The sequence below is a fragment of the Salvia hispanica genome, chromosome 1, assembly GCF_029641045.1.
Source record: "Salvia hispanica isolate PSC_SH4W2 chromosome 1, Shi_PSC_v1, whole genome shotgun sequence".
Lineage (NCBI taxonomy): Eukaryota > Viridiplantae > Streptophyta > Magnoliopsida > Lamiales > Lamiaceae > Salvia > Salvia hispanica.
The window spans coordinates 57,650,533-57,722,621 of NC_142692.1; the positions used below are offsets into that span (position 1 = coordinate 57,650,533).

At 37.8% G+C, this 72,089-nt stretch overlaps 2 protein-coding genes and 1 pseudogene across 3 annotated transcripts; all 3 read left to right on the top strand.

Annotated features, from left to right (window-relative positions):
- The first annotated feature begins 32,027 nt into the window (after positions 1-32,027).
- LOC125219907 (translocase of chloroplast 34-like) lies at positions 32,028-34,985 on the top strand (annotated as a pseudogene). The gene is made up of 7 exons (XR_016130148.1): positions 32,028-32,505; positions 32,705-32,812; positions 32,912-33,083; positions 33,115-33,391; positions 34,256-34,324; positions 34,400-34,561; positions 34,673-34,985. The product of XR_016130148.1 is annotated as a translocase of chloroplast 34-like (transcript).
- Positions 34,986-52,325: 17,340 nt separating this feature from the next.
- Positions 52,326-54,968, top strand: LOC125217697 (limonoid 21-O-acetyltransferse-like). The gene is made up of 2 exons (XM_048119218.2): positions 52,326-52,972; positions 54,095-54,968. The coding sequence occupies exons 1-2, from the start codon at positions 52,326-52,328 to the stop codon at positions 54,753-54,755; spliced, it is 1,308 nt and encodes a 435-aa protein (XP_047975175.2). The 3' UTR covers positions 54,756-54,968.
- Positions 54,969-58,537: 3,569 nt separating this feature from the next.
- LOC125220108 (stemmadenine O-acetyltransferase-like) lies at positions 58,538-60,547 on the top strand. The gene is made up of 2 exons (XM_048122243.2): positions 58,538-59,175; positions 59,773-60,547. Exons 1-2 carry the CDS (start codon positions 58,538-58,540, stop codon positions 60,452-60,454), a joined length of 1,320 nt encoding a protein of 439 aa, XP_047978200.2. The 3' UTR covers positions 60,455-60,547.
- The last annotated feature ends 11,542 nt before the right edge of the window (positions 60,548-72,089 follow it).

Genomic DNA, 72,089 nt, shown 5'->3' on the forward strand with positions numbered 1-72,089 from the left:
GAAGAACTTACAGATCTGCATACCCAGACGAAGGGAAATAGAAAACAAAGGAAATAAAACAAGTCTATCCACTACTGTTTCTTTCACACGCCAAAACCAACTTCAGACGCTAAATCCACTCCGGATCCAAGCGTCCGACACGGACTCCAAACAGAAGAAATTCTCCATCACGTCAGATTTACAAATTTAAGCTCCGAACACTCAATCAACCACAGATCTGTCACCCAATTCCACATCAAACACCTCAATAACGAAATAAACAGAGATCGACATAGCAATTTAAGAATTACGCTAACAGTAGAGAGATCTAAGCAAAAGTAACTTGAAATTAAACAGCTAAACTCAGATCCATGAGCGATAAGCAGTTAAACATCATCAACATCAAAGTCGACTCCCAAAAGTGAAGTTCGACGGTGGAAACTAGCAAAAACAGCTGAAATTAAAACAAATGTATCTTCGCCCTCACTGGGACGGTGTTACCAAACTCGAGATCTTTAGAAAGTACCCCCCCTATCACGATTATCCCCCAGAATGTTTCCCAAGTGTGTGTAAAATGTATGAGCTAAGAAGAGTGAAAAACTATATCCATTATGCTGCATGCTCCTCTCTATTTATAGGCGCTTTAGTGGGTCCAGCGAGGTATTGATAATGACTTTGTTGCCCTCAGCTGTAGACTCCCCCGTCACGCCAATTTTTCCTTGTAAATCCTGCTCATTTCGTCCTTTTCTCTCGCTAGACCATCTCCTTCATTACTTCCTTGATCTAGCGATTTTCTTCACACACCTGGCTTAGGAAACGTGTTAGACCCAGCAATTTATAATATTTTTTTGCACATTACCGATGCATGAAATTAGCCTTATCAACTGTCAACCATGACCTTCACGCGGGTTGTCCCAATTTCACCGAATAGTTTGAATGTATAAGATGTAAGATGTGTCAAGGACATTACAAGATAATTCTGATATTTCCAACTCCTCATGGAATTCCTGAATGTCCACCGTGGCTGGTTCTTGAGCCTCAGGCTCTTCATCATTGTAGACCAACATATTCAAGGTCTTCAGTGGACAGCGATGAATCGACCCAACTTTAGGCCACACTTAAAACATATGCCAACACTAAATGCTTCTCCTTGGAGGACATATTCCGAAAACACCGAGAATGGGGCCAAGGGCCGAAGAGAACACTTACGAGGGAGGTCGCGATGGGGTAGCAGAATAGCCGTCAGGGGAAGGAGCTGGGGTCAATCTCGACATCGGAGCACTTGCCAAATGGTACGGATGGCCAGTTGTACAACATCCGAATAATTGGTTATGTTTGCAACCTTCATATGTATGCGAAGAAAACACCCAAGTAATGGTGGTTGGAGAGATCCGAAATCTGGGCAAGGTGGCCTTCGAAAGCTGCCACGAACTCAGTCAAGGAGCCATCGTGGCGAGTAGCTGCGAAAGCCTCATAGCCATCCAACGCCTGATTGTCGCCGAATCGCTTCATCAATTCCTGCGTGAACTGATCTCAAGAGAGACCTGGCATCCTGTGACGCAAAAGCTGGAACCATGGCAAGGCCACCATCGCAATGCCTACCCGGTTCTCCATCGGAATGTTGGAAACCATGAATTTGCCTAGCCCTTGTGAGCCATGCAATCGTGTCGGGGACGTCAAACGTCGGGATGGACATGGATGGGTGCCACCCGTATAAAATCCTTCTGACGGAGGATTTCCAGAAGAGCCGACGGAATTTCCCCTCGAGCTGGGAGTTAAGCGTAGACACCTTTTCGTTGGTCGTGAGGAGTTGAATGTTGAGTTTGTTGAGCATATCGTTCGTCGAATCAGTCTTCTTTTCTAGATCGACAATAGCCTTCTCCCAACCATTCGAGCCGGATTCGCTGCGTGTTACCACCATGGTTCACTGCACCAATTTGTTAGGAGTAAAGGAGTCGACAGGAACTGAGCACGAGTAGCGCTCGAGTTGAGGTGAAGGAGAAATAAACCCCAACACGAGTTCTGACAATTATAAGTGATATTATGAGGAGAATGAAACAGGAATACATCTCGGCTTTATTGATGAGAACGAAAGAGAAACACCAAAGAGAAATCCTCACATGGAGGCCTACGAACTACGTCGTCCCAATACCGATTTTCCAAGATTGGTTTTCACTACTTCAGATTAGAGTAATAAACTAAATTAAAAAATGTAACAAACTGAATTCAAATTCAAATCCCCTCAAATTAGAGTAATAAACTAAACTCTAAGAATAATGTTGTACCCAGTAAATTTAAATGTTGTCGTAACGAAAGGCTTCTTATTTTAGTTTTAAAATTATGAATGAAACGACATTTTAAAAACATTAATGTACTAGTAATTCTTCTCAAGGTTTGATTTATTGACCCGACATTTCGATTTGTCACGTCAAGTTTAATTTGCGTGAAAATTTAATTTATGGAATTAGTGCTACTACAAACTAAAACAATTAAATTTGTCTACTTTTTTCTTTGGTAAAAAAATGCGGGCAGTGCTCCATTACAAAACAAACTAAAACAAACTAATGGACGTATGAAACACATAATTTATCATGTATGCGCCAACAAAATACTAAGACCCAAAGGAGGGGACTCTAAAACATGAACACCTTTATGAAAACAGTATGCGTAATGACACAAAAAGTCAGCAACGAAAATCCCTTCCATGTGCACTTTGACAACTGCAAGTTCTTTAGTAATAATTTAGGAAAAAGATAGAAAGTGACACGTAGATACGTTATGAAATAGATCAAATTACATAGAACAACTTAGATTCACCATTGTATTGCTTATTGTTAGACAGCGTAGGCCATGAGCATGCATTGATAAAAAGTTAGCAATATGAACTTTCAGTTTCTAGAGTGCATTTATAAAAATTTGAAAACAAATAACGTCTATTATTCCCAACCCCAACCAGTGGAGTAACTGTAGGAGTGACTCCGACAAGGTCAGCTTTTGTGTGTGGTTGCTGGTTGTTGCTGTGGTGGCGCAACGTTGCATCCCACCATCACCACTATCACCTACATTTAGTTGCCAATTTTATGTTTACTAATTATGAAATCCCGAAACCAGATTGTTGTAGAGTTTCAGAGAAATAGCCGGTTCATAAGGCTTTTAACTCAAAGATTAGCACAATAAGCATGCATAAGTTATGCCACGCATGTGTGACACTGGCATCCAATGTTGTGCTTACCTGGCCGTGTTAAAATTTCTAAATCTTGTCCCACATTGACCTAGAAGTCCAAGTAGATGATGGATCACTTCATATCTTATTAACCTCACGAGTTGAAGTCCAATATTCATTCCGGCCTACATCGCTTGATGGTTATCGTATCTTTTGTCTTATCTATACAAGTGTGGATAATTATAAGGCCTTTTAAGGGGGGTAAGTGACTCATTTCTAAGAAACTAAAATATCATTGTACCAATATCAAGAAGAGAATATCATACCAGAAATAGATAACACTAACCAAACATAACGAAACTAAGCTATAATAAGTGGCAATGTCTGGAGCTTGTCGTGCTAGTATACTGAGCATTTGTTAAAGAAACAAACATTAAAATTGAAAAACTCATATCATATCCACCACTATAATTATCTTAGCGGAAAATTGGAAATTCTTGACCACTTATTTCGAACTGACAATAGTATTTATCGGAACTTCTATAAACTTCTAGGTGTCCATTCAAAAACATTACATAGCTCATTCTTTATAATCAGTAACAGAAGCCAATTATATGTATTTTTCAAATGCCCAAACGAGAGTTACTCAAAACAATCAGAGAGCAACATAAGAACTTAAAACAACCAATTACACATAAAGATAGAGTTGTTAACTGGGTGGCCCATCAACTAAACGAAGCGGACATGAATAACAAGAAGATGAATGTCACGGAGAAATGAGTCATAAGTATTTAGCTATCATAGCAAACAATGTTTGGTAGAAAAAAAAAAAATGAATAACGAGAAGTTGAATGTCACATAGAAGAGTTCTGGGGTGGAAGTCCTTAAACTTGGTGATCGAAGCCTTTCGGATGCCTTCCTCTTGCTTTGGGATGAAAATATGATGTTTGGGACGTCAATGGATGTGTTTGGAGTTGTGTTTGTGGCCCTTTTATACATAGGTTTCTGAATCCTTCTCATGGTTACTGAAAAAACGGCATGTTCCAGCGAGTCACTGAGTTGCAACTCAACGAGTCCTTGAGACCCTTTTGTTCTCGATTTTATTCCAAGCTCTTTTTCACTCTATTCTTCACCTGTTTTTAGACACAACTTCACAAAACGGAAAAAAAAATACCAATTAATAGAAAATAAGATATAAATATGTCCTCTTAAAAACCAAATGCTGACAAAATCACTAATCAGTTATGCACAGTGGGCTCTTACTTGACCACTTGCATAAATGTACCAATATGTCTTAGTTGTTTGGGAGACTCAGCTTTAAAATCTAGTTTTTCAAAAAGTATTACCAAATTTGGAAATTAAAAATAAATTTCACGTTAGTTTTGCAAGTATTTAAGGTATAATTGATACTAATTAGGTAATTGATACGCTCGGATTTTGCACGGTTTTAAGGCTATTATTTGATCCGTTTTGAATGTCAAATTTGCATTACATGTCCATTATTGCAGTTTATCTATTTTGGTATTTTGACATGTTTTGTGAGAAATGTGCATATTTGAGCCTCAAAAGGGAGCCAAAACGCGAAGTTGGAAATCTGGGGATTCTGGTAGCGTCCAGCGACTGCCGGCGCCCAACGAGCGCTAAGTCAGTAGCGCCCGCTCCAGGAAAATTGTGCATGGAATGAAGACACGTCCAGCGACCGCAATACGTGGTGACCGCTACCTAAGAGTCAGAAACCTCTGACCTACCCACAGCGACCACTGGCCAAGGTACAGCGGCCCGCTGGGAAAAGTGACGAGCAGAATTTTCCCTACTTTCTCTCCAAGATTTACTATATTTTGCAATTCATTTCCTTATTTGAAGGAGATGATTTCTCAGATATATATAGCCCTCAAGCTTCATCATTAGGAGTTGAAGATTAAAAGTTAGAGTACTTCATTGTGCAATGAGTTGAAGAAGGATTCAAGAACATCAAAGCTACAAGGATTCAACCTTTAGGTTTTATTTGATTTAGTTTTATGTTTCCATTGTTTTCCCTTCAATCTACGTTTTTAGATTATTCTATCATGTGTAACTAAATTTTTATAGGATTCTAGGGATGTGCTAGTAACGACTTTGGTTATGCAATTCCTTTTTCTAGTTAATATTGGTTTGTTCTTAATTTGTTTCTTCCTTAAGTTGTTGGATAATGCTTCACGTTTCAGTGACACATTGATACGAGGGGAACTCGTATCACGCCGGTGAACGGGATCGCCGGGATGGGCCGTCCAACTAGGGTTGGCGGCGGCAGATTTTGTGCTTAAAAAAATAAAAGGAAAGTAGGAAATTTCTGTGGTATTGATTCTGGAGATTTCAATATACAGATTTCCTATTTATACTAAGGACCCTAGGTTTGGTTCGACTCGATCATTCCGGGAAAGAACCAAATTTAAATAGAGCTTATAATTCGCTCGACTCAAAAAGTTCCAAATTTAAATAATTCAAAAATACATAAAGCAATAAAATCTAGCTAATAATAATTCTAAATAGAAACATAGTCTCTGAACCATGCTGGCTTCTTCCTTAGCCGCAGAGTACGTTTCGGCTCATTACACTCCTCCTTGCTGCTTTCCAGCAGCTCTTCTGCTTCATGCGGCTCTGCCACATCACCCCAACTAGGCTGAGATGAGTCTACAAACGTATCCGTATCAACCCCCTCCCCGTTAAGAGGCTCCTTGTCCCCAAGGAGCGACGGAAAATGGGTCGCAACCACGTCCAACGGCTCCCAAGAAGCGAGGGAGTCGTCCTCCCCAGTCCACTGCACCAAAGCTTGCTCCACCGGTAGCCCTCCTTTCAGCGCAACGTGCCTCTCCAGAATACCAGCAGGACGGACCAGAGAACGAGTGTCGACATACTCCTCCGGCAATTCAACCGCAGCTGCAGATGAAACCCCTTCCACAAAGGGTCATAGGAGACTTACATAAAACACGTCGTGGATACGCGCTCTCTGCGGAAGTTGCAGACGATAGGCGACCGGACCCACCTTTTCCAAAACCGTGAAGGGACCATAAAATTGTCAGGCAAGCTTTGCGGATAAAGGCTTCGCAACAGAGTGCTGCCTATAATTCTGTAACTTGAGCAGAACTCTATCTCCGACCTCAAATTGCACCTCTCGACAGTGATGATTCGCTGAAGTGCGCATCCGTTGCTGCGATCATTCTAGGTTTTTCCTCAGCTCCACCAACAACGCCGCACGTTCCTCAATCAAAGCTGCCATTGTGGGCTCGTGCCTAATCCTTCCAGCTGACGGCTGCGACGCCACAAGAGGAGGCGATTCCCTTCCATACAATGCACTAAAAGGGTACGTCCCAATACTCTCGTTGTGAATACAGTTGAGAGCTAATTCCACCCACAGCAAAAGGGCCGTCCATTTCGTTGGGCGATCAGCGGCAAAGGCTCGCAAATACTGCTCTAACCCCCTATTTCGCACCTCCGTCTGCCCATCGGATTGTGGATGCTATGTCGTGGAAAAATGCAGCGTAGTACCACTCAGACGAAGCATTTCCTTCCACACATCGCTCAGAAATATCGGATCTCGATCCGACACTAAAAGCTTGGGAAAACCATGATGTTTCACCACCGTGTCAATGAATAGGCGTGCCACTCTCAAGGCAACGAAGCGCTGCGGTAATGGATCAAAATGGGCATATTTTGATAAGCAGTCCACAACGACCATAATAGTAGTATACCCTTGATGCACTATTTTTTAGCAATAAATAAACTTGCAAGTATACAGAGTATATATACTATAGCTACAGGTCAGTACCGGATATCGAACACGGGGAAGGCAAATACGGACTGTCTATCTTCTACTAAAACTCAATTACTATCTGGAGAAACGAAAATTTTTGGAATGTTTTTTGAAAACAGAAAACAATTGAAAACAAATAACAACTAGATGCGAATAAACCACGGAGACAATCGATAGAGATAAGGGAATCCCAGGGATGTACGTTCACTGTTATGGTTATACAAATTCCAAACTACAATACCCTAGCACAGTTATTACTTTGATAGGACGAGTCGCCTAGCTTATGCTCATGCGATACAAATGTTGATTACAAGATTAGGGTTTTCAATCCTAACACGTAACTCCAAAAAGCTCCTAAGAACCTTGAAAAGTCCTCACTCTCAATTAACAGTGCCGTTTTAAGGGAAGCTAACTGTAGCATCTACTAAGTGAACCTAACTCGCTAGAACTCTCTCACAGCTATGAAGCAAGTTGTATTAAATCATACAAGATTGTGTCACTCAATCATGCAGCATCAGAATTACTTAGGGAAGAACAAAGTAAAAACAAAACGGATATTAAATAGAAAACTGGAATTGTATAACCAAAGTCGTTACTAACACATCCCTAGAATCCTATGAGTTTAGTTACACATAATGGAATAAGCTAAACACATAGATTGAAGGGAAGACAATTTGAACATAAAACTAAAGCAAATAGAACCCGTAGGTTGAGTCCTTGTCGTTCTTGATGTTCTTGAAATCCTTCTCCAACTCCTTGCACAATTGAAGTACTCTAGCTTTTGATCTCTATGAATTATTTTGCAAGTAGAAGCTCTCTAATTTGATGAAGCTTGATGTCTAATTTATAGTTGAATGCCAATCTTCATTGTAGGAGGAAAAGATCTTCAAAATATGGTAAATCTAGGAGCAGATCTAGGGCAATTCGGATTCACCGCCTTTCTCCGGCAGGCTGCTGCACCTTGGCCGGCGGTCGCCGCGTTGGAGTCCAGAGTCTCTGTTCCTTCGGCGGCGGACTGCCACATGACCTCTGGCAGTCGCCGGGTGAGAACCTCTTCCAAGCGTAGATTTTCGAGGCGGACCGCTGCACTGCTCTGACCGCCAGGCGCCGGCGGTCGCAGTACAACTTCGCGGCGGTCGCCGGTCGTCGTCTGACTCCAGATTTCCAGACTTATGCGTTTTGGCTCCCTTTTTCAGCTCAATTATGCACATTTCTCACAAAACACATCAAAAATCCAAAATAGATAAAATATGCAAATAATGGACATGTAGAGTGATTTTGACATAAAAAACGAACCAAATAACGGCCTTAAAATAGTGCAAAATCCGAGCGTATCAACTCCCCCAAACTTACATTTTTATTTGTCCTCAAACAAAACAATAAAGACACAAGATTAGACGCACGGAATGCACAAGGACTAGACGTCATAATTGCCTCAAAAGATGAAAGAATAGATTAAGCATGTATTAACGCAATCAAATCAAGCAAGGCTTATTAGTGCACTATCATTACTACTCGTGGAACACCTTGAATTCACGCACTCACATGTGGCAAACTTCCAAAGATGGGAAGTGTTCTCTCACTCTCAAAGTGTATAAAGGTAATGTGTATAAATAGCACTCAAATCATGCATCATGCAAAGTTTACCATAGGCTTGCTCAAAGTCTAATCCCTTCTCTACTAGATGTGATTAAGCATCAAAAGTCCGAAAGTTCTTTATCTTTGGTTGTAATGTAGGCTCTTTGATAGGTGAGGAATATTTGGCTAAAAAGTGACTAAAATAAAAATATCCCAAGTAGAGTAAAAATAACTCCACTTTTCTAAACCCAAGACACTTTTAACACTTTACTTTAACTCACTTTCCAATCCTTTATTTTTTCTTTTCTTTTCACAACCTTTCACATTTTTTTCTTTTTTTTTTTCTTTCTTTCTCTTTTTTTTTCATAGGCATCCTTTCTAAGATCAAGCACACATATTTCAATTTTTTCTATTTCACAACTTGTACTCTTGTTTATATTAAGCACACTACTCTTTATACATTTTTCCTTATCTTTCCAATTACTTTACAAAATAAGATAGCAAAAACTAACTAACCCAAGGAATTGTCCCCATTATGTTGGCTTCCAAAGAATAGGCTTAAAGGCTCAAAATTGGCTCCAAAGGGAAAATTTTGAAACTTTGAGAGGGTCGAAATTTTTAGATAAAATTAGGCTAAGAAAAGATGGCCAATCATCCTCCTAAATCAACTTAAACACTAAGTAAACTTAGGCAAGACTAGGAGCAAGTTCTAGAAACATATACATGAATGCAGATAAATCACACAAGAAAGAAATTATGGCTCAAATCTCACAAGGTATAAAGCATGATTTAAGGCGAACAAGCAATTCACTAATTATGCACCTTTTCACCAAACCATCAAATCAAAACGTTAAGCCACACTTGAACATAGATGGAATGTAATATCATTGACAACTCGGTCTAAAGTGTGTCCCTAAGCATGCGTGTTTCTAAGTTCTTCATGTTAAGTTTTCGACATGGATTCAAGAAAACATTTTTAGAACACAAAATTCTCCTACGGGATTTTGAAAAACAAAAGCAAAAACTTAAAACAAAAAGAAAACCCTAAAACAAAAACCTATACTCACGGTCCACCACTTTATCCCCCAAAATAAGTTTGTAGATTCGGTAGGGACGTGGGTGAACTACTAAAAATAAAACATACCCTGAAAAATTTCGCGCAGAGGTTGACGAAGCAAAAATTCGAAAAATTCGAAAAATCACGCTGGACATTGTGCTCAGGTGGCGGTCCGCCGCGGCCGTTTGGCGGTCACCGCACGAAGTCTGTTTCTTTACAGCGTTCAGGTGGCGGACCGCCGCAGTGCTTGCGGCGGTCGCCACGTAAGGGTCAGAACTTGCGAAAAAAAATTCAAGGCTGAAAATTAAACCAAAACCAAAAAATACTTAAAACTTAATGCAAAAATTGTCAAAAATGGTTGGGTTGCCTCCCAACAAGCGCTTATTTTTCGTCTTTATCTTGACGTTCTTTGAAGCTCATGAGTTATCCCCCATCGTGGGAATTCCGTTGGGATGCCTTTGTACCTACAAATTCCCAATGTGAGCACAGAATGAAGAAAATTGTAGTAGGATACAACACATGATATTCGGCAATCCCCCAAACTTCAACCAAATCAAGGTGTAAAAATAGTCACATGCAAGACCAATTAATCTACCTTGTTTCAAAAATCATCCCCTATCATGATCTCTATCCCCCAATAATTTGCAAGGATTTTTAACAATAGACCGAGACATGCAAAACAATATAAGCTCAAGAATATACACAAGTCATGCAAGATAAAATAGCCTCACAATGCTATGAACATGAACTATGCGTATCAACAATCAAGTCAACGGGGCATTCAAATTCCATCCACAACAAGAAGCTCATTCATGCACACCCAACAATAATCAATTCCAATAAATCCAACTCACAAATTCACCAACAAAATAACAAATGTATATCATCCCCCATCAAACTCCATGGTAAACTACCAAAACATATACCAACAATAAAGTCATCCAATGAAAGTATTCAAGATCAGAGCTCAAAAACTACAAGAAGAACGTACCTTGCGTTAGTTGACAATTGAGCACAAGAATAAATTGGTAGAATCCAAAGAATTTGAGTAGGTGATGTGAATTTGAAGTGTGGGTGTGTGAATAATGTGGAGAAAATAGAATTTAAAGAGGGGGGAGAAAGTGGATGCTAGGGTTAGAAAGAAAAATAATGAAAGTGGATGCTAGCGGTCGCCGGTCGCCGTCTGACTCCTTCCAGACTTTGCGTTTTGGCTCCCTTTTTCGGTTCAATTATGCACATTTCTCACAAAATAGATAAAATATGCAAATAATGGACGTGTAGAGTGATTTTGACATAAAAACGGACCAAATAACGGTCTTAAAATAGTGCAAAATCCATGCATATCAACCCTCTAGACGCAGGCAGCCCTACAATAAAATCCATTGAGACATCCTCCCAAACTTGGGACGGGATCGGAAGAGGTTGCAATAACCCTGCAGGCTTCTGCGTCGAATACTTCGTAGTCTGGCAAACTATGCACGAAGCTACCAACGCTTTCACATCTTGTCGCATATTCGGCCAGTAAAAAGACATGTTCAGGCGGCGGAGAGTCCTCTCAAAACTAGGGTGACCCGCTAACGGTGTACTATGATGCTCGTGCAACAACGCCTCACGCAAAGGCAACTCCTTGCTGACCACAATCTGGCGGACCCAATAAATAAACCCATCTGCCACCGAGTATTTACCATCTTCCTTGCCAGCTTCAATATGTTCTCGGAGGGCGCACAATTCCGGCGAAGCCGCTGTCTCCTCGCATAGCAAACGCAAAAGATCCGGTATCGGATGGGCCAAGGCCGTCAGCAGGGCTGCCCCGCCATCGACCTCTTCATCGCGGCGCGATAGGGCGTCAGCGACTTTGTTGGCTGCTCCCGCCTTATATACGATCGTAAACTTATAGCCCATTGTATTGCGAACGTACAAATGCTACTCCGGCATCTGAATAACTTGCTGCAGAAGTTCCCGCAAGCTCTTCTGATCACTTCTTATAACAAATTCCCCGCCAAGTTGGTATTGGCACCATTTCTGTACCGCTTCAACTATGGCATACAACTCCTTATGATACGTCGATGCATTCCGGCGACGAGGGCCCAATTTCTTATTGAAGAAGGCGAGCGGGTGGCTGTCTTGCATGAGGACCGTGCCTATGCCAAAATCAGAAGCGTCCGTATCCAGATAAAAAGTCTTCAAAAAATCCGGTAGGTGAAGCACTGGTGCTGCTGTCATCGCCCGATTTAGGGCCTCAAAACTGTCAGTTGCCGCCTGAGACCAGTTAAACGCTTCCTTTTTCAAGAGATCAGTCAAGGGCGCCGCAATAACCGCATAGTGGGCAATAAAACGGGTGTGGGCCAAGCAACTATCGCGTCTATCTTTGCGGGGTCGTCCTTCAGCTGGCCCTCCGAAATCAAATGTCCCAGGTAGTCTACAGTTGTATTGCAAAACGATCACTTAGATAGCTTTACAAAATATTGGTTCTCCTCCAAAGTCGATAGAACCTGATCAAGATGAACACCATGAGATTCCAGAGTTGGACTGTAAACCCTAAACCCTAAATCCGAATATCATAAAAAAAAAATCACCGACTCTCGTAGGAGTGGCTGGAATACACAATTCATTGCCGCTTGAAAGGTAGATAGAGCGTTCGTCAGGCCAAAGGGCATCACCAGAAATTCGAAATGGCCATCATTTGTACGAAATGCTGTTTTAAACACATCCATCTCGTGAATTCGGATTTGGTGGTATCCCGAACGGAGGTCCAACTTAGTAAAAAAACGACCTGCTCCCAAATCATCAAAGAGCTCGTCTGCCGTGGGGATCGGAAAATGGTCAGGTACCACAGATTTGTTCGGAGCCCTGTAATCGATGCAGAATCGAAATGTACCATCCTTCTTGCGGACCAATAAAACCGATGACGAGAACGGACTACGGCTGCGCTGAATCACGCCTTGGTCCAGCATATCCTTAACTTGCCGCTCGATCCCATTCTTATGGAAATATGGGTACCTATACGGACGCACATTGATCGGTTTGCTATTAGGCAGTAGGTGGATGTGGTGGTCAAATTGTCGAGCGGGTGGTAGGCCGCATGGTACGTGAAAAACCGCCTGGTGTCTGGCCAAAATGGCGCTTATCGCCGGTGGCAGGTCCGGCGGAAACTCCTCCGCTGGGCTCGGGTTATCTGTGCTCGGTGTCGGGGGGTCTATATCATTTCATAAAGCTCAAAAACTGCCGAGTGCGACATCAAAGAAGCAAATGAATTTAGCTACAACATGGATGGAGCTCGCAGCACACCCGAAAGAACTATCAACTTGTCGTCCTTGACGAATTTAATCGATTTGGTTGCAAAATCGGTGGTCACCCTGTCCAACGATTCCAACCCCTCCATGCCCAGTATCACATCCGGGCCATGAACCGGTAATACATGTAAGTCCACCGAAAATGGTGTACCCTACAGAGATAGGCTTGTTGCATTGCACAGCTGGGAACACAGTAGAGAAGCCCCATTCCCCACATAAACTCGAAAAGGTCGAATCGCAGTCAGAGGAAAGCGAAGTTTCTCTGTGATGCACTGGCTCTGACTCAATCGTTCCCGATAAAGTGAGGGATTTAGATTGTTGTCTTCCCTCCATTGCCAACAAGTGAGACTAGTCTGTTGTAATGACCTCCTCCTCAACAAAAGTTTCCGCCACTGTCTCGCCTGGATCGTCCTCATCCTCGCATACACCCATATACGCCAATAGTCGCTGGTTGCAGACGTGGCCGGCAACCCACTTTTCTGGGAAAAAAAACACAAGTTCAAGCGCCTGCGTTCCGCCTTTTGTGCTGCCGAAAGCCGAACAATCGGAATAGAGGTTGCGTCACTGGGGCGAGGGGCGAAAAAAACCGCTCGGTTAGCCGGAGCAGGCGATGCCTGGCTTGTGGAAACCGTCTGAGGGGGCTGACCCGAACACCTGGAGTCTCGCGGCTGCCACTGGCGGCGGCTGTACGATGGTTGTGGTGGTGAGGTTTTCGCCCTGCCGGACGCCAATTGGGTGGCCAGCGCAAACGCAACCGCTAAGGATGCTGGGCGATGAAGGAGTACCTCGTCTTGGATCGGTTGTTTCAACCCGGCAACATACAAATCAAGTAATACATGATCAGGTACACCCACAACTTTAGTTTGTAACTTTTCAAAAGCCAATTGATAGTTCGAAACCGTACCTGTCTGTTGGAGTTTCTTAAGAAGACCGACGTGGCTAATGTAGCATTGAGGGTCAAAACACCGACGAACATCATCCAGGAACTCTGGCCACCTCACGAATTCATGACTGGAGACGTTCAGCCTCTGGCGTGCCGACGTGATCGAAATAGAATTGGATGCCACGGATCCAATTGTTAACTTCTGTGTCATCAAACCTCGGAGGTTCTATTTTAATCTTATGTCACCTTTGATCGGCCTGAAACGACCCGAACGTGGTGGTCGGCCTCGGTGGCCCCTAGCATGACGAATCGCCTACCGTTTGAGGGCGTGAGAGAGGCAGGCGATCCGATGATTGCTGCTCCGGCTGGCTTAATTGCCACGGTTGCGGGAATGGTTGTGCGAATCGTGTTGTCATGGGGATCGATCCGCCATTATCATGAAACCCGAACGACGGCATGGAGATCGGTTGCAACATGCTTAGGGTATGAGGGATCTCGAACGAAAACAGCGTAAGGGACTGGACTAGCGTAGGGATGCTCACTATTTTCGTCGGTGCGAACGTGAACATCGGAAAGGTGCTCGAAGTGTGCGATGATGGTGGTACTGAGAGCGGTGGTGGTGGTGGCGGCCGTCCAAAAATTAGCGAATCGCAAGGGCTGTCTATCCGCGATCGCATCTCCAACACCAAGGCCGTGAGTTGCACCACCTGTGTTGATAGGGCAGATACTGCCGGGTCCGATGATTCAATCAGCGGTTGTGATGGTGTTGTTGTCACGCCGATAGGTTTGGTGCGTCCCACAACCGAATCGTTGGTCGACATCGAGGGGAACTCGTATCACGCTGGCAAACGGGATCGCCAGGATGGGCCGTCAAACTAGGGTTGGCGGTGGCGGATTTTGTGCGTAAAAAAATAAAAGGAAAGTAGGTAATTTCTGTGGTATTGATTCTTGAGATTTCAATATACAGATTTCCTATTTATACTAAGGACCCAAGGTTTGGTTCGACCCGATCATTCTGGGAAAGAACCAACAGGAGAACCCGAAACGGAGCTTATAATTCGCTCGACTCAAAAAGTTCCAAATTTAAATAATTCAAAAATACATAAAACAATAAAATCTAGCTAATAATAACTCTAACTAGAATATAGTCTCCGAACCATGTTGGCTTCTTCCTTAGCCGCAGAGTACGTCTCGGCTCATTACTCTCCTCCTCGCTGCTTTCCTCCAGCTCTTCTGCTTCACGCGGCTCTGCCAAATCATCCATGCTAGGCTTAGATGAGTCCACAAACGTATCCGCATCATACATTCTGTGATGAATTAATATAACTTGTTACATAATCGTGACAGGAGGTTGACGAGTTAGATCTGCTGGGGATTGGTGCCCCTTGCACAGCGGAAGTCGTGCATAAACAAATAAATCAGATCTACATATCTATTTGACCGATTATGGGATCAATTAATCACATGTTAAACAATCAAAATTGCTTTCAAGAACACAAAAAAAAAATCATGTAAAAGGAATTAAAACCCTAATTCATGAATTTCCTACGGTTTAGAATTATCGACGATTGCTTGCGCCTTCTCCACATGATGTTCTTCGTACTCAACCACGAACCTTCTAATCTGTATCCCGAACTCAGAATCTAACCTTTGGGTGGGCAAAGCTAGTCAGAATCAAAAGGACTTGACTAGAAAGAAGACAGAGTATCAGTTTTGTGAAAAACCGATTTTTCGTCCACTCCCAAAGAGGGAGCACGAAATTTTATAATTAAAAATCATTTAATTAGTCTTCTATTTAGTCTCCTTTTAATAGAGTTATGTTGGGCCAGATTAGGGATCCATGGAGGTTGGACTTGGGTCAAACCTCTTGGTCTTTTACTAATTAAATTGAGCCCCAATTTAATACAAGCTCAAACAGAATATTATTATCATCCACTATAGTATAATAATATTGACTGCCCGTCCAATCCCAAATTATGAGTAATCCGGGCTTTACCTTTTTAATTTATTATTTCTCGTGTTTAAGATATAAATATCCATTAATTAATTTAAGTATGCTATTTGACTTTAATTAATTAATATCTTTTTCCAAGAGTTGTCTAGTTCAAAATCTTTATTTATTATTCTGGAATAAATTCCAACCGGTCGGGTTTTTGAATAATAAAACTTTTTTCGAACACCTCATGAGGATATTATCAAACTGGACTCACCCAGCACACGATTCATTGCAATAACAATACTAGCACCTCTAGACATTGATAACCACTACCCAAGATATCAGGATTCTTGGATTGCGAAAAATCCGCACCATTTGATAAATCAAAGCAGTGCATAATCAATATCGTATGCTCAATGTTATATCAACAATGATTAAGAAATAACAATCACCGAGACGTCGTCTTTCAGTAAATAGCAAGAAAGACTTATCTCAACTGTTAGATCCTTCAGTGCTATACCATACCAGTGTCGTTTATTTCCCAAGGCAAGGAAACACGCGGACTGACACTGCAACCTTTCACGATAGGTAGCCAAAGCCTATCTAGGTTGTGAAATTCTATTTCTCTTCTACAAAGGACCGACTGCGTCACCTTCTGTGAACGTCGTTCGCGACCAGTCTACTATGTAGAAGAATTAGACTTATTTGCTTCTTATACATTTAAATGTTTGAGAAACATCTTATAAATGCACAAGCAAACACCAATGCGATAATATTACTTCTTTTCGACTTAGGTTGAAAGTGGATTGTAGAATTTATTTTATACAAGCAATTTTATCTATGCAACATGCTCGAAATATGCTTTTCAGTATACCAATCCTAACAATCTCCCACTTATACTCAAAATCATGCTTTCGAGTATATCCACTGCCAAAACTCTCCCACTTATACTCTAAGCAGGTCTCGGACCATGATACATCGAACTACCATACTTTTCACCTCATGTGTAAAACATGTTGCCATATAGGCATTTTGTGAATAATTCTGCCAGGTTGTTCTCTGATGATATCTTGGTAACCATAATGTCTCGCTGCGCACTTAATCCTTAATTAATTTCATACTTCCTCTCTATGTGATTGCTTAGCCTTATCAGCTCGTATTTCCCTCGAGTTAGACACATGATTAGAGTAATCATAATAAAATATAATACTCATAGGCATAATCGGAATCACGGTCAAAGCTATTAGAAAGTTACTGAGATGAACAACTACCTTAGTAGTTTCCTATGAAACCACACTTGTAATTATCATGATAGAGCCTGTGATGTAATCACACTTCTTCAAACTCAGTTTTCAACTCCTAACATGAACACATAGTCTGAGGATGACTCGATCACCGATCAATAATAAAATCGAGTCGATGTAACCTAAAGGACATAAGATGGATGTCTGGTAAACTAGAGCATACCGTTAGTCTTCTTCAAGTACTATAGTATATACTTTACCAATCCAATGTCCGTGGCCATGGTTAATATGATATCAAGCTTATATGCCAACAGCAAAGCTAATATATAACTTAATACACATCATAGCATACACATCATAGGATTGGTATACTGAAAAGCATATTTCGCGCATGCTGCACAGATAGAATTGCTTGTATACAATAAATTCTACAATCCACTTTTAACCCAAGTCGAGAAGAAGTAATTTTATCGCATTAGTGTTTGCTTGTGCATTTATAAGATGTTTCTCAAACATTTAAATGTATAAGGAGCAAATAAGTCCAATTCTTCTACGTAGTAGACTGGTGGTGAACGACTTTCACAGAAACTGACGCAGTCGGTCCTTTGTAGAAGAGAAATAGAATTTCACAACCTAGATAGGCTTTGGCTACCTATCGTGAAAGGTTGCAGTGTCAATCCGCATGTTTCCTTACCTTAGGAAATAAACGACACTGGTGTGGTAAAGCACTGAAGGATCTAAAAGTTGAGATAAGTCTTTGTTGCTATTTACTTAAAGAGGAGGTCTCGGTGATTGTTATTTCTTAATCATTGTTGATATAACATTGAGCATACGATATTGAATATGCACTACTTTGATTTATCAAATGGTGCGGATTTTTTGCAATCCAAGAATCCTGATATCTTGGGTATTGGTGATCAATGTCTAGAGGTGCTAGTATTGTTATTGCAATGAATCGTGTGCTGGGTGAGTCCAGTTTGACAATATCCTCAAGAGGTGTTCGAAAAAGGTTTTATTATTCAGAAACCTGGACGGTTGGAATTTATTCCATAAATAATAAATAAAGATTTTAAACTAGACAACTCTTGGAAAAAGATATTAATTAATTAAAGTCAAATAGTAGACTTAAATTAATTTATGGATATTTATATGTTAAACACGGGAAATAATAAATTAAAGAGGTAAAGCCCGGATTACTCGTAATTTAGAATTGGACGGACTGTCAATATTACTATACTATAGTGGATGATAATAATATTCTGTTTGGGCTTGTATTAAATTGGGGCTCAATTTAATTAGTAAAAGACCAACAGGTTTGGCCCAAGTCCAACCTCCATGGATCCCTAATTTGGCCCAACATAACTCTATATATAAAGGAGATTAGAGAGAAGACAAATTAATTAATTGATTTTAATCGTTCCTCTCTCTTCAGATTGAACGTGATTTTTCAGTTCTCTGCAAAACTTAATTTTTGTCTTCTTCTCTAATTAAGTCCTTTTGATTTTGACGATTTTTTGGAGAATCAGATCGGTAATTCTAAACCGTAGGAAATCATGAATTAGGGTTTTAATTCCTTGAGCATGATTTATTTGTGTTCTTGAATGCAATTTGATTGTTTAACATGTAGATAATTAATCCTATAATCGGTCAAATAGATCTGTAGATCTGATTTATTTGTTTATGCATGACTTCCGCTGTAACAGGCCGCCCTCCTAAGGTACAATAAATGCGGCAACTGCTACCAAACGGACTCGAAGAAATAAACAAAGGCTAGGGTTTCATTTAAAGAGTGTTGACCAAAAGATTTGAAAGAACTATCAGAGTATTTAAAACAACAACTTCACCTAGAAACTTGAATAAGAAAAAGGAAGGTATAATAAATGGCGTTCGAGTATGACATAGTTTTCAAGATACAACCACAAGATAGTCTAAGGCCTCTAAACTGAAAGGAGAGTGCAAAATATTCAAAATAAACATAAGTGTATCAAAAACTCAGCGGAAAGCGATCAAGAGAAAGAATAGCTATGCATGAAGACACAATTACGCTTGAAGTTCAAAACAACCATCTTAATTAATTATCATGCTCAACACCCGCCACCGCTCGTCATCGTTCAACCTGCACATAAGGAAAACACATGCAGGGCTGAGTATTTTGAAATACTCAGTGAGCTCGTTGCCAAAACATTTTATAAGTTATGCCACCCTTACCATAGTGAACTCGAGTTTTTAAGCAGTTATAAGAGAATATCACGAGTATCACAAAATATATTTTCATAGATTGGCCAATCAAGCATACTCCCCACTTTTCTCATCAAATTCCACAATCACAATCTTTCCATGGTGCGACGAAAGTGTGGCCACACTTTTCGCCCACGAGACCGGCCGACTAGCAAGGACGGCTCCCGATCCCCTCGTGTACACAGCCTGGTAGGGTTTGCGGCCCGTACTCAGACCCGAATTCGTTTAAACATATCCATAGCCCTATAGCCCAATGGAGCGAACTCTCAAACTGGGCATCAGGCGCACAATATCACAACAAAACAGACATAGGCATGGCATAACAGTTAAACCACCCTTATAACACCAATCAATACTTTTGACAAAATAAAAGAGAGTTTTAAGAGTAAAGCCCACCTCGACTGCTTAGATTTCAAGTAGTTTCGCTTTTCCGTTATCCGGCTTCGCAACCAAAGTTTCACCTTTTAATCACATAGGCACATATCACAAATTAGGTTCAACACTACTCTTACTCATGCATGTCTCAAAACTTTTCCCTTTTCCCATCGATTTATCTTATCATTACTAATCAATCAAAATCATGTTTGTCACACAAGTTCCATTCGCATCTCCAATCTAGATCTAACATCGACATATGTTACGCAAGGATATTTAGCCATCGAACACATACTACACCAACACAACACACGCACACACGTCTCGCACACACACACACGCACACGCACACACATGAAACATATTCCCATATCCCCTTTTATCTCACTTTCACTCAACCAAGATGCATGAGGGTTCAAGAAGTCCGATTAATCGGTTAGAAAGAAGAGGAATTGAGTAGAATTAAGAAGATGGATATAAAAATACCTTAAGAGAAAAACGAACGGTAGAAATTAAGTATTAGACTCGGTTCTTCAAAATTCTTGGATCAAACTTCAATTCTTCACAAAGGATGGAGGATTATTGGAGTAAAGTAGAATAAAATTGAGAGAGTATGGAGAAGAAGAGGGGACGAAAAATGTGGGGGCTAGGGTTGGGGCTTCTCTTATTTATAGTGCTCAACAAGATCTTTAGGTAAATAGAATAGAATATTTGGTAAGATTTATTCTCCACAATTAAATAAAACAATATTATGGAGTAGGGGAGAAGAAATACCAAAAATAAGCTCTAAGGCACAATCATGGGATTTTCCAAAATTTGGCTTCTTAATTAGCCAAGATTTTGTTTTGATATTTTTTTACGGAGTAGAATAAAATATCACGGAGCAAAATAAAAATAAAAATCCTACCCCATTGGCATAGAAATAGGCGTGTAATATGTGCCTTAAATAAGGCAGATTTTTGAATATTAACTAAAATAGGATATGGCAAGATCTCTTGAGGTATGGAAAGATTTGATAGAATATTTTAATTCTAGGTATGAAAGGAAATCAAATAAGGGATCCATAAAAACAAAATAAATTCTTCCTTCCCAAGAATAGGTGATTTTCGAAAATCACCTTAGAAATAATAGGGTGCGATTTTCTCATCAAGAAATAAGGAAATAATTAGGTTTTGGATTTAATTTGGATAGATATCCCAAGAATTAAATTAAATCCGGAAAAATAGAATTCCTTCTCCAAAAGTCCAAGGGTTCGAAAATCTCAATATTTAGATGGCTAGCATTTATGGAAATTTTCTCTAATATTCTCACTCACCCTTAAACAAATAAATTTCACCTCATAATTTAATAAATCACATGCCACATCACCTAATTAACAAGTTTGACTTTTCAAACTCCGTGGTCAAGGAAACTCATGCAATAAATTCATTTAGCAAAATAATTCACATCTCCCACGTCATCAATAATAAATTTTAGGACTCTAAAATTAGGGTTCGGAAATTCGGGATGTTACATCCGCTGTACAAGGGGCACCAATCCCCAACAATTGGTATCAGAGCCAATTTTTGGCTTTGATTATGTGGATTAATTTCATGTTTTTGTTATTTGCTTGAACGTCTATGTTTTATGGCATGTTTGTCGTTTTATTTGTTTTCTAAGACGGAAATAAAATGACAAGATTTTGAATGTTTCAAATTCAGTTCGACAAAGTTTGACTTTTCTTTGTGCGATCTACATACATAGTAATTGTGTCCTCACAATTAATTTTGTTGAATATGTGGTGATTATATATGTTCTGAGTGATTAAATTCACGTGAATGTAGTAATCCAATATTTTTTATATGTATGTGAATTTGATTCTGCCATAAAACGTTACGGCAATATCGGAGAATATGTTCGCATTCGCTCAAACGGCGGCGGGTGTGCCGCGGAGTCGTTGCAGCTGTGGATGTTGTGACAGAAACACAGCAGCTGCCACAGCAACGGCTGCCGGCAAGATCAGCGACGTTGGTGGACGGGCTTGCAAGCTGTGACGCCGGGAATCAATGTTACTAGGCAGGCGATCAGCAAGCAGAAACAGTGCCAGCCGTGCTACGGAGACAGTACCGTCAGTAGCTACAGCACAATCGGCGCTGTCCGAGATGCAGTTTCGGTGGAGTTCCGGGCAGCAGGAGGTGCAGATTTTAGTGGGAGTACAACGGCGCAAGATTAGGGTTTTCCTATACGTGACGTCACATCACCTCGTCCCGTGAATTTGCTTTCCAAAATGATTATGGTTTCCAAATCCTTGGATTCATTTTTGCAAATAATTCAAGATATAATTTGGAATATGATTTGACTATATCTAAATGGATTATCTAAAATTTAATATAACTAAATTACGGATTAGTTGAATAATTATCTTTATTTTATGGATTTTGATAAATTTAATTCTATCTAGATAAATCCTAGATAAATTCAGATAATAGTAATTAATTTTATTTTGTCTTAAGGATTTATGCATGTTAATAAATCCAAGATAGACTAGATATATAGTTAATTATATTTGGATTTTATCCTTATTTTATGGATTTAGATATATTTAATTATATCTAGACAAATCCTAGATAAATATAGATAATAATTAATTTTATTGTCTTATGGATTTATATAGATTTAATTCTATGTGAATAAATCCAAGATAGACTAAGATCAATTTTAATTATGTTTATCCATATCTTGTAGATATTGATTGATTTATATCTATATTGAATATATCTTAGTAGATTTGGATAATTAAAATCCATATTTATCTTTATCTTGTGGATATTTATAGAATTAATTCTATTTAGAAAATATCCTAATAGATTTAGATAATTAAGTTTATCTCTTTCTTATTGATATTGATAGATTTATATCTATCTAGAATATATGTTAAAAGATTTAGATAATTATTAATCTAGTATTGTAATTATCTATTGAGTTTAAGATAGATTTAGTTCTATCTAGTTAAATCCTAGTTGAATTAATTAATATTAATTCTAGTTTATCCTAATTTTATGGATATAAATATATTTATTTCTATTTAGAAGATGTCCCAGATTGATTTGGATAAAGATAATACAAGATAATCCTTATCTAATTGGATTTTGATAAAATTAATTTTATCTAGAATAAATCCTAATAGATATAATATATTCTAGTTTCTTATTCTAAATAATCTAAGATTTTTTTTAAAAATCTTGGAATTATTGGATTTTGTCTTTATCTCATGGATTTGGAGAAATTTGTTTTTATCCTGAAATATCCTGGTATGATTTAGACAATGATAATCCAAGGTCAGTCTTATCTTGAATATTAGGATTTGATTTTATCCATGTAAAATCTAGAATAATCCTAAGAGGATTTAGATAGATTCAACTCTATCTAGATAAATCCTAAATTAATTTGGATAACTAACTAATATCAGGAATTAATTATTAATTATTTAAGTAAATCTCCCTAGATTTATTAAATAATTTAAATAATTATCCAGTGTGATTAATTACCATGAATTAAATGGATTTATCTGTTTATTTGGTGTTAATCTATTTTAAGTGGATCATTTGCCTTATCTGCTCATGTGATAATTATGCAAAAACCATGTTTAAAATGACTAAGCGATAATTACAACAGTGCGTTGTATATGGTCTCCATAAACTGGTCTATATATGAAGCAGTTTCTAATAATATCGCGACCCACCTTAGCGGGAGCAATACTCCTACGAAATAGCAAGTTCATAAGATTAGACTTCTTAATAGTAAATTGTTTAAACTAGAAGCGTGTTTATAATATTATCGCGACCCACCCTAGTGGGAGCCATAATCCTGTGAAATTGCAAGTTCATATGTTTAAGCATATTTATAAGATAGCTATGGAATTTTGGTAGTGGCGTACGACCTTCCCTAGAAGGAGTATCAAAACAGACACGAAATTTCTAGATGCTAACATTTATGGTAAAAGCTTAGGTAATATTTGGCGGCCATGCCACCTTAGTGGTCTCTGGACTATTCGTCGAGATTGTGACCAGGAAATTGTTGGAATCCGAATTTGTATGACCTCCCTAGAGGCATACTTATTTTGGTTTTGGCAGTTGCGAGATACATAAATTGTTTTGTGGTTGTTTGCAATTATGTATCAAGCATAGTATGTGATAAATAGTTTTATTTCTTTTCACCCAAATTCTTAATAATGTCTGCGAACCTTAAAGAAATCAAACTCGAAGGCCAAAATTATGTAGACTGGAAATGTAAATGGATAAGATTCTCATTGCTGAAAACTTAAAGTTTGTATTCACCAATTCATGTCCTCTATTTTCTTGACAAAATTCTATAAAGAAAGTTCAAGAATGCATTTTATGCATGTACTTGACAAGTTTTTTGAGATAGAAGGTCAAACTACTTTCTTTTAAGTAGTAAGACACGTCTTGGTTTATATTGATGAAAGAGGAATATCCAATAAGGACAATGTCCAGATTCTATTGGAATATCCACGAGAGATAGAATATTTTGAGGAATCTTTTGATTCAGTTACTCAAATAGTTTCTACACTCAGTTCTTCGTCAAACGTAATAGGAAGTGATAGTATGAAGGTTGTTACTTAAAAGCTGGAAGCCTTCTACATGATATTCACTTTATTACTAATAAAGGAAGATAACATGATCGATGACAAATTCGTTAAAGCTACATCTTTCCAATGTCTTAGTTCAATCGAACAGAAGACTAGCAATGGAAAGAGGGAAGAGCTGAATTGTCATCAATGCCTGCTGAAAGCATGAAAGGAAAGATAAATTAGGTGAAAAGGGAAAGTGAAGATGCATTGTAAGTCTGATTGACTTCTTCTAAAGAAGGACAATGACTTAGATAACAATGAAACTTCTAAAGGAGAGATCTTAATCCAGTTGGGCAGTTGTTGTAGTGGGAGCAATTTATTTATGCTCACTTAATTGTTTTGTTTTAATGTTAGAGTTTTGTTTTATTGGTACACTTTAGTTTAGAAAGAATTCAGTTTCAGTTTCTAAACTTGTTTATGATTAAGCGATGTTCGATGTCATTTTATAATGCGTGCATTATTAAGAAATGTGATTCGAATATCTATCATAGTACCATAGAAAAACAAATTATACATCATAGTATCTAAACAATATAAATGCAACAAGATTGAGTTTTGAACAACAGTTCAACTTCTTATACAGTGAATGATAAAGTATTTATGACACTTAAACATAAGGCCAAGAAAGTACTTAGTAATTGTTCAAACTGATTTTGTCTAACTCAAGTGACTATCGAGATTTTAACAACTTGCTTGTTAAATAGCTCGAAAGTTAAGTAAGTCTGGGTGATGCACTATAAGTAAGGATCCTTTGGTGGTTCAAGGGATTCAGAATACTTATAGAGATGCAACATAGAAAGACTAGCAAGTCTCAATGGTCTATACCATGGGAGACGAGCAATGAGTTAAGATCAGTAGTGGGAGTTAAATCCTAGTTGACTACTCCAAGCATTCTTCTAAAGAATGGGATAGTCATATAAGAAGATATCGAAGTCTATCTAAGACAAGTTCGATATGGGAACAGTTTCACTCAATAACACCTTATCATTGATGAGATATACGTTGGAAACAACGAGTTATATCTTAAAGAAACTACCATAACATCAGTACCTTCTACAACACACGAGTTGTGGACTAGAGGTAAGTCTAGTCCAGCACATCTCAAGTTTTGGAGATATTCCAACATATGTTTTGGAAAAGGTATCCAAGTAATTGGAGTTGTGTACTGAGGTATGTTTTAAGTTTATCTCAAATGATAGAAAAGGTACAAGTTCTATAATCTTCACGGAAAGAAAGGTGTTTGTTTACACGAATACTAGATTCTTGGATGAAGATTATGAGAAGCATAGTTTTTTCTCAAGATAAATGAGAAATATCAATTTTTCCATATTAATCAAGAATGTCATACCATTAGAAACTTATGCACTAAGAAAATCAATGTTGTACTAAGATTGTAAGAGTCATGTCGTAGTGGGAGCGTTCTTTGTTAACATAATAAGTTCATGGGCCTAAGAGAGTCTTTAGACTCAGTCTTAGATCAACTTGAACCTAATCCCTGTAACTACAAGGACGCATTGACTGATTCAAATAATCATTCTTGATAAAATGATAGATTCTGAATAATAATCTAAGATAGACAAGAATGTTTGCAAGACGTGCGATACTACCCATAGACTATTTCAGCCAGTGGGAGCTAGTGGATCTGCAAGTGTAAACATGGATCTTAAAAGGCTAGAATAATGGCTAAAGGGTTATACCCAGAGAGAATCATATTCTCACCTGCCATTCTGCCTAAGTCGATCTATATCATATTGTCTATTGTAGCTTACATAAATTAGGATGTATGTATTATGATTGTCAAGACAGTTTTCTTTAAGTAGATGTCTTGAGGAGATCATCTACTTGGAACATCTTAATCGTTATGTGCTACAAGTACAAGAAAGTTGAAAGTGCACTATATTTGGTATTCATAGTACTCTACGATGATGACATCTATAAAAGTTGATAAACAACTAAGAGGGTTATCTAGCGTACGAAACTGGTCGTCTACCCAGTTTAAGGATGATGGATTTAAAATAAACTAGTTACATTCTATGCATCTAAGTCATTAGATTGCTAGAAAAAGAATGTTAAGTTTTCTTTAAGAATCCTACATCTACATCATACTTAGACACTTTAGCATTCAAAATTCCAAGAAAAGGTTTTACTTCTCTAGATGGAATTATCTTGTGTCTAGTCAAGTGTTTTTCGACACTGAATGAGATCAAGAAGAATGAGACAAGTTCCGTAATTGAAAGTCTCATGTATGCTATGATGTGTATTAAGTTAGATATTAGCTTCGCCATTGGCATAGAAGCTTGATATCATTTTAACCATGGCCAAAGACATTGGATTGGGTAAAGAATATACTATAGTACTTGAAGAAGACTAAACGGTATGATCTAGTTTACCAGTCATCCATGTAATGTCTTTTAGGTTACATCGACTCAAATTCTATAATTGATCGATGATCGAGCAAGTCATCTTCTGACTATGTGTTAACGTTAGGAGTTGAATACTGAGACATAAAGGAGTGTGATCAAATCATAGACCCTATCAGGAAAATTACAAGTGTGGTTTCGTTAGAAACTGCTAAGGTAGTTGTTACTCTCAGTAACTTCAAAATAGCTTTGACCGTGATTCCGAGTATGTCTATGAGTATTTTATATTATTATAATTACTGGTTATGTGTCTAACTCAAGGGAAACACGATCTAATAAGGCTAAGCAATCACATAGAGAGGAAGTATGAAATTAGTTAAGGATTAAGTGCGCAGCAAGACATTAGGGTTACGAAGATATCATCACAACATGCCTATATGGCAACATGTTTTACACATAAAGTGAAGAGTATGGTAGTTCGATGTATCATGGTCCGTGACATGCTTAGAGTATAAGAGGGAGAGTTTTGGCAATTGGTATACTCGAAAGCATAATTTTGAGTATAAATGGGAGATTGTTAGGATTGGTATACTGAAAAGCATATTTCGAGCATGTTGCATAGATAAAATTGCTTGTATAAAATAAATTCTACAATCCACTTTCAACCTAAGTCGAAAAGAAGTAATATTATCGCATTGGTGTTTGCTTGTGCATTTATAAGATGTTTCTCAAACATTTAAATGTATAAGAAGCAAATAAGTCTAATTCTTCTACATAGTAGACTGGTCGCGAACGACGTTCACAGAAGGTGACGCAGTCGGTCCTTTGTAGAAGAGAAATAGAATTTCACAACCTAGATAGGCTTTGGCTACCTATCGTGAAAGGTTGCAGTGTCAGTCTGCATGTTTCCTTACCTTAGGAAATAAACGACACTGGTGTGGTATAGCACTACAGGATCTAACAGTTGAGATAAGTCTTTGTCGCTATTTACTTAAAGAGGAGGTCTCGGTGATTGTTATTTCTTAATCATTGTTGATATAACATTGAGCATACGATATTGATTATGCATTACTTTGATTTATCAAATGGTGCGGATTTTTCGCAATCCAAGAATCTTGATATCTTGGGTAGTGGTGATCAATGTCTAGAGATGCAAGTATTGTTATTGCAATGAATCGTGTGCTGGGTGAGTCCAGTTTGATAATATCCTCAAGAGGTGTTCGAAAAAGGTTTTATTATTCAGAAACCCGACAGGTTGGAATTTATTCCTAAATAATAAATAAAGATTTTGAGCTAGACAACTCTTGGAAAAAGATATTAATTAATTAAAGTCAAATAACAGACTTAAATTAATTAATGGATATTTATATCTTAAACACGGGAAATAATAAATTAAAGAGGTAAAGCCCGGATTACTCGTAATTTTGGATTGGACGGACAATCAATATTATTATACTATAGTGGATGATAATAATATTATGTTTGGGCTTGTATTAAATTGGGGCTCAATTTAATTTGGCCCAAGTCCAACCTCCATGGACCTAATCTGGCCCAACATAACTCTATATATAAAGGAGATTAGGGAGAAGACAAATTAATTAATTGATTTTAATCATTCCTCTCTCTTCAGATTGAACGTGATTTTTTAGTTCTCTGCGGAACTGAATTTTTGTCTTCTTCTCTAATTAAGTCCTTTTGATTCTGACAAGCTTTGCCCACCCAAAGGTCAGATTATGAGTTCGGGATACAGATTAGAAGGTTCGTGGTTGAGTACGGAGAACATCACGTGGAGAAGGCGCAAGCAATCGACGATTCTTTGGAGAATCAGATCGGTAATTCTAAACCGTGGGAAATCATGAATTAGGGTTTTAATTCCTTAAGCATGATTTATTTGTGTTCTTGAATGCAATTTGATTGTTTAACATGTAGATAATTAATCCCATAATCGGTTAAATAGATCTGTAGATCTGATTTATTTGTTTATGCATGTCTTTCGTTGTGCAAGGGGCACCAATCCCCGACACTAAGGTATTGTAGTTGGAATTTGTATAACCATAACTATGAACGCATATCCCAGAAATTCCCTTATCTTTATACTTTTATCTCCGTGTTTTATTTGCAATTAGTTGTTTATTGCTTTCAAATTGTTCTTTGTTTTCAAAATTCACATATCTTTCGGTTTGTCCAAATAGTGATTGAGTTTTAGTAGAGGATAGACATTCTGTGTCTGTTTTCTCCGTGATCGATATCCAGTACTAACTTTAGCTATACTATTCCTACTCTGTATACTTATAGTGCTAATACAAACCATATTATTTTCCATTAATTTTTAATACAGATTAATTATCCTATGAAAGCATAGAAAAGAGCGAAGGCCTCTTCAGGCCAAAGAAATAATAGGGGCTCGTAGTTAATTTACTCCCTCCATCCTCCATTAATAGTCTCAGTTTACCATTTTAATTCGTCCGTCATTAGCAGTCCCCATTCACTTTTACTATAAATGGTAGGTACATATCACTACTAAGTACTAACTCATTTCACTCACATTCTATTACAAAATTAATATATAAAAATGGGTCTCACATTCCACTATCTTTTCTCACCCACTTTTCTTTATACTACCTCCGTCCCACATTAAGTGTCAAATTTAATGCGGGCGTAGATTTTAAGAAATGTAAAGAAAAGTGGGTTGAATAAGTTAGTAGATTATGGGTCTCATTTATTGATACGCTCGGATTTTGCACTGTTTTAAGGCCATTATTTGGTCCGTTTTTTATGTCAAAGTCACTCTACACGTCCATTATTTGCTTATTTTGTCTATTTTGGTATTTTGACGTGTTTTGTGAGAAATGTGCATAATTGAGCCGAAAAGGGGAGCGAAAACGCAAAGTCTGGAAATCTGGAGTCAGACGGCGACCGACGACCGCCGCGAAGTTGTACGGCGACCGCCGGCGCCTGGCGGGCAGAGCAGTGCAGCGGTCCGCCTCGGAAAATTACACTTGGAAGAGAAGTCTCGCCCGGCGACCGCCGGAAGTCAAATAAGACCTCAAGCTTCATCAAATTAGAGAGCTACTACTTGCAAAATAATTCACAGACATCTAAAGCTAGAGTACTTCACTTGTGCAAGGAGTTGGAGAAGGATTTCAAGAACATCAAAACGACAAGGATTCAACCTACGGGTTTTATTTGCTTTAGTTTTATGTTCAAATTGTTTTCCCTTCAACCTATGTGTTTAGCTTATTTCATTATGTGTAACTAAACCCATAGGATTCTATGGATCTGTTAGTAACAACTTTGGTTATTCAATTCCTTTTTCTATTTAATATCTGTTTTATTTTTACTTTGTTTCTTCCCTAAGTAGTTCTGATGCTGCATGATTGAGTGACACAATCTTGTATAATCTTGTATAACTTCACTTAGTAGACGCTACAGTTAGCTTCCTTTAAAACGGTAGTGTTAATTGAGTTACGTGTTAGGATTGACAACCTTAATTTTGTAATCAACGTTTGCATCGCATGAGCATAAGCTAGGTGACTCGTCCTATCAAAGTAATAACTGTGCTGAGGTATTGTAGTTTGGAATTTGTATAACCATAATTGTGAACGCACATCCCTGGGATTCCCTTATCTCTATCGATTGTCTCTGTATTTTACTCGCATCTAGTTCTTATTTATTTTCAAATATATTCAGTTTTAAAAAGTTTTCAAAACCTTATGTTCTTCCAGATAGTAATTGAGTTCTAGTAGATGATAGACTTTTTGTGTTTGCCTTCCCCGTGTTCAATATCCCGGTACTGACCTTTAGCTATACTATATATACTCTGTATACTTGCAGGTTTATTTAGTGCTAATAAAAAGTGCATCATTTATATATATATATATATATATATTAGTTTTATAATAAAATATGATTAGAATTGCTTGGTGGAATGTGGGGTCTACTTACCATATATGGTAAAAGTGAAATGTGATTCTTATTATGGGATGAACCGAAATGACAACATGTGACACTTAATGTGGGATGGAGGTAGTATTTTTAAAACTCTGTGTCAAACTCAAATGAGACTCCTAATAAACCAAACAATAAATAAGCATGATAAATAATACTCCTTCCATCCTAGCCTAAGTGAGACGCACTCCCTCCGTACGTGAATAGGAGTTGATTTCTATTTGGCACGAAGAAATATTAAGAAAAGTGGGTGGAAAAAAGTTAGTGGTATATGGACTCCATTGTATATACTCCCTCCGTCCCATAAAAATATGGGCAATAGGTATTGCATGAGAATTAAGATGAAATTAGTAAATTAAGAGAGGAGGAGAATTGTATGAGAAAGTAAGAGAGATGAGAAGAATGGTGTTAAAGTAGTGTTAGTGGATAGTGAGACCTACATTATTAAATTGATATATATTTCCAAAAATGGAATGCACATATATTTTTATAGGACGAACGAAAATGGAAAGTGAGACGGAGGGAATATTACTTTTAAATAAAATGTGAGTGGAATGATTTAGTGGAATGTGGGCGTATTACCATTTTTAGTATAAATGAACTGAGACTTCTATTTGCTAACGGACCGGAATGAAAAAACAAGACTCCTATTCGTGTACAGCGGGAGTATTCATTTTCGGTACGTTCCAACCTAAGTGAGACATTTCATTTTGTGGCGATAATTGACTCACTTTTCTCCCCTGCTTTGTCATTTTTCTTACTTAATTCTTTATTTATTCTTTTTATTTTATTTTTATGTTTACTTAAATATGTTTTTCTCTTTCTTACTTTATTCCTCTTACTTTACTATTAATAATTTAATTGAATAAACTAGGAGTACTACCTAAATTCTTATATAAAAATAGAAACATCTCTTGTCCAAAGAATATAGACAGATTAGAGTTGGGTTAACGAAGTGGCGTTTTCAATTTAGGTAGTTATTTTGGGGCGAAATTATTCACAGAGAGAAGGAGGGTAAAAGATAAAGATTGCATCGACTCTCTCTGAGGTTTCTCTTAGGCCATCGACAACGCTATCTCTTATCCATCTTTTAACCCCCCTCATCTCTTCACTATTCATGGGCCCCACTGTACTTTTCATTTCATCTCTTAACTAAAAGATAGTATCTACGTCCCTCAATCTCTTAACCATCTCATCTCTTAATTATTCATTCAATTTCATTTTTTATTTTTATTTTCAACAAATCCAATTAATAAAAAACACACTTCATTAAATAAAATAAAATTACAATTTAAAATCCTAAAAATATAAAAAACACATAATGAAAATTCTAAAAATATAAAAACACATAATTAAAATTATAAAAAAATAAAAAAAACACACCATTAAAAAAAATAGAGGCAAAGTAATCGCGTACCGTGTCCCTCGAGAAGTACGTATCTCCCTATACCGGGTCCCTCCAGAAGTAATCGCGTACCAACCTTGCAGCGGCTTGCTCCCGGTCACGATGGTCTTGAACAATTGTAAAGCTGGTCGTGAACAATTGTAAAATTTCCAATCTAATCTTGCATAAACCCTTCATATTTCCCCATCTAATCTTGCATAAAGCTGGTCTTGAACAATTGTAAAATTTCCAATCTTTTTATCGTCTTCTTTCTTCTACTTGCCCTAATTAGTCTTCATATTTCTCCTCATTTTGCGGTTCAATGTGCCAATGTTTTCTGAAACTCAAAGAGCTTGTTCTGGGTAGACAAATGTTATAATTTGCAATTTGTTGAAATTACGGTTAGGTTTCCTTGGCATTGTTTTGATTTAAGCTTGCTTTCTGGTATTTTTTATGCTTTTGTTTCATTTACGTTTGATTTTTTATTTGATTTTTGTAATTCTATTGTTTTGACCCAAATATTGATATGGAGTTTGCATCAGAAAATGGCAGCACAGTTAGTAATCAAAGAATGGACTGCAATTCAGCAGTTTCCCGCCGCCACTCAAGAGAAGTTGGTTAACTTACTGTCAAAATTGAAGACTCAGGTTCGAATTTTTGCTCAAACCTTGGCTGATCTTTGCTCCATTTTCAGTAAACAGAAGGGAAATATATGCAATTCCTACTATGTTGAACTGGTTTAGTCAAAATCGATCATTCTCACAGCCTAGTTTCTTTTTTTTTTGTTTTTTTGTTTATTTATTTATTTATTCTGTTGTTTAATTTATACTTTACCCAACTTTCTAGAATGTTGACACTTTAACGATCCTTGTTATGGGGAAAGGCGGTGTTGGTAAATCTTCAACAATTAATTCGATCATAGGGGAACGAGTGGTCACTGTGACCGCTTTTCAGGTAAATGTAGTTTGGATTTGAGACATAGACTTGCAATTTATGATATATGTGATGTGATTGCTGAGTAAACTTGCTAACTTGTTTTTATCTTTCCTTTAGTCGGAAACCCCAAGGCCATTTATGGTTTCACGGTCGCGATTAGGTTTTAGTTGAGCATTATTGACACCCCTGGACTCATTGAAGGAGGCTATGTCAATGACCAAGTTCTAGATTCATAAAAAGGTCCATGACCAAAAGCTGCAATTACTGAGACTTTCTTTGCCATTAAGTCGTATCTTATTTATTACCTCTTTCTTCGATAGATTTCTGGGCAGCCTCCTTATGACCAAGACAATTGATGTCTTGCTTTATGTGGAGCGTTTGGATGCATATAGAGTGGATAATTTGGACAAGCAGATTGTGAAAGCCATCACCGAGAGTTTTGGCAAAGATATCTGGCACAAGGCAACCATTGTCCTTACTCATGCTCAGCTCTCACCTCCTGATGCATTGAGTTATGAGGAGTTCTTTCCCAAGAGATCAGAATCACTTTTGAAATGTGTTCGACAAGGGGCTCGGATTAGCAAAAAGGAAGTTCAGGTATACTCGAGCCCTCTTGGATTAAATGTTTTGCTTCATTATGTTTGATTTAACCCAGTTTAGATGTGTGTGTTGAAAACCCTTTTTGAACACATTATAAGCTCTTAGTTGATTGGTTCCGGTATGACACTTTGACGAGCATCCACTTAAGTGGGCTAAATTGCTAATATAAGCTTGAGCCCTGAATCATGATAAAACAGACAACATTAACTTGAAGTTAAGGCATATTGGATGGAACACTGAATGTGATAGCATTCAAATTGCGTTCAGTAGGGTTATATAATTCTATAGCATCCCTCCGACTTACAAAAATGCATACCGTTGATTCATTTCACTTGCTTGTTAATCTAAATTGCTTTAGCTTCTACATTAGTTATATAGAGAAAAGATTTAGGACCGTGATGCTTAATGGACCTTGCCTGGCCCGTTTTGTTATTTATGCTTTATTATTCCCAAAGCAATATGATTACGTTTTGGTAAGATATGTGTTTATTTTTGGCCTGGGTATGGAAAGTCAGCTTTCAACTAAGTGAGATGAAGAAGAATAATTCTCATTGCATACATGTGTTACTGTCTTTTTTCCAACTGCATCATTAGTGTGATGTGGTTTGCCTTCATAACAAAACTTGAATCGTATTAATTGCCTCAATAGTTGATGGGTCTATTTTTGCTTTCTTATTTCCAAAAAACAAATAGTACTATTTTGGTGGACTACTGAACTAGTGATCTCTCAGTCAGATGTTGTCTTATAATATGTCTAATTATATGTGATTTGGGTCTGTGTATCGACATTTGTTTTTTTGAAATCAACATTCTTGGTTTCCTAATGCCTTTTGCTCGAACTATGGTTTACTCTTATCTTAGAATTTTGCTATTCCTGTTGCACTGGTTGAGAACAGTGGGAGGTGTAACAAGAATGCCAACGATGAGAAGGTAAACTTCTTTCAAATAAGTTTTTCAACACTTCTGTGTTTTTCATGTTCCTAAGCTGACTTTTGGGGATGTCAGATCCTTCCAACTGGAACCCCTTGGATTCCTAGTTTGGTACATACTATCACCGATGTTGCCTTGAATGGAAAAAGAGGTATTCTCATCAACCAGAAATTGATAGAAGTGCCTAATGCTAATGACAGGGGAAAACTGTTCATCCCCTTGATTCTAGGAATCCAAGTAAGCTTTTATCTTTTATCTTTTCTACGTATTTTTGTAGCCCTCTCTTTCTAACTTGTAAGTTCAAGAATTTCTAGACCACAATCTTATACCTTTCTCCTCATTGGACAGTACTTGTTTGTCATCAAACCAATTCAGAAGTTGATCAAGAATGATGTTTCTAAAGAGACTAAATCTTCATGGGCATGAGTGCTTATTCGTCTCTTGCTGGGCGTCCCTCTAATTTGAAAAACAGGTAACAATGTCGACCTGCGGCTGTAGAGATGGTTTAGATTTTGTAAGCTCAATCCACAGGGCTGTTCGTGGGCCCTATTTTTTCCGGCTGTACATATGTTTTTATTCTGGAATCCAGATATTATGGCTCTAACTTTGTTCTTAGTCCCGGCTGCTACTGGAATGATCAGGTTTTGGTTTTCAGAATTCACTGTTTTGTTATTAATCTCACGAAATTGAATTGTTGAGTACTCCCTCCGTCGTCACGCACAAGATGTCCACCTTTCTTTTTTAGTTTGTCACACTCATGATGTCCACTTTCTATATTTGAAAATAAATCTTTGTCTCCTCTTTCTTTATTATAATATTCAATCACCTATTTTACTCTACTTTATAATAACACTTCACTACTCCACTTAAAATCTCGTGCTAGTCAAGAATGTGGATATCTTGAATTAGACGGAAGGAGTATTTGTTACTTATTTCTATATACGAAAATATTTTTTGTTTTGTAGAATATTAATGTGTGTAATCCTAATAATTTATGAGTTGATTAATTGAATAAAAGTAAGAGAGAGGTTTCCTGTTTACCCTCCCGAATAGGGTTGGTACGGTACGGTATACCGCACCGAGAATGCCATACCGCATACCGTACCATAAATTGCGGTACGAGAAAATGTCATACCTATACCGAAAATTCGGTATGATTATTTTCGATACTGTTACCATACCGTCTATGCCATACCGTACTTGTACATTATACTGAAAGAAGGTATGGCATACCATAATAATTGTGTTTCATACCAAAAAAATTCTATTATGGCCAAATATTTAAAATAAAATTTCACCTATTTAAATAAGGTCCAAAAGATCAAAACTACACCACAATCAAATCTATTCAGTTCACTTGATTTGCATCTCTGTGAGTGTGTTTGGGGTTGGGGGCAGTTGAACTAAAATATGAAAGTAGTGTTAGGGATTTTAACATATTAACTATTTTTATATAAATTTTAAATACAACATATATATCGAATTTTTTGTCAAATATCGTAAATGCGGTATATTGCAGTATAACGCGGTATAGGAAAATCTATACCTTTACCGTACCGAAATCTATCCGTACGGTATCATATCGTACCGCAACTTGCGGTATACCGCAAATTTGGTATTTTCGGGTTTTTATCTGTACATTAAGTGTGGTATTTTGGTATTACGGTATATTTAGCCAGCCCTACTCCCGAATAGATATAACATCTCAATCATGATTAATTAATTCATTAAGTTTTGATTGATTAGCTAATTATGATTAAGACTTGTTATATAGTAACCATTATAAATTTTTAATGAGGTTCTCATGGTGTTCACGCGGACACTATTTTTTATTTGTTATAAAGGTAATTATATGTTGTTTGATTATTAAGATATTATCAATTTTTATATTGTATTAATCCGTTCTATATTAATTGAGTCATTTTTCTAATTTGAGAAGTCTCAATATAATTGAGTTATTTTTATTTTTGATAAAAAGTAACCTCTCTTTTACTTTATTCTTTTTTCATCTCTCTTACTTTATTCAGTATCCATTTAAAACAATATTCTTAATTTCCATGCAAAAAAGAAGTGTTTCTATTGACGAGCAACATAGTGAGTATTGACAGTGGCGGACCTACTAAGAGCAATGGGGGTCCCATGGAACCCCGATAAATTTTCGAAATTAGTATATGTATATTAATGCTTTTAACAAATATTCCCTCCGTCCCAATAAGTATAAAAAATTTGGTTTCCGGCATGGGATTTTATGGAGTGGTGTTTTGTGATTTAATGAAGAGAGAGTAAAGTAAGAGAGAGGGAAAGGTAAAAGGGTGTTGTTTCTATATTATGAAACGTTTCATTTTTAGTGGGAAAACCCACAAAGGAAAAACGTTTCATTTCTAATGGGATAGAGGGAGAAGTATCTTAGTAGCGCAGTTGGTTTCCTTCAGTGCCTTTGAAAGAGATGCTGGGAATGTTCTTGTGCGAGTGTGTCAATATGTTCAAACTTCTCAGATCCAGAGAATCCACTAGACCACGGGGTCTAGGAACTCAGAGAACCCTCGAAATCACCTGTCGTTGGGCACACAATCACTTCCCGCCTTTCAAAACCCTCAACCCACTGCACTAAAAGGATTAGTATAGGGAAGTAGGGATCGAATCCCATAGAGATGGAAGCGTAAGTAAACATGCAAGAAGACTTGGACACTGTTTTTGGCTGCTGCCACGCATTTTTGGGGTTGAGATTAAATTCCTAGATTCGGGAAATGAAATGCTTTATTCTAGCAGCTAGACCTAGGCAAAAATAACAGAAACATGCATGATGATAACCAGACGTACTCAAGATCACTTTCCAGCTAAAACAATTACCAGACCTAGTGAAAAATTTCCTAAAATGCCTAGACAGAGGAAAAACAGAGCATGTGGACCATTTTCCAAAATAGCAGGGTACAAATGAAAAGCTGCAGCTTAACTAACTAAAGGCTTAACTAACGGTGACTTCATCTTCTCAAAAACCTTGATCACGAAATGCAGAGGAAATACAGAGCAAAAACACAAAACGAAACAGAGCAAGCTAAATTAGACCGATTAATGTGATCAACTACTGAAACTAAAGCAGATCTACTATTACTAGACGAGGTAAATGAGAAAACAGAAATTAAACATCAAAACCATTCAGATGTGAACAGATCCAAACAATGGATGCTTCACCCACTCCAGATCTCCGATCACACAATTTCAACCAGATTCAAACGATCAACTATGATCTCCACACAATCCAACTCCAAACTCAGATCAATGGCAAAAACATCCAAAGTAAATAGAAAATGCAGCGATAACATGAAGCAAAACCATAGCAGTAAATTCCATAGAAAAAGAGTGCGATATCCAACGAAAATTTAACAAAATACGGCCGAGCTTCGAATAGCGAAGACTCGGGAAATTCGGAAATGTAAACTAAAAGCAGGAAATAGATTGTATCTTCGCCTCCCGTAGAGACGGTGTTACACAACTACCGATGAATCTTAAACCGTAAACCCCCAAATTGATTTCCCTAAGTGTGTGTGTGTAGAGAGTGAGAAATCTAAGCTAAGAGCTAAAGGTGATGGATCTTTTTCATGTAAACCGCGTGCTCTTATTTATAAGGGATGGAGCTTCTAGACTCTTCCTTGTTCTTCCCATTCTGCCCTTGTCCAAAAATGCTCCTCCGTCTGGTGAATTCTTCTTCTTTCCTGCTCGCTTTCTCTTCCAGTCTCCTTCTCCAGGTGATTTTCTTCTTCTTCCTGGACCTGGCGTTTTCTCTACACACTCTCCCGGCCTCTCCCTCTTTCTAATCTCTCTTGTATGCCATCAGCACCACCGCTGTTTTGGGCCTGCTGTTACCACCGTTCAGTCGAGCAGCCGCTGTCCTCCATTCGCTGCTGCTGTCATCTCCCGAGCTGCTGTTGCTCGGCTTCTCCAGCCTCGGCTATTCACGGAATGCGCCGCTGCTGTTCGGATCGCGAGACTCTACCATGGCTGTCCCCGATTCGCTGTCTCCCTTCCTCAGTTCGCAGCCCCTCCATCTGTCAGATCGCAGCGTCGTTGCTGTCACGATGCAGTTGAAGCCTCTAGCCTCGCCGTTCCTCTTTTCTCTCTCGCATTGCAGCACCACCACCTTGCGATGCAGCCACCGTTGCCACGCTACATCCAGATGTATTAGTGCGTGTTTCAGCCCGCCGATTCCATCTCTCTGCTTCCTCTTTCTTTTCCGTCGGTCAGAATGCAGCGCCGCTGTTGTCACGGCGCAGTCAGCCACAGCTGCTGCTCGGTTCGCGAAATTCTGTTCCGCCACTCTCGTTTCTCTATGATTTTGATTGTGGGAGGAATACAAATGACCTTGAATTACAAAGTAGCGAAACTCCATTTCTCTTCTTCGTTCCTCTCTTTTCTTTTCTAGAAAACTCACTGTAATTTTGGTGAGGAGTATGTAATAACGTGGATCACTTTGGAATATGAAAGAATAACACTTAATGAGGAGTTAAATGTGGCTTTTGATTGCTGATACGCTCGGATTTTGCACTATTTTAAGGCCATTATTTGGTCTGTTTTTGACGTCAAAGTCACTCTACACGTCCGTTATTTGCATATTTTGTCTATTTTGGTATTTTGAAGTGTTTTGTGAGAAATGTGCATAATTGAGCCAAAAAAGGGAGCCAAAGCGCAAAGTTTGAAAATCTGGAGTCATACGGCGACCGGCGACCTGCCGCGGAGGTGTGCGGCGACCGCCGGCCCGGCGTGCAGAGCAATGCAGCGGTCCGCCTCGGAAAAATACGCTTGGAAGAGAAGTATCGCCCAGGGACCGCCAAAAGTCATGCGGCGGTCCACCGCCGGAGAAACAGACTCTCTAGACTCCAACGCGGTGACCGCCGGAGAAAGGCGGCGAACCCGAGATGCCCTGGATTTGCTCCAAGATTTGCCATATTTTGAAGATCTTTTCCTTCTACAACAAGGACTGACTTTCCCCTATAAATAAGACCTCAAGCTTCATGAAAAAGAGAGAGCTTCTACTAACAAAATAATTCATAGAGATCAAAAGCTAGAGTACTTCACTTGTTGCAAGGAGTTGGAGAAGGATTTCAAGAACATCAAGAACAACAAGAATTCAACCTACGGGTTTTATTTGCTTTAGTTTTATGTTCCAATTGTTTTCCCTTCAATCTATGTGTTTAGCTTATTTCATCATGTGTAACTAAACTTATAGGATTCTAGGGATGTGTTAGTAACGACTTTGGTTATACAACCAATTTTCTATTTAATATTCGTTTTGTTTTTACTTAGTTTCTTCCCTAAGTTAATCTTGATGCTTCATTATTGAGTGACACTATCGTGCATAAAAATTTACGAGTGGCGGTCGCTGCACTTAACACGGCGGTCGCCACACGTGTGTTCACATGTGCAGGATAGGTCGGGCTTAGGGCAGGCTGAGGGTGGGCCGGAGAAACCGCTGGACGGGCCGCCGCGGCCCGCCAGGACGCGCCGTTTACGAAAGCCCGTGCGGTGGCCCGCCACGCATCATGCGGTGACCGCTGCGCGCAGTCCAGAAACGAGAAGGCTTTATTTAAGGTATGTTTTCCATTCCTTCTCAAATTCCTTCCTTGCACACAACCCCTACCTTTATAAATCACCAAAATCACACACCCACACTCTTATTCTCTCAATTCTCTCCAAATTTAGAGCTTTTCTTCTACAATTATCATCAACACAAGGTATGAATCCTAACTCAATTTCTGAGCTTTGTTTCAATTCTTTCATGAATTTTGATCTATATTGGATGAATTGTTCGGTGGAAACTCTTATTATGTGATGGGGGAAGATTGTGTGTGCTTATTTTCAAATTTCCATGGTCAAATTGTGTTTTGGTGATGACTTGAAGCTTGGTGAATAGTGAATCCCTCTTGTTTATACTTGTTAATATATTGTAATCATGTTCATAGCATTGTGAGGCTATTATTACTTCCATGAATTGCAATACTTGTGAATTTCAAAGAGATTATTGATATGTATTGATTATTGTTGATACGTCACTGCATGGGGGATGAATTCACGTTGGGGATGAATTTTTGTTTTCTAGTTTAGATGATTATGATATACATGTTTACATGCTACCATCTAGGATGTTATGAACCGCAAACTTGCAACTAATTGTTGATTCTTTGTTATTACTTATAAGAGTGCAAGTTTGGGGGAACCTTTGATTGCCTATTATTTGTTATACTTTTTAAGAATTGTATTCTTCTTTTGTAGGAAAATGGGATCAAAGAGAAAGTCCAAAAACGCGAAGAACTATGGCATTAGCCTTGCCTCGGATGAGCAAAAGGCTATGTGGAAGAAGTTGTCGGCGCGAGAGACGGCGCCCTCGAGGTACCCCCACGATTTCCCCCTCCAAACTTTGGGGATCGCGGAGGACTTTTGGGCGTTGTGTGACGTGGGCGATGGGAACGGCCTTCGATACATGTTCGAGAGGAAGTGGTCGTCTTTCAGGAAGTACACTCTTAAGTTCCTAAGCTCGTTGAAGGTCACCAAGGACCACCGGCAAAACATCCCGCTTAGTATTGATTTCCGCCTAGGCAACCGATGGCACTTGCTCCCATGGAGGATATTTGTGGGGTGTTCCATTGCTTCGACCCCAACCCCGAGGCCGACAATGACTACAACTTCGATGAGGTGTGGGGTGCAATGACGAATGAGCATGAGCACGCCACGGGCTATGCCAAGTCTTCTTCGATTCGCAACCCGGTTTTGAGATACCTCCACCGTGCGATGACCCAACTCATGTTTGCGCGGGTTGATGGGGGAGGTGTCTCTCAAACGGAGTTGAATGTGATGTGGTGCCTTCTCAACAAGAAGAGATTCGATTATGGAACCCTTTTTACTATCTATGTGGACCGGATCACGAAAAAGGACGGAGGCGTTATATGTTGTGGGGGCTTGATCACGGCGATCGCCGAGCACTTGGACATATCTTTCGCCGGTTTGACGGAGGATGGTGGGGAGCGCTTTATCACCTATGAGGTGCCCTTTTCGGTGGGGCTATTGAAGACCGACTATTGGGGTCAAGGATTTTTCCTACAAGTGGCGGGGGATCACTTCCCCGTTCTCATCCCGCAGTTGACTAAGGAGTTTAGGTTTTTGTTTGAGGGTTTTCTTTGTGCTTTAAGTTTTTATTCTTGTTTTTCAAAACCCTGCAGGAGAATTTTGTGTTCTAAAAATGTTTTCTTGAAACCATGTCGTGAACTTAACATGAAGAACTTAGAACACGCATGCTTAGGGACACATAGACCGAGTTGTCAATGATATTACATTCCATCTATGTTTAAGTGTGGCTTAACGTTTTGATTTGATGGTTTGGTGAAGAGGTGCATAATTAGCGAATTGCTTGTTCGCCTTGAATCACGCTTTATACCTTGAGGAGATTTGAGCCTAATTTATTTCTTGTGTGATCTATCTGCATTCATGTATATGTTTCTAGAACTTGCTCCTAGTTTTGCCTAAGTTTACATAGTGTTTAAGTTGATTTAGGAGGATGATTGGCCATCTTTTCTAGCTTACTTTTATACCCAAATTTTCGATCCTCTCAAAATTTTAAATATTTTTTCCCTTTGGAGCCAATTTTGAGCCTTTAAGCCTTTTCTTTGGAAGCCAAATAAATGGGGACAATTCATTGGGTTAGTTAGTTTTGGCTATCTTATTTTGTAAAGGAATTGGAGAGATAAGGAGGAAAAAGTTAAAAAAATTAAGTAGCGTGCTAAAATATAGAAAAGTACAAGTTGTGAAATTGAGAAAATTCCAAATATGTGCTTAATCTTAGAAAGGATGCGTAAGAAAAAAAAAAAGAAAGGAAAAGAAAAGTGTGAAAGGTTGTGAAAATAAAAATAAATCAAAAGGATTGGAAAGTGAGTTGAAGGAGAAATTTAAAAAGTTAAAAGTGTCTTGGGTTTAGAAAAGTGGAGTCAATTTTACTCTACTTGAGATATTTTTATCTTTAGTCACTTTTTAGCCAAATATTCCTCACCTACCAAAGAGCCTACATTACAACCAAAGATAAAGACCTTTCGGACTTTTGATGCTTAATCACATCCAGTAGAGGAGGGATTAGACTTTGAGCAAGCCTATGGTAAACTTTGCACGATGCATGATTTGAGTGTTTATATACACATTACCCCTATACACTTTGAGAGTGAGAGAATACTTCCCATCTGTGGAAGTTTGCCACATGTGAGTGCTTGATTTCAAGGTGTTCCACGAGTTAGTAATGAAAGTGCACTAATAAGCCTTGCTTGATTTGATTGCGTTAATCCATGCTTAATGTGCTCTTTCCTCTTTTGAGGCAATTATGACATATAGTCCTTGTGCATTCTGTGCGTCTATTCTTGTGTCTTTAATGTTTTGTTCGAGGACAAACAAAAATGAAAGTTTGGGGGAGTTGATACGCTCGAATTTTGCACTATTTGAAGGCCATTATTTGGTCCGTTTTTTATTTCAAAGTCACTCTACTCGTCCATTATTTGCATATTTTGTCTATTTTGGTATTTTGACGTGTTTTGTGAGAAATGTGCATAATTGAGCCGAAAAGGGGAGCCAAAACGCAAAGTCTGGAAATCTGGAGTCAGACGGCGACCGACGACCGCCGCGAAGTTGTACGGCGACCGCCGGCGCCTGGCGGGCAGAGCAGGGCAGCGGTCCACCTCGGAAAATTACACTTGGAAGAGAAGTCTCGCCGGCGACCGCCGGAAGTCATGCGGCGGTCCGCCGCCGGAGAAACAGACTCTCTGGACTCCAACGCGGCGACCGCTGGCCAAGGTGCGGCGGCCCACCGGAGAAAGGCGGCGAATCCGAGATGCCCTAGATTTGCTCCAAGATTTACCATATTTTGAGGATCTTTTCCTTCTACAACAAAGAATAGCTTTTCCCTATAAATAAGACCTCAAGCTTCATCAAATTAGAGAGCTACTACTTGCAAAATAATTCACAGAGATTAAAAGCTAGAGTACTTCACTTGTGCAAGGAGTTGGATAAGGATTTCAAGAACATCAAGAACAGCAAGGATTCAACCTAGGGGTTTTATTTGCTTTAGTTTTATGTTCCAATTGTTTTCCCTTCAATCTATGTGTTTAGCTTATTTCATCATGCGTGACTAAACTCATAGGATTCTAGGGATGTGTTAGTAACGACTTTGGTTATACAATACCAATTTTCTATTTAATATCCGTTTTGTTTTTACTTAGTTTCTTCCCTAAGTAGTTCTGATGCTGCATGATTGAGTGACACAATCTTGTATAATCTTGTATAACTTTACTTAGTAGACGCTACAGTTAGCTTCCTTTAAAACGGCAGTGTTAATTGAGTTACGTGTTAGGATTGACAACCCTAATCTTGTAATCAACGTTTGCATCGCATGAGCATAAGCTAGGTGATTTGTCCTATCAAAGTAATAACTGTGCTAGGGTATTGTAGTTTGGAATTTGCATAACCATAACTGTGAACGCACATCCCTGGGATTCCCTTATCTCTATCGATTGTCTCTGTGTTTTATTCCCATTTAGTTGTTAATTGTTTTTTATTGTTTTTTCTTTTCAAAGTTTTCAAAGTCTCTTGTTCTTCCAGATAGTAATTGAGTCTTAGTAGAGGATAGACACTTTGTGTTTGCCTTCCCCGTGTTCGATATCCGGTACTGACCTTTAGCTATACTATATATACTCTGTATACTTGTAGGTTTATTTAGTGCTAAAAAATAGTGCATCAATTATTGATTGAGAGTGAGTAGAAGAGTCACGATAGAGATGAAGAGACAACGTTCTTTATGAAGGAATATAAAATTTGGGCTTGCATAAATTAATTGTTGTGTTGAGCTCAATATACTTTTGCATAAACAATTTAGGATGCCCCAACTCTTGTAATAATAAATAAAAGCCTAGAAAAATAAAATAATTGGTGAAAAGGCTTCTCAAAAACTAAGTTGGGCTCGAATAGAATAAAATGGATTCTTCATGATTGACTTTAAAAGTCCAAAACTCTTCCAAGCTCTAAAGGAACAAAAGATTAAATGAAAAAAAGAAGTCTGGCTTAAAAATTAGCATCCTTTCGAGAACAACAAAAGTATACAAAAAGTCGGGGTGTTACATTTTTGGTCGACGTTGCATCTATCAACGATCGCCTTACACATACCTCTAATTTTTATAATTGATTCTCTTATTCATCGGCGCTAAAAAATACCATAGTACTAGAAACACCGATTTGGAACCCCCATGAAGCTCCACGTTTTGTGTCTAGACTGTGTGCACAGTAAGATCCACTAGATCACAAGGTCTAGGAACTCACGGATCGTCGGAAGATCTCGGTCGTCGGACACACAGAACACCTCTTCAAAAACCCTCAACCACGTATACTAAAATTAGCACAGGGAAGTAGGGATCGATCCCACAGAGATGGATGCGCAAGTAAACATGCTCAAGGATTCGGGACTATTTTTGGGTTGGCTGTTGCCACGCATTTTTGGGTTGAGGAAATTAAATTAAACTAAACTTGGAGTTGAAATCTGCTACGCTAACAGCTAGATCTAGGCAGAGCAGAAATCATGCATGTAACTGGAAACGAAACAATCACTAGATCTAAGAAACTGTTTTCAAAATTACCTAGACCTGGGAAATAAACTGACGGTGGGGACCATTTGCTGAAAAGGTAAAGTACGGATGAAAAGATGAAAAACAACTAACAAAAGTACCAACTAACAGCGACATCATCTTCTCCAATCAATTTGCATAAAAATTTCAGTAGAAACAGCGATGGAACGTGAATCGGAAACGAAACAGACTGAATTAAACTAAGGCAGATCTACGGTTGCTAGACGAAGTAAAATAGAAAGAGAGCAGAAAACTCAAAATCCATGCACAAATCGGTTTCCCCTGTTCAGATCCACACTCGGATGCTAAATCCACTCCGGATCCAAGCACCCGAAACCAACTCCGTCCAAAATTATAACCATGACTACAGATTCGCCAAACAACCACCGATCAACAACAACAACACAGATCCACAGCCATATTCCTCAGATCAAGCACAGAAACGTCCAAAACAGAGAATAACATTCAACTTCCGAAATTAAACCTCAAAACACAGAATCAACGTAAATCAACACAAGATAAACACCATCATGACATAAACTAAATGCATAGATAACCGATAAGTAGCCAGTAACCAAATCGACTTCCAAAACGATGAGGTTCGACGGATAAAAGTACGAAAAACTGAATGTAAACAGATTGTTTCTTCGCCCTTCGCAAGGACGGTGCTACGACTAACTTTTTCTCCGAAGATGAACCCCTAGAAACCTTTAACTACCCAGAATTCCCATGTTTCCCAAGTGTGTGTGTGTGTGAGAGAGCCGAGAGCAAAATCATGTATCTGGCTTGTGCTGCATGTTCCTTTATTTATAGGAGTTGAAGTCAGTCCAGCGAGGTATGAATAGTCTTTGTTGGCCTCAGCTATTGACTTCCTTCGTCTAGCCATTTTTCTCTTCAACTCTGCTCACTTTCCTTCATTTTCCTTCGCTAGTCCATTGTCTCCAGCTCTTCCTGGATCTAGCGATTCCTTCACACACCTGGCTTAAAAACTACGTTAGACCCAGTAAAATAAAGTGTTCTTCACCACATAACCGATGCATGAAATTAGCCTTATCACCCCACCATAAAATTTCATGCGTCCGCCACTGAGTATTTAAGTAGTACAATATATCAGGATTTATATGTATATAGGTGATGCACTTTTTATTAGCACTAAAAATACATGCAAGTATACAGGATAGATCTAGTATAGCTAAAGGTCAGCACCAGATTTTATGCAGTGGTGTTTTGATGAACAAGTAAGAACTCTAAAATAATATGCTTGGGAATGATGCAGCAAAAAGAAGATCCTTGTTGAAGAGGTTTGAGGGGGGTATTTATAGCCAATATTTCGTCCAGCCTTAATTAAGGCAAAAAGTGGCCAAGTATGGTAAATATTGGGGAGAAAATAGGTCAAATCTGTGCGCCGCGTTTACCCAGCCGGCCGCTGCACCTTGGTCAGCAGTCGTTGTGGGTTGATCCGAAGCCTCTGCCTCTGCCTCTGCCTCTTAAACAGCGGTCGCTGTCTGTGTTGCAGCGGTCTTCTGCAATTATCCCGTAGCTTCTGGATCTCTTGGAACAGTCGCTGCGCACACCTCAGCGGTCGGTGGCCGCCAGCGGTCGGTGGTTGTGTTGTAGGGGACCGTTGGACGTCTCGAAAGCTCCAGATTTCTAACTTCGACTTTTAGCTACTTTTTATACTCAAATATGCACATTTTTCACAAAAACACGTCAAAATACCAAAATGGATAAAACATGCAATTAATGGACGTGTAGTGCAACTTTGACCCTCAAAACGGACAAAATAAAGGCCTTAAAATAGTGTAAAATTCGAGCGTAGGTGGAGTATTTTATATTGCTTATAGGATCGTAATCCAAAATTAAGGCTAAATCTACACCCTTACACTTCGAGATGAGTGGATGAGATTAGACCTAACGAATTTCATCAAATAGTAGACAAAATATCAACAAAGAGGTAAGATCGTCATTTGTTATCATGTCATAATTCTTGTGGTTTTTTTGATATCAACATGGTGCATTACAAATATTAATACAATAATATGAGTATTTCAACACAAGTATACGAAAATATCACATATCTATTGATATTTTACATGCATTATATCGACTTTTTTTTTATCTAATTATTGATAAAAAAATCAGTTTATCAACATATACAAACTGAAGGGGAAAGGGGAAAGGGAAGTCTAAGGGGAACGCCTCCCAGTCGACTGGTGGGGATGTAGAGGGTGATGTAAGGATTGTTGGATACACTCAACTGCATAAGTTCTATAGGCTGTATCAAGAAGAACCGGATGATCGTGTCAAGTTGGACATCTGAAAAACTATCAATCGGATGAAGAAACAGATGAATCTGCATTCCGATGACGAAGCCGACGCCGACGCCTGTCGTATCTAGGCTTTAATTTGTAGTTTTTCCTTTGTATTTTTTTTTCTTTTAAATGTAGGTTTTTTTTTATCTCGTTGTGTTCTATTTTCCAATCTTGCAATACAACGATGATTTGCGTATTAATATTTTTTTATGCATTTAAATTTACTTAACTTGCTAACATATTAAAAATACAAGTGCAACAAATTTAAAGCAAGATAAATGATGATGTAGAAATAAATTGGAAATGGGAAGGCTCTATGGGAGGGCCCTTATGAGAAGATAGGCCCTCTCAAAAATTGATGATGTGAAAATAATAAAAAAAGAAGGGCCCTATGGGAGGGCTCTTCCATTGTTAAGAGCATCTCCAATGGACGGACTTCCCTGACGCCTTTCCTGTCGCCCTTCCCAAAAACACCTCCTGCCACGTCATAAGGACTTCTCACCCTCCTGCCACGTCATAAGGACTTCCCACTGCACAATCCGCCCTTCACAACACCCTTCCCGCGCGGACTTCCCGCAATTAAAAAAATTCACAAATTCACAAATATTCAATTTACGTTACGGAATTAAAATTTCGATATGGAATCGGACGGGGAAAATGCAACGATTTTATTTATAAAAAAAAGCATACATATTTAAACTAAAAAAAGTATATGTTATGCCTTGAATCTCTATAGTTTGCCGCTAGCCAAATAATACATGCGTTAGATTTTTTTTAAAAATCGTATAAACAAAGTTTGCAACGAGCCGTATATATAGAGTTTTTTTTTTTTAAAATAAAAAAATAATTAAAAATGGCGGACGTCCGCGGCGGATGTCTGCGTGTCGCCACAATGGCGGACGTTCGCCCGCCCTTCCTCACGTCCTTCCTGCGACGGCCGCGCCCTTCCCGTGTCCTTGCCGGACGTCCGCGTCCTCCTCTCTGTGCCACAATGGCGCCCTTCCCCGACGGACTTCCCGGAAGCCTCTCCGAAATGCTCTAAAGAGAAGGAACAAAATTTCCGCCATTTCTTTTGCTTGTCAATTTAGGGCTGGGGAAAAATATCGAAAAAATGATATATCGCTCGTAAGTATTAAAAAATATCAAAAAATTATCGAATTTTCGATATATCGTAATTTTCGATACGATACGATAAGTTTTCGATACGATAACGATATGAATTTCCTTATATCGCGATATATCGTTTTATATCAAAAATACGATATATATCGAAAATTTTCGATATATCGATATTTTCGATATATATCGATATTTTATTTTCAATATATATCGATATTTAACGATATATCGAATTTCGGTACGATATATCGAAATATCGATACGATAACGATATGAAATTTTTTTATATCGAAAGTTTGATATATCGAAATTCGATATATCGAAACTTTCGATACAATAACGATATGAAATTCTTTCATATCGATATTTTCTATACGATACACGATACAACGTTTTCGATACGATATATCGTATCGACCCACCCCTACTTGTCATTTCAAAGAACCCTCTACATTGCCACTCACTTTCCATGTCTCTATCATCCGAAAAAACCTAGTTGCCCCAATTTCTCTCCATGTTGAACCCTAGAAGCCGTTGATTCTCTCTGTAGTAAATTCTGCGATGGGTCACCAACAGCAAAATCATCACTCCACGATGGCTCTACAACATTGAAACCTCTCTCTCATTTGACGACCTTGGTAGTCAACATTTCGCGACGCCGAGCAAGCCACCGACAACCGTTTTTACAGTGGCCAAAATCTGGTAATTTCCGATCCTCAATCGTTTTGTTCATTATTGCGGTGGTTCTGTTCATTATTGAGGAGAATCGTGTGAAAATGATGATGAGGTGTTATTGCTATGATTTGTTGTAATTTAAGATTTATGTATTGCTCAATTTCTTTTCAAATTGGTTGTGTGAACATGGTTTTTTTGGAGTGTGTCTGAGAAATTTGGTTCTGTTCAATAGTTCTGATTTAACAGAGAATTAGGTACATTTTATGTATGTATAAACTGGTTATTGAAATTTTGATGACATCTCGACCGGCAATATTGCATGTTAATGAAAATAGCTTTTAATCAATACAACAAATTTTCTTGAGCTTTTGTCCAATCAGTGAAAATGGACGCAGTACTAGATTTGCCTTGTAGTTGTGAGAGTCTTGAATTTATAATCAAAATGGATACAAAAATGGTATGATATGATATGGGTTATAAACCTTCATCAATATCGCTATTTTGCTCAATTAGTCATGTCGACCAGTTCTCAATCTGAAATTGTTATTTGGTCAATAATTTGTGGAAAATTCTATCATCTTAAATATATTATATGTATGCTACTGATACATCATTTAACATTTACTCGTACATTTTTTTCAGTACCATCCTGTAGAAGGACAAACTTGTGAATATGGTGAAGAGAGGACGGGACAACCGTCCAAGAGCCAACCAACTCAAAATACATGTGATCGAATGAATATGTATTAACATTATGCATTTATACATTGTTTCTGACAATTTGTACATTATTTTACAATCAGATTCTACATTATGCCATTAATAGATTATCTGACTACATCAAGTTTTGTTACATTATTTACACAATTAATAACATTATATTCATTAAAAACCATAATCGTATATTAATTTCAGTATGAATCCTAAGACGACAATTCAAAAACGAATTTTGATGTATAGGGGAGTGCTTAAAAAATACTCTTCCGTCCCTTATTAATTGTCCACTTTTGAATTTTCGTCCGTCCCCTATTAATTGTCCACTTTCACTTTTTTACAATGAATGATAAGTAAGTTCACATTCAACTAACTCATTTCATTCACATTTTTTCACAAAAGTGTGACACATATTCCATTAACATTTTCAACCCAATTTCCTTAACATTTTTAAAATCCGTGCTGAAACAAAAGTGGACAATTAATTGTGGACGGAGAAAGGAACTAACTACTTCCTCCGTCCAACAAAAGATGTCATACTTATGGGACGGCACGAGATTTTAGGAGGTTTTGTTTTGTGTGTTAAATGGAGAGAGAAAATATAATTTTTAAATTCATGTGAGAGAGCACTTTTTCCAAAAAGGGAAATGTGACATTTTTTGTGGGACAAACTAAAAAGGAAAGTGTGACATCTTTTGTGGGATGGAGGGAGTACAATATACTTCCAGTATACTCTCTCATTTCCATAGTAATAGAGTCATTTTGTCATTTTGGTACGTTCCATAGTAATAGAGTCATTTTCCTTTTTAGTAAAATTCAACACATTTTTCTACACTTACTTTACTCTCTCTTATTTTATTCTCTCTTCATCTCTCTACCTTTTTCATTTTCCACTTTACTCTTCCTTTACTCAACTCACCTAACACAATTTTTCTTAATCTCCGTGCCGAAAAGAAACGCCTTCATTATTATACAACGGAGGGAGTAGATCATTAGATCTTGGAATCAGTCTACTCACAATCTGCCTGATGGCATACAAAATAGTTATTGGGGATGAGCATAAATAATAAATTTGTTGGAGGCGTCACGATTGAAAATGTACTTGTATGATTTCATCCACCATTACCCCTGAAATGTGCAGATACTTATTTATGTGCAGTGTTATTTTATGTTTTAAGCACAGTGCACCAAATATGAGAAAATATAGAGTTTAAGATAGATTTATTTTTATTTTTAATAATAATATTAATTGATACAAACCACAAAGAAAAATATTAACTGAGACAAACCATAAAGAAATGAGACTAACTCATAAAGAATTTGGCCATTTTATTGGGATGAAAAGAATATAGATTACTTGTTAGTTACAATTACACAATATATAGTTGGTGGGATATTCCATCACCCATGCTAAAACATGCTTCATTTCAACGAGATATCCATTACCATTTCAGATTTCATACAGTAATTCAAATCTTCAATTATAATTTTCTATTAGTTAATTAGTTTCAAAGAACTATTTTCTCTTTCCTAGCTAAGATAACACATTTTCCTTTTATATTTTTATTTTTAGTAATTTTCTTTCTCCAATTAATACACTCAACCATTTTTCTCTCACTCTAGTTAAATATCCAACTCTGTCCCAATTAAGATTACATATTTAATTAGTCCCCACGAGATTGTTGGTTAATACGTTTAATTACCAAGAGAAAATGTGGGTATAAATATTAAATGGAGAGAGTAAGAGAGATGAATATTTAATTATAAAGAGAAAAAGTCATTGTATGTAATAATTGTAGGGAGAAAGTTTTAAAAAATAGGTATGTGTCATCTTATCTGGAATAAACTAAAAAGGAAAGTGTATCATTTTAGTTGAGACGAATAGAGTACTTGTAGTAATATACTACTTCCTCCCTCCCTTAAATTTTGTCACATTTTTTCATTTTCGTCCGTCCAACAAAATTTGTCACATTTCACTTTATACAATTTTTGGTAGTGTACTCCATATTCCACTAACTCATTCCAACTCACATTTTATTATAAAACTAATATATAAAAGTAGGTTTGATTCTCTATTAACTTTTTCAACTCATTTTTCATTATATTTTTTAAATCCGTGCCTGATCAAAGTGCGACAAAATTTAAAGAACGAAGGAAGTAATTGGAGGGCGTCCATGCATAACACTTCGTTGACATGAAATAGTGTGGGGACTCAAATGAGCCAACAAAACTTGAGACATACTTATTTTTTAAATACTACTCCCTTCGTCCCTGCAAATTTGTCACTTATTTCCTAAATACTACTCGTGCCGAGACAAATGGTGTCAAATTATTAGGGAACGAGGGAGTAGTACAGTGTAAAATTAAGAAGCTGATTATAAAACGAAGACTCAATCGCTCAACAGATGAATAATGCATACGTATATATCGTCAAGATAAACAATTGATTTACCTGATTATGTTGTTTTAGTGAAGCAACCTCTTTTTTATTTTCTTAAAAGTCTAGAGAAGCCGAATCAAGATTCAGAGAAAACAAAAATGGAACGTGAAACAATATCAAGCACAGACGTGAAGCCATCTTGTCCGACTCCTGAAAATCTCCGGCGCTACAATTTTTCGATGCTGGACCAGATTTTCCCGCCAATGGCACTTCCCATCGCCCTCTATTATCCAAGCACGCCGCAAATCAACGATCCAGATTCATTCACACACCAGCTGAAGCGATCGCTCTCCGTTATCTTGAGCCGCTTCTACCCTTTGGCAGGGAGAGCCAGTGGAGACGGGGAATTCATCGACTGCAACGACGCCAGCGTTCCCTTCACCGTTGCCAGATTGAGAGGCCATAAGCTGTTGGAACATCTCACCAATCCCCGTCCGCATCTCCTCCTGCCCTGCGCTGCCGACTGGGGCACTAATCCCGGGCCATATTCTGCGGTCATGCTCGTACAAGTCAACTTGTTTGACTGCGGCAGCGTGGCCATCGGAGCGGTGTTCTGGCACAAGGTGGTGGATGGATCGACGTTATCGGTTGTTCTTCGGTCATGGGGTGAGGCGGCGCGTGGGGGTAAGGAGGCGGTTTACCCCAACTACATGGCGCAGCATATGTTTCCGCAGAAGGAGAAGATGCCGTTGCAGCTTGGTTCGACAACTGACATCGTCAACACCGGGAAATCAATCGTCACAAGGTAACACTGGACTATTTTTTTCTTTAAATGGAGTTGAAATGCACATGCTCCATAATTCCATCACTTACTCTATATCTAAGTACTCCGTACGTCGACCAAAACAGGGCACTTTGTGAATGACACTGGTTTTAATGTAGAATTGGTAAAGTAAGAGAGAAGTGACGAATGTGCTATATTTTTTGTGGACAACAAAAAATGACAAATGTGCTCTATTTTTTATGGACGGAGGGAGTATTTTTTTTTCAGTTTCAATCTAATTTTATTTTTAATAGCATTTTCCACCAATTTTTCAACTTCAAGTATTAATACTTCCTCCGTCCATGATTAATTGAGTTTGTTTAAATTGGCTCAAATATTAAGAAATATAGTGGAAAACTGGTTGAATAAGTTAGTAAAATATGGATCCTACTTTTATAGATTAATTTTATAATTGTAGGGTCTGCTACCAAAAGTAATCTGTAGTTGAGGCATTTCATTTTGAAAAAATGATAATTAAAGTAAGAGTATCAATTATTAATTGTGGACTGATGAAAAAAAAATTAGTGTCAATTAATTGTGGACAAAAAGAGTGGTACTCCTTAATATGTACTCCCTCTGTTCTAATTGAGTCATTTTTTTTATTTTGAGAAGTTCCAACATAACTAAGTTAGTTCTATTTTTGGCAAAAAAATTTCCCTTGCTCCTATTTACCTCTGTCCCACAAAGATTGTCTCATTTTGACCGGACACGAATTTTAAGAAATGTAATGAAAAGTAAGTTGAAAAAACTAGTGGAATATGAGTCATACTTGGCATGTTTGGTAGGGGTGATAACTCATCTAGGGATGGAAATCCATGAACAAAAATGACATTTTTGTTCGTGGATTTCCATCCCTAGATGAGTTATCACCCTACCAAACATGGCGTAAGTTTCATAATAAAAGATGAGTACGAATGAGTTAGTGGAATAAGGGGTCCACTATAAAAAATGGTAAAAAGTGAAATGAGACAAATTTTGTAGGATGGACGGATGGAGTAATACAGAATATTGAGTTTGATGAAGAGATAAGATATGTAAAGTATACAGAATATTGAGTTGGACGAAGAGATAAGATATGTAAAGTTTAGTTAACATCTCCAACAGATATGTGTTTGAGAGATCGGCAATAACATTACTGAAATTAAAATCATCCGATGTGGAACGCCCCTCAGCAGTAGAAGTTGTGTCAGCCTTACTTTGGAAATGTTTCATGTATGCCTCTCTTGCAAATGGGAAATCCACATCATTGCTCACACAAACTGTGGACCTCCGCCGCCGAGCCCAACCTCCGTTTCCTCCGGAGTGCTTTGGCAATTTCCTGGCTATAGCACCGGCGATCAGCACCAACGATGACAAAGTTACACTGGGAGCACTAGTTAGAAAAATGAGGGACTCTATAATCAAGATCGACGACAAATACATCAACCGAATGCGCGGTGACCTAGGGTTATCGGGCTATTACCAGAATCTTCAAAATATGTGGACTGAATATTCTCCAGAATTTGATATTTTGCCCATCTCCAGCCTATGTGGTAATAATCTTTACGGTGTTGATTTCGGATGGGGAAAACCACTGTGGTTCAGTAGATGCGACTCCATCAATGAATCCATGGATGGATCGGTTTGGAATAGGATTTGGTTGATAGAGACTAGAAATGGTGACGGAATTGAAGCCTGGGTGGTTCTTCACCATAAATATATGTCAATCTTCAATCAAGTCAAGGAGTTGACAACTCTTGCTTCTGTCGATCCTACTCCGACTTGATCACTTCTAAGATCATGATTCTAAGGATATTTTGTTCTTGTATTTGTTTCAACTCAACTTCATTTTGTTTTTCCAGTTGCTTGAAGCCTATAGCTATTAAAGGGAAAAAAGATAAACCATTGCTGAAAGATATAGTGTGTAATGTTTGTATTGTATTAAAGGAAGATGACCCTTCCTTGGGCGGCACCTTGGGCGGCACGAGAATTTATATAACTTTTTCTAATGTGTTAAGTGGAGAGTGTAAAGTAAGAGAGAGAATGGAGTAGAGATAAATGTGTTTCTATTTTTAGTAATGAATATATGTAGTTGTAGCTTCTCAACTAAACCTAAATTAATAAGCTAGCAAACTCAGCAATAAGAACAATCTAAATAACAATATTGTACTATAGTGGATTAATTCTGTTGCAATCCATCTCTTTTATTAGGAATTGGATTTCCAATTCAAACTAGTAGCCCAAAAATAGAATAGTAATAACAAAGACAAGATAATGAAAATATAAATTGGCTAATAGACACAAAAATTTACGTGGTTCGATCAATGCGATCTACGTCCACGGCCAAGGGAGTGGAGAGAGTGTAAAGTAACCGCATCTTGTATTTAATATATTATAAAAATATGCAGGTTGAGCAGTGATGACGATGAGCGGTGTTGACCAAAGATTGCGAACGTATTTCGATATTTTAGTGCTTGAATGCATCGTGTCTCCATACACGATCTCATTCGCTCTTGAACCCTTCCGCTACAAGTTAAACTCAATCTTATGTTCAGTTTTATTATGTTTGAATATAACTCTGATATTTTCAAGTTAATCTCAATTATCCTATTTTTATGAAATTATGATCAGTTGTGCTTCCCCTTTTTTCCCAGCTGCTTTAACCCACTTCAGGTCATGATAAACCGAGCATGTTATCCTTAGCAAAATTCAGTCATGACACAATGAGGCCCACCTCATACGAGAGAAAAATTTACCAATTGTAAAAAGGGTCTAATTTTGTGGGACACAAAAAAAAAGAGACTATTTATATAGGATAGAGATAATATATACTTCATCCGTCCCAAAAAATAGACTAGTTTTACCATTTTGGACCGTCTTCCAAAATTAGACAAAGTCTAAATATGAAAACTTTTCAACAACTAATTATCATACACGTCATTTGTAATGTGACCCCACAATCCACTGACACTCAATTTACTACCTTTTTTTCTCTTTCTTTTTTCTTATCTCACTCACAAATTTGTCAATTTTTATGGCCAGAGGAGTATTAAACACTTGTATATATTGCCAAAATTACTGAGTACACACGGTATTCGATAACTTGTCTTTTGCTTTGTCGTATGGGTTTGGCCATTTTTTTACTAAACAAATAGATATACTCAGTAATTAGCATTTGTTTTGTAGTGATCAAGGTTATGCAGCAGACAACTTGGGTCTCGACCATGACATCAGTGACGCTATTTGGATCTCTTCCGATGAGTGACGCATTAAAAAAATATTAAATTCTGTCTCAATTGACAAATTCGTCCCTAATTGTCCCATGTTGATTTTTCGACAAATAGATTTTTTTTTCCTAATATTACGTATCTTGTGGACAACCCTTGATCGCCATGCATCACACGAAATTTTATGGTATATCCCATTATACACGCTGAAACAAGATTTTCTCTAGATATCTTCATTACCTAATTAGATTCACGACCGTAATATATTATTTTCCATTTCTTCGTTGTCTTTGTCTATGCTAACCAATGTTTTAAAAACTGGATCGGTAAGCGAACTATCGAAGCTACTGGTTCACTGTTCAACTGGTCGGGTTAGTTCAACCACTGGTCGCGGCCGAATCGGTTGAACAGGTCAGTCTGATCTGATTTTTAGACCGGACCAAGCACCGGTTCGCCAAACCGGTTGTATCAGCCGGTCCAGTCCGATCCGATTTTTAAAACATGCTAACAAATACTATCTCCGTCCACAAAAAATAGACCGGTTTTACCATTTTGAGTCATCCATTAAAATTAGACTAATTCTAAAAATAGAAAGTTTTAAACCAATAGTAACCATACACATCATTCTAAATGTGGATCCCGCAATTTACTAACACTATTGTTACCACATTTTCTCGCATTCTCTCTTTCTTTATCAATTACGCATTAAAACCCGTGTTGTTTACAACTTGCTCTATTTTTTGTGGATGGAGGTAATAACTTATTAACGAACCATGTAATCGTCAACAAACAAAATAATACTCCCTCTATCCCATTAGAAATATAACGTGTTCCTTTTTAGTTTGTCCTATTAAAAATAAAACGTTTCCTAAAATGGAAACATCTATATCTCTACTTTTGCATTTCTCTTACTTTATTCTCTATTCGTTAACTCACAAAACAACACTACATAAAAACTCGTGTCAATTTCTAAATGTTGCATATTTAATGGGACGGAGGAATTACTATGCGTAACCAAAAGACTAGAAAATTAATAAAACTAATAACCCAAATCAGCAAATCCAACCACGACTACTGGAAAATTTTGAATTACTATTTTGTTTTATTTTTTTGGACGGGTTAAATTCTGTGTAGCTAGGCTGAATTAGAGCTAACAATTTGATCACAAAATATAAGTTATGAATCGCTATTTTATTTTAAATTTGATTCGGTAAATTTAGCTGGAAGGAAACATATGTGAATTATTTTAATTATATCTTTTGTGGAGAAGAATCTCCTGTGGGATAAAACGCAGCACGCGAATGCGATAATAAATGACACAATTTTGCATAATCGGCACAACAATTTTAATTAGTCCTTATTCCTTTTCCACGCATATAATATTATATAATGTTTGGTATAATAGAATGAAATTTGAGAATAGAATCATAGAGAGCCTATTTCTATTCTATTCTTTCTTTTTGTTTGGTATATATTTTTTAGGAATCATCATTCCATTTTTATGAGAATAATATCTATTTTATCTATTTAGCAATGGTCTTTCCATTCCACTTTCTTTTCTTCTTATTTCAAATTTAATAAAATTATTCAACATATTATATTAGTACTATATTTTAGTATCTTCTCAATATTATAATAACAAAAACGTAAAATTTATAATAATTGAAAATTTTTACACATATACATAAACATCAGCACGTATGCACACACACTCACATACACATCAGCACAAATACACACATATCCCTTACCTTACCAAAACCTTTTAATAAGGTATCATACCGTGCCACGATATTATCATGTATTTTTTCGGTACGATAAGACTGATATTTCGGTATTTTTCTCTATCCCTAGTGCATATCTGAATTTTGTGCCTTTTTAAATTTTAACCCAGTCAATAAACCATTTGTGACTATATAAGAAAGGATGGTGTGGATAAGTTTCATTTTTTAATTTTTCAATATAACTATCACGTTTGTTTACCATAATTATCATCATTTGTTTATATACTAAAACAACAAAATATAGTCTGTGTGAGTTGGCTAAGTAGTAGAAAAGTTAATAATGCCTGAGACTTTTCATGTTCGAGTAATTTATGTTCATTTAACCATAAAAAAAATGTTTCTTTACACACAGTGCGTCCTCACTAACATTAGTGTTTTTGTGTTTTTGATAGTTTTCAATAATCTGACCTATTTATATTACTAAGTTGAACACATGATTTTCGTGATTAGTATAATTATTGTTTTCGTGAGGAACTAATTATCTAATTTCTAATTCAGATTGGCTCTATAAGTTGTCAGCATTCAAAGAACCCAAAATATCCTTAGAAAATTAAAAAATGGAATGTGAAATAATGTTAAGAGAGAACGTGAGGCCATCTTGTCCAACTCCTGAAAATCTCCGGAGGTACAATTTTTCGATGCTGGACCAGATTTTCCCGCCATTGGCTAATCCATTCGTCCTCTATTATCCAAACACAACCCAAAAAATCAACGATCCAGATTCATTGAGGCGATCATTGTCCGTTATTTTGAGCCGCTTCTACCCTTTGGCTGGGAGAGCCAGCGTTGAGGGTGAATTCATCGACTGCAACGACGCCGGCGTTCCCTTCACCATCGCCAGATTCAGAGGCCACAATCTGTCGGAGCTTCTCACGAATCCGCGGCCCGATCTTCTGCTGCCGTGCGATACCGATTGGGGAGCTAAGCCCGGCCCTGACTCTGCCGTCATGATGATACAAGTCAGCTATTTCGACTGCGGTGGCTTTACGATAGGTGGCATTTTGTGGCACAAGTTGTGTGATGGGGTCACCATGTTTTCCGTTGTTCGGTCGTGGGCCACGGCGGCGCGTGGGGGTAAGGAGGCGGTTTTTCCCAACTACATCGCGCAGTATATGTTTCCTCAGAAAGAGCAAATGCCGGCGCAGCTTGGTTCTCACTATGATATCGCAAAGATTGGGAAATCAATCGTAAGAAGGTGAGGAATAAATATTCGCCGCTTTAAGTTAATTACTACCTCCGTCCACCAAAAATAAACGGGTCGTCCACCAAAATTAAACCAATATTAACCTTACACATCATTCTAAATATGGACATCACAATCTACTAATATTACTTTTACCACATTTTCCCTCTCTCTATTACTTTAAAACACATGTCATTTACAACTTTATTTATTTTTGTGGATGGAGGTAGTAAGATTGAATAAATATTCTCCTTCTTTTTTTGGTTAAGTTAATGTGGGACATTGAGTCTGTATCAATCAACCTCCCTTAATGACTTATTTGTCACGACTTGTTCTTTGTCAAACCACCGCTCTGAGTTCTCGTTAGTCACCGGCCACTAGTCTGAGTCGGCTTCCAATTGTACTCGTTGGTCATGGATATCTTCCAATGTTACTAACCAAACATGAAAACTCATTCAAAAAGATGAGCTTGTTAAGAGAGAAAGAGAGTTCGTTTAATCTATGAAATCCATACACATTGTTTTCACAACCAATGTGGACACTGCGTCCTTAACAAATTGAGTGTTTATTTTAAGACAATTGTTGTATATACATTTAATATCTGAACAGATACGTATTTAACAAATGGGCAATATCATCACTAAAATCAAAAGTATCCGATGTTGAGCGGCCTTCGCGTGTTGAAGTTGTGGTAGCGCTAATTTGGAAGTGCTTCATATCTGCGTCTTTTGCAAATGGAAAATCTACTTCATGTCTCACACAAACATTGGACCTCCGCCGACGAGCCCAACCACCGTTCCCTCAAGAATGCTTCGGCAATTTCCTAGCACTGGCGCCCGCGATGAGCAACAACGATGGAAATGTCGAGTTGGGAGCACTAATCACGAAAATGAGGGGCTCCATAAACAAGATCGATGGCGAGTACATCGACAGGATGCGTGGTGATGGAGGACTGATGGGCTATTACCAGAATCTCCGACAACAATGGGCTGAATATTGTGACGAATTCGACATTTTTCCCATCTCAAGTTTATGTGGTCTGAATATTTACGATATTGATTTCGGATGGGGTAAGCCAGTGTGGTGTAGTAAATGCGATGCTAGCAATGATTCAGAGATTGGATCAGTTTGGAATAGGGTTTGGTTGTTGGACACTCAAAATGGTGATGGAATTGAAGTGTGGGTGATTCTTGAAGATATATATATGTCAGTGTTCCATCAAGTCCAAGAGTTGAGAGCTCTTGCTTTAGTTGATCCTACTCCCACTTCACATCTTAGATCACGATTTTAAGAATTATTGTGTTCTTTTACCGATTTCAACCCAAAGTTCCACTTCTTGTTTTGTAACATTTGCGTTGAAGTTTAGTATGATGAGATTGAATTATGTATTTCTTAATTCTTATTGTATAGTGTTACGCATACTGACGAATACATTGCACTTGTATGTTGCAATTTCCACATATAATAATGTACTATTGTCTTAAGAAACTATTGACTTCTTCCAAGAGCAATCACAATCAAGGAAATGTGCATCGTGGGTCGAACATAGTAAATAATAATTAAAAAAATAAAAAATTAATAATTATTTTGTAGAGAAATATACTTACTATGTCCCGTGATCCAAGTAGCCAACTCTTACTTGATTAATTTCATTGCAAACAACACTCTTTCAACACATATGGTCGAAATAGGTAATGGTAAGACCATTTAATCACCTTAATAAAACATTGGAAACTCGTACTATTTCATGTAAGCCACTTTTCATGCATTTCAATACTAGAGAATATATATTCCTTTTTACGTCATCACAATATTAATTTTATATTGCTTAAATAAAATCACTGACACCATAAATAAAAAGTTTTGTGGATAAAAGGTACTCACTCTGTTTCTTCATGGTTGATGCGAAACTTTTCGGCACGAAGTTTTAGAGAGAGGAAAAGGTAGAGAGAATAAAGTATAAAGTGAATAAAGTAGAGAGAGTAAAGTAAGAGAGAGTAAAGTAAGAGAGAGAAAAAAGTTACCATATATGAAAATGACTCAACTATGAAGAAACTTCCTGAAATGGTAAAATGACTCAACTATGAAGAAATAGAGAGAGTAACAAAAATGAAAAAGATTTTACGAACCATTCTTTGTCGGATATGACCCAAAACTACAAACGAGTCCACACAATATATGAGTAATAATCAATATAGATTATGAATATGTTTAATACTCTCCATCCCACAAATTTGTCATATTTTAAATTACCATGGTTTGAGAAATATAATCAAAGTGTAATGTGAATTCTACTTTTATGAAATGTAAATCCTACATTTATATATCAATTTTATAATAAACTTTTAGGCAGATTTAGTAAAATGTGGGGTTCACTACTATAAAAAATTAAAGTGAGATGTGATAGATTTTATGGGACGGACAAAAAAAAAAATATGTAACAAACTTTGTGATACCAAGGGAGTACAAATTAAATCATATGTATACAAATTTTTAAATAGACTAATGTTACAAAAGTTCAAATTTATATACAAACTCTAGTGTATCACCCGTGCGATACGCATCTTATTGTATTTTCAAAGCATAAAGTAATAAAAATTATTTAATAGAATTAGTCCATAAATATTAATCCATCATTCCCATAAAAATAAGAATACTTTCCTTTTTCTGTATGTCCCATAAAAATAGTCCATTTCCTTCTCCCCAACTCACATCAATTTATCTGCAATTTAAAAACTAAGGTGCACCATTAAACCCTAACAATAAAATGGGTCCCACTATTGTTTTTAAAGACAAATATAAAGTAAATGACACCATACATTTAGTTTTAATATATTACATCAGGAAATATTGGGAAACAAAGAATACATAAAATAAGGAAACATTGAAACAGTCGAGAAATACAACAAAAACTTTGTACAATTAGATTGTGTTTTTTTTTATATTCATTTTCACATCAGAAAATATTGGGAAACAAAGAATACATAAAATAAGGAAAACATTGAAACAACCGAGAAATACAACAAAAACTTTGTACAATTAGATTGTGTTTTTTTTTTATATTCATTTTCTTTTACTTATATAGGCCATGTATATAAATATAGATTTTTATCCCACAACACTCGCTTATCTTCAAGAGTGAACTACATAAATGGTACACGATCGTTCACTTTCGCACATAAATGGTACCTGATCTTTATTTTATATCGTTTTTGGTACCTATAAATCACATTTTTGGTACTTGATACAATTTTCACCCCAAAATGCCCTCTAAACAAATATTTTTTTCCATTTGTGTATTAAGGTTATTCTGGACATACACAAAACTAAGTTCCAAAAGTGATATTATAATATCTTCTCTCATTCATCTCACTCTTTATATTATTATTATTATTATTATTATTATTATTATTATTATTATTATTATTATTATTATTATTATTATTATTATTATTCATCAATTTTTTAATATCATTCAAATATATTTAATTATAATTATAGTTATAATTATATTTAATTATTGTAATAATATTATTGTTATAATACTAAAACTAGTTGTAATTAATAATAATTATAGTATAATTATTTAAATTATGAATCACATAATATTATATTATTATTATTATTATTATTATTATTAATTTTAAATTAAATTAATAACTGGTCAATATAGTCTTAATAAAAATTTAAAATTGCGAATTGTATTCATAATGATATTAAGAGTTGGATATTTTTAGTAAGGTTTTTCAACCCTAAAGTGAGTATAAAATAATTCAATAAAAATATTTAAATTGATTTAATTATTTTAAATAATTAATTTAATTAGGTGTTTTGTTCTTGATTTATATTATGAATGCAATTAGATGTATGTATAAAACACTAAAAAGAAAGAAGAAAAAAAAGAGAGAAGAAAAAAGAGGAAACATAAATTAAGGAGAAAAAGAAAGAAGAAAGGAAGATAAAATACTAAAAAGAAAGAATAAAATGAAGAAAAAGAAAGAAGAAGAAGAAACAAAAGATAAAAAAAATAAACACATGTTTGGTACTCCCTCCGTCCCACTAAAGATGACCCACTTTCTTTTTTGGTTTGTCCCAACCAAGATGACCCATTACTAAATTGGAAACACATTTATCTCTACTTCATTCCCTCTCTCTTACTTTCCTCTCTTCACTTAACACACAAAATAAAGATGCATAAAATCGCATGCCGCCCAAGGAAGGTCATCTTCCTTGGGACGGAGGGAGTACTATTTAATAGAAATTTTCAAAAATATCCTCCATAACAAAAAAATCACACGTTTGGTACCTAGGGTTATTTTTGTCACTGGGTATCAAAAACGATATAAAATAAAGATCAGGTATCATTTACGTGCGAAAATGAAAGATCAGATACCATTTACGTAGTTCACTCTATCTTAGATCAACTACTTGTCTAGTACCTAGTACTAGTATTTTGAGTTCTCATACCTTATACTCTTGCAAAAAAATTAGCATGACTAACCTCTAGCATTTACATTATTCACAAATGTGGTCATTTTTCACCTCTTTAGTTTTTTTTTTTTGGATGAAACCACTTCCAGGCCAGTCTTAAGAGCATCCACAATAGCGGCTAGCCGAACCATTGCAGTCGGCCAGCGACGAATCGGCGAGAAAATCGGCGTGGGCTAGCCGATTCAGGGGCGCTGGCCGATGCGTTGGCCGCCATTGTGGCGTGCCGATCAGCCAGCGATCGGCCAGCGCATATTTTCATTTTTTTTTTTGAAAACCTATATATACGCGATTTTAGTTTCATTTTCATTTGCACCACTTATTTTAACGAGTTTTCTCTCTCTCTAAATTTCTGTACAAGAGCAACATCGACCGATGGACAACAACAACGAGTCCAGTCCGGCGACAAGCGGCTCTCATACTCCCACAGTACCCATGGGATCTGGATGGGGCCAGATGGGCCCAGGGTTTAACCTCCCTTGGAATCAGTTGATGGGGATGATGGCTGGAGCGCCGGGGGGATGCAGGGGGGATGCCGTGGGGATGCCCGACGGGGTGCAGGCGAGCGGCGGGCAGTCAGCGCCGGGGTGGGGAGGTATGCCCCAGATGCAGCAGCAGATGATGCAGCAGAGTTAGAGTTTGTATCCTAGAAATCACGTTTCGAGTGATTGAATACTGTAAAACTGTTATTTTATTTTCCAATGAATAAAACAGATTATTTTTGTAATAATGTTGTAATGTTTTACATTTAATGGATGTTAATGCATGTTTAAATGTATAAGTTAACTTAACAAAGTCTAAGTCTTTGTTTTAGTAGACCGGTTGTGGGCGTCGTCCACTTTAAGGTAACACGGTCAGTTCTAAACAAAGAAAAAAATGAATTTCACAACCTAATTGGAATTTGACTATCCATCGAGAAAGGTTGCAATGTCAGTCCGCATATTTCTAAGCCTTACTAAAATAAAATGACATTGGTGTGGTATAGCATTGAACGGATCTAACAGCAAGACTTAGCCCTTATGCTATCTACTGAAAGGCGAGGTCTTGATAAATATTTGTTTCTTAATCAATGTAGGTTAGCATTGAGCATACGGTATTGATTATGCATTACTTTGACTTATCAAATGGTGCGGGTTTTTCGTAACCCAATGATCCTGATATATTGGGTAGTGGTGATCAATATCTAGCGGTGCTAGGATTTCTATTATATTGAATCGTGCGCGAGCTGAGTCTCGTTTGATAATGTCCTCAAGAGGAGCGCGAAACAAAGTTTTATTATTCGGAACCTAGCTAGTTGGAGTTTGATTACTCTATGAATAATAAATAAGCGTTTCATGCTAAGTCCACTCTTGGAATTAATAAGAAGTTAATTAATTAAGTCCATAGCAGATATTAATTAATTAATGGACATTTTTATCTTAAGCGCGGGAAATGAAAGTTAAACGGAAACCCGGAGTACTTGTAATTTCGGATTTGGATGGGGAGAGTTCAATATTATTTCTGTAGTGGCTGCTCGTAATATTCCAATTATAACTTATATTAAATTGTGGGTTCAATTTAATTAGTAAAAAGTAAATTGGATGAGCCCATATCCAAAACCTTCCATAGATCCCTATCTGGGCCCAAAAGGAACTTAATATAAATAGGAGAATAAAGGAGACAGAAATAACACAATTTTATTTCTAAAAAAAAAAAAATCCGAAAATTTAAAAAATCCCCAGCTGAAGGAGATTTCGAATTCTTCACCTATTCTCAAAAGTATTTCTTCTGTCTTCTTTATTTAAGTCCTAGTATTCTAGTAAGATCAGCCCACACTGATATTGGAGTACAGTTCGGGAATTAGAGAGAAGATTTGTGGTTAGGTAGTCAAAGTGCCACGTGGAGAAGCAGCTAGCCATCTTTAATTCTTTGGAGAATTAATTAGGTATTTTTCCTGCTCCGTAGAAAAGCATGTTTTAGGTTTCAATATTCTTAAAGCATGATTAATTCAAGTTATGAGCATGATACATGTGAGAATTACGCGAATAGATTTTGTCTAAATAATCTTCTAAATAGATCTGATTATTATGTGATTTATTGGTGTGATTAATAATTGTTAAATTATGATAATCCATGCATGACACACCGCTTCCGCTGCCAGTTCCATCAAGTAGATGATGGGGATGATGTGGTAGGGAGGGATACAGCCCGGTATGCATCCCGGGATGCAGAGGTGATAAGGCTCGTTTCATGCATTGGTTTTGGGTTAAAATTATATGCTTTTGGGGGAGATAATGCACAAATTTTGAGCTTAAGTGTGCAGAAATCTGTTGGATCCGGGAGTTTGTGTAAATTGGCCTGGTAGATGCAAAATAGCTGATTTTGAAGTAAATTACCAGAAGTCGTCGCTTGGACCTAGGAGAATCAGGAAGTTGACGACAGGAGTAGAAATAGAGCAAAAGCGCAGAAAAAGTCATCTACCTGGTCAAGGAGACAGAATGGCAGAATGGAGCTGAAGCGCAGAAAAAGTCATCTACCTGGTCAAGGAGACCTAATGGCGTAATGGAGGTGAAGCGCAGAAAAAGTCATCTACCTGGTCAAGGAGACAGAATGGTGTGCTGATATGAAGATCCTCAATTATTGCAAGGGTAAAATGGTCAAATACCGACAAGAAGTTGCCTTAGGGTTGAAGTTAAAGCCACTCTATAAATAGAAGCTTTCCACAATGAAGAGGGAGCGCTTAACGCTATCGTAGTTTAGGTAGGAAGCTCTCATAGGCGCTTAACGCCACCGCTCTCTTAGTTTAGTTAGATAGTTTGTTGCTTTCTTAGCTTAGTTCAATGGTTTCATCGGAGGAATTGACGACTTCACCGTTGGATCTCGACTCATTTCCAGTTTTATGAAGCTTTGGTGTTTATTTTCATGTTGATGATGTTTTTACTTATGTTTCTTGGATGCTTTTCGCAATTGGTAGCTTAGATGTTTAGATCTATGTTGTTTACATGATTTCCAGTAGTTTAGAGGTTGAGATTTAGTTGTTCACGTGCTCGATTTCTGAGATCCGATAGTTTAGGTGATGCATGCAAGGTAATCTGTGTTCATTTCGTTTTCTGCTTGACCCAGTAGCGTAAATCTGGTAGTTCTAGCTTGAATTTCGTGTTTACGTCTCGTTTTGAAGCATGCTCTGTTTTATTTCGTCAATGGTGTTGAAGCTCTGTTCTATGCTCTATTTTTACTTGGTTGTTTGGAGAAGATGAAGTAGGAGTTAGTTAGAGAATCAGATCTGCTTTTTGCTTTTGCTTTTTGGTTTTCCAGCTTTTCTGTCAGCCCAACTAGTTTGAGAAAAATGGTCCCCACTTTACTTTTACACTTTGTCTGCCTATTTTAGGAAAGCCTTTAGCTTGGTTAGTAAGTTTCAATTTGTTTCTTTAGTTGCTTTCATGTTTTATTAAATTGATGAAAAATATTTTCGTGTTTTATTTTCCTTCCGTACTTCTCCCGTCTCCTAGGTCAGGCAAATAGAGTCCGGTTTAATTCCGCCAGGTCAAGTAAATTAGATTTTTAACCCACTCAATGAATGCGTGGCAGCAGCCGACCCCCTTTCCGCTTGTGTCATGGAATCGATCTCGAGTAGGTCCATAGTCTCTGTGGTTCGACCCCGCTCTTGCCGCTTATACATAGTAATATTTGTTGCATTAGTGGGAAAATTATAAATCTTGTTGAAAGGAGGGACACGTTCACACGACACATGTGCAAAAAACCCAATCTTCAAGAGGCCACCGGGGGGGGGGGGGGGGGGGGGGGACACGGTCTATCGTCCCTCTCTTGATTTTTTGACGGCTTCGTCTCACACGTCGACCCCAGTCGAGACGCAGTTCACTGGCGATGACCTTTTGTCATTGCATGAGATGGGGATCGATCTCGGGGATCCGGACACTCCCGTTCCAGCGGGTCGGGCCGCGCCGAAGAAGAAGGGCAAGGTGGTCGGCGAGTCCTCACAGCCCGATGTTGACGACACCCCCACGCGGAGGAAGTGGACAGAGGATGAGTACGCCGGCGTGGCCAAGAGGTGGTTGTCGGTATGCGACGATCCGCTGGTTGCGAACAACGAACCGGTCGTCAACATGTGGGCGAAGATTAGAGCAACCTACAGGAGGAACTGCACGCATGGGAAGGACTACAGCGGGGAGCCGATGGGGCAGCGATCGTGCGCGCCGCCGAACGAGACCACATACCCAGGCCGGAGCCTGCTGCGTCGCGCGGAGGATACTAGGCGCGGTGGCTCGTCCGAGAGTTGCCGAGGCGCCGGAACTTCACCGGAAACCCTAACCCTAACCCTAAAAACCGAACCCTAATTGCCCGCCTCTAGCGGCGCACGACCGAGAGCAGCCGCGCCTTGCGCGGCAGTTGCTGGTTCGCGCAAGGCCGCTGGAGGAATGGGAGCTCGCCGGAGCTATGCGGCCATGGCTGCGTGGCTGGTTGACGTCGACGGGGGGAGAGACTCGGCGGAAATCCGCCGGGAGAAAGGGAAAAGGAAGCAGCGCGTCTCCGGGCGCGGGATGCCGGCGAAGGCTGGACGGCAAACTCGCCGATCCGGCGAGCTTATCTCCGGTGAATCTTCGTCGTCGTTGATCCGTGCAAACCTCGAACAACGAGATAATGATGAAAGATTATTTAATGATTATTTAATTGAAAAATTAAAAGATATCATTAAAAATAATATTATTTAATGAAATAAAATATTTTGGGAAGATTTCCCTAGTTTTTAGGAATATTTTGATTATTTTCTATATCTATGAATATTTTATATCCTAGATGATATAGATAAGAATAATTTAATAGTTTCCTAATTTTAATATATATCTAGAATCAATAAATAAGATAGATATATATAAGATTACATTAAATAACATAAAATTATTTTCTTCCTAATATTGAACTTGGAAATTATATGATTTTAATTTTTCATGTCTAGTTAAGATTATAAATAATTTACTTTATTTTAGATATATCTTATAGTATGACATGAATAAGAATTAAATTCTAGATTAATAATTCCTAAACTAAGATTCTAAGTTAATAAAAGATTTAATTATCCAGTCAATTAAATACCAACAGAATTTAATTAGTCTTAATCTGCCTTAAGGCTAAAGGATAATTAATGAAAAACCATAACCCAAATATCTAAGCGATAATTATGAACTAAAAGTTTATATATGGTCTCCATCGGTTGGACTGCCAAATTTTGTGAAGTTGATTTTCTAATATTATCGCCACCTACAGAGTAGGGACAATAATCCTACGAAAACAATAAGTTCATAAGGGCGGACTTCTCACATAATAAATAGAATGAACTAGAAAGTGGTTCCCAATATTATCGCCACCTACAGAGTAGGGACAATAATCCTAAGGAACTACGAGTTTCAAGGTTCAATCAGAATTTATGAGATAGCTTGGTTTTGTTATCAACACATGAACATTGTTATGGGAGTGTGTTGTAGAAATAAAATTCCGTAATGCTAAATCTGATGGTCGTGCTTAGGCAGCATTAGGCGTGTCAACCTCCAGAGGAGGAAGCTATTGATGCGTCGGTCTTGTGACCAGTAAAATTGTCAAAATTTTAATGCGTATTAACCTCCAGAGGAGGATACAATTTATTAATTTTGCTGTTGTAAGATTTTGAAAAGTTTTATGGTCAATCTACTCAATTTCCTTACATAAGTTTATGACAAAAAGTAAATTCTTCTGTTTGCAGTGCAATAAAATTCGTCAAGATGTCTTTTAATCTTCTTTCTACCATTCTCAAAGAAAACAAACTCGAGGGCCAAAATTACATAGAATGGAAACAAAACTTGGATATCGTTCTCACAGCCGAAGAGTACAAGTTTGTGCTCACTACTCCACGCCCAGCTGTGCCGGCAGCCAATGCCGCGCAAGCACTGCGAGATGCGCATAGACGGTGGCATTAGGCGAATGAAATGGTTAAGTGCTATATGTTGGCTTCTATGTCATCAGTACTGAAGCATCAGCATTCTGCCATTGAAACTGCAACCGAGATTATGACGAATCTTGCAAATCTTTTTGGTACTCAGAATCGAACGACTAAGTCTCAAGCCTTTCAGAGTATCATGACGAAGTCTATGAAGGAAGGCTCGTCTGTGAGGCAACACGTCCTCGAGATGATGAGCCTGTTAGGTTTGGTATACTGAAAAGCATGTTTCGAGCAAGTTTCGCTCGAATAGAATCTTGCTTGTATACGTAAAACTCTATAATCCACTTTTAACCCGATTCAGTATTTATTCGAGCAGTCTCGCACGAATAGAATCACTATTATTATTACATTGTGTTTGCTTGTGCATTTATAAGATGTTTTACAAACATTTAAATGTATAAGAAGTAAACAAAGTCTAAGTCTTTTGCTTAGTAGACCGGTTGTGGGCGTCGTCCACTTTAAGGTAACACGGTCAGATCTATGCAATGCTTTGCAAAAGAAAAAGAAGAATTTCACAACCTAGATAGGCTTTGGCTACCTATCGTGAAAGGTTGCAATGTCAGTCCGCATATTTCTAAGCCTTACTGAAATAAGATGACATTGGTGTGGTATAGCACTGAACGGATCTAACAGCAAGACGTGTCTTTATGCTATCTACTGAAAGACTAGGTCTTGATAAAATATTATTTCTTAATCTACATATGTTAGTATTGAGCATACGGTATTGATTATGCACTACTTTGACTTATCAAATGGTGCGGGTTTTTCGCAACCCAATAATCCTGATATATTGGGTAGTGGTGATTAATATCTAGCGGTGCTAGGATTGCTATTATGTTGAATCGTGCACGAGGTGAGTCTCGTTTGATAATGTCCTCAAGAGGAGCTCAAACAAGGTTTTATTATTCAGAAAACTGGCCAGTTGGAGTTTTATCGCTCTATGAATAATAAATAAATGTTTCTTGCTAAGTCCACTCTTGGAATTAATAAGATATTAATTAATTAAGTCCATAGCAGGCATTAATTAATTAATAGACATTTATATCTTAAGCGCGGGAAATAAATAATAAAAGTGGAAACCCGGATTACTTGTAATTTCGGATTTGGATGGGGAGAGTTCAATATTACTTCTGTAGTGGCTGCTCGTAATATTCCAATTATAACTTATATTAAATTGTGGGTTCAATTTAATTAGTAAAAAGTAAATTGGATGAGCCCATATCCAAAACCTTCCATAGATCCCTGTCTGGGCCCAAAAGGAACTTAATATAAATAGGAGAATAAAGGAGACAGAATTATCACAATTTTCATTCTCAAAAATTTTCGAAAATTTCGAATTCCCCAGCTGAAGGAGATTTCGATTTCTACTCCTTTTCCCAGAATGATTTCTTCTGTCTTCTTTATTCGAGTCCTAGTATTTTGATAAGATCAGCCCACCCTGATATCGAGATACAGTTCGGGAACCAGAGAGAAGATCCGTGGTCTAGTATTGAAGATCATCACGTGGAGAAGGCGCGAGCAATCGACGATTCTTTGGAGAATCAAAATCGGTAACTCTAAACTGTAGAAATCATGTTTAGGATTTATTTTCTGAGCATGAATTATTTGCGTTCTAGCATGCAATTATCTGTTTAACATGTGAATTGATTAATCGCATAATCGGTCAAATAGATCCTACGTCTGATTTATTTGTTTTGTACAAGTCTTCCGCTGTGCAAGGGGCACCAAACCCCAACAGAGCCACCTCAACCAAATTGAGGTTTTGGGAAGGACGATCGATCCCGAGTCCCAGGTTACTATAATCCTTCAAAGTCTTCCCCCTAGCTTCCAACAGTTCAAGCTCAATTTCGAGATGAACAAGCAGAATTACACCTTGGCAGAGCTGCTGACTGAACTTCAGTCGGCGGAGGACCTTATGGTTCAGGCTAAGGTAGCTATGCTGAGTTTGGCGCCTAATTCCTCTGGCTCTAAGCCTAGAAAAGGAAAGAAAAAGGAACTGAACCCGGTGGCAGCTAATAATGCTAAGGGAAAGAAGAAACAGCGGGGTGACAAGAAGCCTACTGGAAAGTGCTTCAAATGTGGAGAGAAAGGTCATGGGAAGCCAGATTGTCCTAAGAAGGGCAAGGCTACAGGTATGCACCATGCTCTGGTAGTCGAGGCATGTTTGGTTTCGACATCTACTCATACTTGGGTTATTGATACTGGAGCAACTGATCATATATGTTTTGATCCTGACTTAATGCAGGTGACAAGACGGTTACATGATCGTGAGATCGAAGTCCAGCTGGGCGACGCTACGAAAGTGGCGGCCGTTGCAGTGGGAGACGTTTATTTGCGTTTTTCTAGTGATAGATTTTTTATTTTGAAGAATGTTTTGTTGATACCTTCTTTTAGAAGAAATTTAATTTCAGTTTCGAAATTGTCTTTTGATGGATATTCGATTTCTTTTAATGACAATTGTGTTATT

Bases quoted from the DNA above. Each gene is read 5' to 3' on its own strand.
- LOC125220108 (XM_048122243.2), top strand. From the start codon at position 58,538: ATGGAATGTGAAATAATGTTAAGAGAGAACGTGAGGCCATCTTGTCCA. The intron at 59,176-59,772 runs GTGAGGAATAAA...ATATCTGAACAG, and splicing joins GGGAAATCAATCGTAAGAAG to ATACGTATTTAACAAATGGG.
- LOC125217697 (XM_048119218.2), top strand. From the start codon at position 52,326: ATGGAACGTGAAACAATATCAAGCACAGACGTGAAGCCATCTTGTCCG. The intron at 52,973-54,094 runs GTAACACTGGAC...CATCTCCAACAG, and splicing joins GGGAAATCAATCGTCACAAG to ATATGTGTTTGAGAGATCGG.